The sequence below is a fragment of the Ricinus communis genome, chromosome 8, assembly GCF_019578655.1.
Source record: "Ricinus communis isolate WT05 ecotype wild-type chromosome 8, ASM1957865v1, whole genome shotgun sequence".
NCBI lineage: Eukaryota > Viridiplantae > Streptophyta > Magnoliopsida > Malpighiales > Euphorbiaceae > Ricinus > Ricinus communis.
In genome coordinates, this window is record NC_063263.1 from 1,854,742 (window position 1) to 1,926,830 (window position 72,089).

General features: G+C 34.8%; 1 protein-coding gene and 1 pseudogene across 1 annotated transcript; one reads left to right on the plus strand and one right to left on the minus strand.

Annotated features, from left to right (window-relative positions):
- Window positions 1-14,739: 14,739 nt before the first annotated feature.
- Window positions 14,740-17,418, plus strand: LOC8282957 (annotated as a pseudogene).
- Window positions 17,419-17,661: 243 nt separating this feature from the next.
- LOC8282958 (protein DETOXIFICATION 45, chloroplastic) lies at window positions 17,662-24,902 on the minus strand. The gene is made up of 15 exons (XM_015723374.3): window positions 24,499-24,902; window positions 23,730-24,092; window positions 23,046-23,188; window positions 22,573-22,713; window positions 22,128-22,303; window positions 21,742-21,877; window positions 21,039-21,135; window positions 20,847-20,947; window positions 20,404-20,567; window positions 19,957-20,028; window positions 19,671-19,787; window positions 19,489-19,584; window positions 19,283-19,404; window positions 18,381-18,438; window positions 17,662-17,982 (listed from the first exon to the last, which is right to left on the minus strand). Exons 2-15 carry the CDS (start codon window positions 24,068-24,070, stop codon window positions 17,971-17,973), a joined length of 1,776 nt encoding a protein of 591 aa, XP_015578860.1. The 5' UTR covers window positions 24,071-24,092; window positions 24,499-24,902; the 3' UTR covers window positions 17,662-17,970.
- Between the last annotated feature and the right edge of the window lie 47,187 nt (window positions 24,903-72,089).

The window sequence follows — 72,089 nt, forward strand, 5'->3', positions numbered from 1 at the left end:
TTGAGTTTTTCAAGTTTTAAGATAATACATCTTAAAAACAAACATTAATCTACAAAACAAAAATTGAGAGAAAAAGAAAAAGAAAAAAGAAGAACAATAAAAAATGAAATAGAACAGAAGAAGAAAAAGAAGAAAATAAAAAAAAATACAAAAAGAAGAAGAACAAAAAAAGAATAACAATAACAATCAAAAAACAAGAAAAAGAAAAAGAAATAAAGAAGAAAAGAAGAACAATAACAAACAAAATAAAAAGAAAAAGAAGAAATAAAAATAGAAAATAATATAAATAAAAATGAATCATAAGAGAAGAAGAAAAAGACATGATAGAGGAAGGTAATCACTTGTAAAGATTACAAGTAAAGTTCTTTGATTTTTTACCTATTTAGCAAGTAGGAGGTAATAAATTTTAATAGCTTTTGAAGATCTAAGGACTTTAATTTAATAGTTGTAAATTACATTAGGTTCATACTAGAAAAAACCTAAGGAATATGGATGCTGAAAGAGACGTAGCTCGACAAAAATTAATATTTAGACTTCTAAAAAATGAGTCAGCTTCTCAAAATACTATATGCATGAGTCATTTATGCTTTCAAATAAAATTGAGAAGGTCTTGTATTTTGAAAGATTATAAACGTACAACGGTGGAAGAGTAAGTAGCCAAAATTCTGTATATTTTAGGCCAACATGTCCATACTTTAGCATTAAGCTTTTTCTTCCAATGCTCTAAAGAGACAATAAGCCGGTATTTTCATAATATTTTAAGGGCTGTAATATCACTAGAAAGTGAATTACTTAAATAACCTACTGAAGCTGAAATTCCTCCTTAGATTTTGAATAGCAATAGATTTTATTCTTGTTTCAAGGTAAGATATATAAATTGTATTAACATATTTCATATATTTATTTAATTTAATTAGCATATATAATAGTATGACCATAAGTAAATCTATTAATACATATAAGACTGTGTTGGAGCTATTGATAGGATGCACATTCATGTTAAAGTACTAAGGGAGTAAGGTTCAGATTTCAAGGAAGAAAAGAATAGCCAATACAAAATATCTTAGCAACTTGTTCTTTTGATATGAAATTCACTTAATGTCTCAACTTACAGAAAATGAGACAGCTTGTCAAAATATTATGCATAAGAGTCTTTTTATACTTTTGCCTTATTATGCAACAAGTTGAGAAGGACTCGTATTTTGAAAGATTATATACATTCAACAGTGAAGTAAGTAGCCAAATTTCTGCATGTTTTAGGCCAAGATTTTTGTACTTAAGTATTAGGTTTTTTCTTCCAACGTTCTAAAGAGACAATAAGTCACTATTTTCATTATGTTTTAAGGGTTGCAATATCACTAGAAAGTGAATTACTTAAAAAACCTACTCGAGCTGAAGTTCTTCCTTATATTTTAAAAAGCAATAGATTTTGTTCTTATTTCAAGATAAGATATATAAGTTGTATTGGCATATTCCATATTATAATTCTAGTGACAACTAAGAGAGAGGGTGAATTGGTTGAAATCAAAAACAAAAAATAATCTAAACTAAAGATGAAAAATAAATCACAACCCACAACACCAAAAAGTTATAGTGGTTCGGCTAATCTCTTGCCTACATCCACTCTTCAAGAATCCTCTTGAGATTTCTACTATCAAATAGAATTACAAACCTAACTCTATTTGTGTTCTTTTATAAGGCTAAGAATAAACCCAAGTGTTCTCCCAAAAGTTTACACTTCAATCCAAGTATTTTTCTAGGTTCACACTTTAACCTAGTCTAAAATTTTCAATCTTAGTTACAAGAGCTTTTAATCCCTTACTCAAACATTCAATCTCACTTCTTGAGCTTTGAATACAAGAATTAAATATCCAACTACCCAAAGATTCAATTTTAAGCTTTAACACAAGATGAAAAAGATGAAGATTTTGAATTGTTGAGAGTAAATGCCAATAGGGGCTCAAAGTAAATGCTCTTGCTTGACTTAGAACACTTAAAAATGATGTTTAAATACTTTTAAGTGAAATAGAGACGTTGCACCTTATTAAATGCAAAAATAGTCATTTCAACAACTTTCATAAATGCAGCTTCACGACCGTGAATCATCAATACGAAAAACATATTTGAAAAGCTGGAACTCCTCATGGCCGTGAATAATTCTTTATGGTGGTGAAGATTGCTTTCACGGCTGGGAACTCAGGTTTCACGGCTTGGGAACTTTGGCTGTGAGCTCTTTTGTGATTTCTTGAAGATTGGAGAGTTGCCATCATTCACAAATGTGAACATTTTTTCACGATTGAGAAGATTTGTTCACGACTAGGAATTTGTGTTTACGGGTTGGAAAATTTTTCTGTAAACTCTTTTATGGTTTCTTCAGATATTAAGGAGGAGATCATTTTTACAGGCGTGAATATTTCTTCACGGTTGGGAAGATCTCTTTCACGATTTAGGAACTCTTCCCGTGAACTCTTCTTGGTTTCTTCATATTTTAAGGAGGAGATCATTTTCAAGGGCGTGAATATTTCTTCACAACCATGAATTATTGTTTTCACGACTGGGAAGGATGCCATGAACACCATTGTTCTTTTTGCAGTTTGATGCGAGAATTCTTCATGCTTGTAAAACTGAAGTTTTACGGCTGTGAATAAAAGTTCAAGGGCGTGACTCTGTCATGTCTTAGAAGAACCGATTTTGTTTCCTTGCACATAAATACTCAAATATAAATTTAGTCATTATTAATTGTTTGTAACCATCAAAATAGGATTAATAATCCTCAAGGTTCAACACATATAATCTTTTAATTTAATTAGTATATATGTAGTAATGACCACAAATGAATCTATTGATACATATAGGACTATGTTGGAGCTAGAGATGGGATACATATTCATGTTAAAGTAATAAGGAAGAAATCTTCTAGATTTTAAGGGAGAAAAGAATGGCAAACATAAATGTAATAGTACTAAATTTATATATTTATTTATGTATCATGCAATATTACTAAATTTAAATCCTATAAATTTAAAATGCCAAAAAAAAAAATTCAAATGGTGAGGGTATTAGTGCAAGTGGAGACAATCTGGTTTGGATACTTAAAATGGATAATGTGTTGAAAGAAGCAACATTGGATGAAAATCGGCTTGAGGAAACTTGAAGTACTACAGCTTTTAATAATATATTGTTAGTGTTTAAGAAATCATTTGGCCCGATTATTAAAAAACCAATATTAGGAATAGGATAAAAACATTAAAAAGAACTATTGGTGAATGGTCTTAGTGGATTTGCATGGTATCTTATGACTAAAATGTTTGGTGTTAAATTGAAGTTTGAAACTAATCAATGGAGGTAATTATTTTTAATGCAATAGTCCATTATGTATAATTGTCTAAAATGTGTAATTTTAATTTTTATTAAGGAAAAACTAGAAGCATATGAGTAAATACATATACTGTTCAGGATTATAATCAGTTGTATGGTGGCCAAGGGGTACCTGGAAAATTTGCAGAAAGTGCAAAAAAGAAGGTCTAACGTTAGTAAAAGGAGGAAAATTCTCAATTTTACTTGAATGATTCATTTCTGATGTCTGACAGTGAAGCAATCGGGCAAAATGATATACACAACAATAAAGCTTTGAATAATTAACAGTATGTGCATTCAATTAATTCTCAAGCTACATTATCTCCTAAGTGTGATAGAAATGTATCATTGCAGAAAAATCTTTTTTTATTGTTGTAAGCAGTTGACTGTATTATTATAAAAGGAGTAATTAATAACACATATATAATGAAAATCTATAATCTATAAATGATTTTTTTTGACGTATTATTTACAATAAATAGCTCATATATTGTTTCTTTTAGTTACTCAGAAAATCAGAATTAGCTCTACTTAAGATCATATATCCCAAATTTCAATCCATATCTATTATTTACTAATAGTTTATTAAGCATATTTTTAAAATGGAAACTATTTTATATTAATTTAAATCATCCAGAAAAAAACATAATGAGGTATAATTTATATAATTTCTATTAAACAATCTTAAGATAAAAAAAAAATATCAAGACGCCATAATTACTAATACTAAAAGAGATTTTGTTACTGATAATCAAAATAAGCTTTATAGCTTTAATTTTACATTATATATATTATTTCTACATGTTTTATTTTTATGCAGATTTTAACCAAATTATTAAAGTACTATCCTAATTGATTCCTTAATGATGCTTTTATAATAAAATAAAATAATTATATTTATTGTAGGTGTAAAAATTAAGAGGAAAAAGATAAACAATAATTTCAGTAGCAAAATTTATATGTCATTTTTATTTTTTTTATTACTGTGGCATTTTATGATAATCTTTCTAAAGTAGGCCAAAAATGTCTAAAGTACTACATGACATGCTTTTTTTATGAAAGAGTTAAAGAAAATGTATAAACTTTATGTTTAAGTTTTTTTACATTAGAAAAAATGTAATTTTCTAAAGTTTATTGTTAAAGAATCATTAGAAAATAATTAGAATTTTGTTAATTTTTATTAAATTAATATTTGATTATTTAACATGAAATTATGAATAAAAAAATATAAAAATAATACGTAAAATAGATTAAAAAAATTATTAGCCATTAAGCTTATTTTAGGTATTATAATCAAATTTCTATTACTATCAGTAACATTGGTGTCCTGACTTATTTCAGCAGTGTCAGATTGATTGTATTTCAATGTCTAAAATATTCTATACTAGTCTATGTTCCTATTGTCTTAACTTACATGCTTCGGTGTTTTGATATTCCTTAGTAATGTCTTGTGAATTCTATTACATGACACGCTTTTGTTGGCTATTTATAAAAAGTCATAAAAATACATAAATTTCTATTTATCTTTTGTTTTTACACTAGAATAAATGTAATTTTTAAAATTTTATTGTTAAAAACTTATTAGAAAAATAATTAAGATTTTATTAATTTTCATTAAATCTAATTATTTAGCATGTATTATGAATAAAAATATATAGAAATAATACATTAAATATATTTGAAAAATTATTAGCCATTGAGCTTGTTTTGGGTATTATAATCAAATTTTCATTTTTATTAGTAACTCTGGTGTTCTCACATCATTTTAGTAATATCAGTTTGCCTCTATCTCAATATCCTTTTTATTTTTAGAGGGAGGAGTTTCTTTTTTTCTTTTTTGGATTGGATCTATACTATATTAGTGTAATGTTGACTAATATAGTCTTAGTGCCTTAACTTATATGCTTTAGTATTTTAGTAAGTTTATTACATGATATTTTTTTTCGCTTTTTAATAATAAAAAAAAGTAAAAGAAAAGCATAAGTTTCCATTTATTTTTTAAATTTTTACACTAGAATAAATATAATTTAAAAAAAATCTTTTTGTTAAATTATTATCTATTAAACTTATTTTGGATATTATAATCAAATTTTTATTATTTTTAGTGACTCCGGTGTCCTGACTTCACTTAAGTAGTATCAAATTGTCTCTATTTTGGTGTTCTAAATATTCTATATTGGCGTCAATGTTGATTATTATAGTCTTGGTGTCTTAACTTATTTTCTTTTTATTTTAGTATTTTTTTAGTAATGTCTTATAAATCCTATTACATGACATGCTTTTGCTCTTTTAATTAAAAATAAAAAAAAATACATGAATCTCTATTTATTCATTATTTTACATTCTTAAATTTTATTGTTAAAGATTCATTAGAAAAATAATTAAGACCTTGTTAATTTCTATTAAGTTTAATTATTTAGCATGAACTATGAATAAAAAAATAGAAATAATACATAAAATAGATAAGAGAAATTATTAGCTATTAAGCTTATTTTGGATATTATAATTAGATTTCATTATTATTAGTGATTGTGGTGTCATGACTTCACTTCACTAATGTCAGATTGCCTCTATTTCAGTATCCTAAATATTTTACATTGTTGTCATGTTAACTATTATAGTTTTGGTGTCTTAACTTATATACTTTGGTGTTTTAGTATTTCTCGAGTAATGTCTTGTAAATCTTATTACATGACATGCTTATTTTTTTTATAAACAAAAATTTTCAAAAATGTATAAATTCCTATTTATTTATTTTTACTTTTACACTAGAATGAATGAAATTTTTTAAATTTTACCATTAAGACTCACTAGAAAAATAATTAAGATTTTGATAATTTTTATTAAGTTTTAATTATTTAGCATGAATTATGAATAAAAAATAGAAATAATATATAAAATAAATTAGAAAAACTATTAGCCATTAAATTTATTTGGGGTATTATAATCAAATCTTCATTATTATTACTAACTTGAGTATCCTGACTTCATTTTTATAATGTCATATTACCTCTATTTTAGTGTTTTACATATTTTATGTTAATGTCATGTTGACTACTATAATCTTAATGTCTTAAATTATATGCTTTGATGTTTTGGTATTTATTTAGTAATGTCTTGCAAATCTCATTACTAATGTAACAAATTTAAATTTAAATTTAAAAATATAATCAGTTTTTTTAAAGTTTGCTTCTTTATTTATTTTATTATGGCTAATTATTTTTTTTAAATAATCATTATAAAACTTTTTAATACTTATTTATAATTAAATTTAGGAATGGTTAATTCTACTATTATACTAAGAATATTTTATTTTACTTATTTTAGATTAATATTGTACATTTTAACATTCTGTTGCTTTTTTTTTTATTTCTTACGTTATCTTATTTAATTTAAATTTTTTATTTTTTCTTTTATTTTACCTAATTTTACTTTTTTTAGTTTTTAATTAATATAATTTAAAATTTTCCTTTTTTATCTTAAAATTTATAATTGATATGTTTTTTTAGTGAATTTCAATAACGACTACATGTGAATTTCAATTATTTAAACTTGTTATTATTCATATAAAAAAGAATAATAACTAATTTAAAATTTTTAGCACTTTACTATTATTTACTATCATAATCTTTAAATTAGAATTAATTTGCTTAAATCATTTAACAGACAAGCAAACGCATTTATAGTTCAAAACCAATTAAACATTACCTTAATTCAAATTAAAATACAAACTTATAAATTGTAATGATGTATATGATATTTTAGCCAAATTATTTAAAGTATAAAATAAATCAGTTGAAATTATATAAAACTAATAAAATACTTATATCACACTAAAAGGAAAAAGAATTCAATAATTTACATTAATGTTATTTCAAACTGATAATTAATCATACATTTTATATTTTAGTAGAAATTTTAATAACTAAATAAAAATATAAAATATAAGTATTTAGAATTGATTAAATGGAATTATTGATTCACTTCTCATACAACTCTATTTTTTATGTCACTTATATTATTTTCTTATTCATAATTTATTATACTAATTCTATTTTTATTCTTGCTTATTATCTTTCAAATATATATAAAAACAAAAAAATGAATTTTCGTATAAAATGAAATATATATACATATATATATATATAAAAGCTAAACTATAGAAAAGATAAAATTTATGTATCTATTGATGATCTATTAACCTGCTAATGTATCAGAAATAAATCAAATGCATCAAGACCATATAACGGGTATAAAAGTTATTTTTAAAGGTTTTTTTTTATGTATATAAATTTTTAGATTTAATTTAGAGTATGTCAACAAGACCTTTACGGGTGATAAAACACTCCCTCAAGTGTTTTAACATAGCTACAAACTTAATTTCGAACTCAAAACTTTAGTTAAACTAAAAGAGGTCCTACCATCTTATCTACACACTTTTAAAATTTTTTTAAAGTATTTTTAATGAGTGATTACATTTTATTATATAAATATTTTTAGAAAAGAGAAATTTTTTGTATGATGTGAAGTGCAATGAAGGTTCTATCATAGATGAATGTTTTGTACAAGGCTAATTACTGAAATGTCCTTGACTATCTTCCACCATTGATTTGTGTTCGAAGTCTATTAAGAGAGCTTACTCATGTTAGTATTCTTTTTCCTCTCTCAGCTAATCTACGAAAGTGGAAGGCTTTGGTTTTTCTTAAAATTAAAAGGGCTAAGTGCATTTTTAACCACGACCTTTTGGGTGTTTTGCATTTTCAACACGACTTTTTAATTTTTGGCATATAAAGGCAAAAGCTTCCGATATATTCGCAATTCGAAACACCGTTAGAATTTCCGATGGTCAGGTGCCAATATGTCAGGCAAGTTGGACAAGTATCTGCCATGCTGTTCATGCCATTAAACGCGTCACATACACATCAAAACACATCGTTTTGATGTGTAATTTACCCCACTTGAAAATTGAATCTAAAAAAACCTTAATTTACAATACCATTTGTTCTTTCACTCTTATTCCTTCATAATTACAAAAATTCCTAAATATCACAAAATGGAAATATCATTTACACATCCATAAAGCCCCAACTCAACTCAGTCTGGATCGCGCATATCGTATACGAGCTCCACACCTTATGCGATGTGTGTTGGGCATGATCTTTATGCCGATCTCTTGACCTCTTGGACTGATAAAAATCCAATGAGGCATTTTTAGAGATTTTATGTTAGAAAGGTGACTTCTTTTGTCTCTTAAAATGTTTTAAATTGTTAGTGGTAAAATGCTTGTCTAAAATACTTTTTATTTCTGGGTAGTATGATAATTGTCAATATTTCAAATGGCTCGATCCAGAGCTTCCACTATTTTAGAAGGATTGTTTTGTGGGGTTGAAGGCTCAAAAGGGATAGCCTACAAGAGCAATTGAAGTGCAAGGTTAAAATGGAAACCTTCTTGGGTGAGAAAATAGAAATGAAGAAAGAGGAGCTTGAAGTGGAGAGGAAAAATAAAGAACATCAAATAGCTATTATATTGGCTAATGGGCTATCAATCAAGAATGCTAAAATGGAGAAGATGATTGAACAACTTGAGAATACGAGATTCCAATTGGTTGAGGAAAAAAAAATTGAAACTGAAGATAAGAACTAGAGAAAATATGGCAGCTGGTATAATGATATTGGTTGTTCTGTTATTAGTTACCACATTCTCATGTTATTTTGGTAGATTATGTGATAGTGGTGGGGATAAGCTGATGTTGCTTTAAGGATGTGTTTAGGTTAAATGTATGTCTTGTACTCCTTGTTTAAGTTTTTTTTTTCTTTAAGCTGTCATTTAGTTTTAAGATTGAACTATTGATGAACTATTTGAATAGTTCCAGTAATTGAAAGAAATGCTTCTTTATTCCTCATTGTTGTTTACAACCTATTATGCATGCTTGAACTGTACTTTAAAAGTATAAACCACATAAAACATAATTAGCTTTAAAATTACTATATTATATGTTAAGAAAATAACTGTGCCCTTACAACCGTAAACCAGCCAGTACATAATTGTGCTATAAGTTAAGTGCTAGTTCAAACCTTGACTAGCTACACATCAGCTTACAAAATATGCTTGAATCCTTACAACTATAAACCAACTAATACATAACTGAGCTATAAGTAAAATGCCAGTTCAAACAATGAATAACTATATATCAGCTCATAAAAATCCTCTTGTTGACAACATAACGCACTATCAAACATTACTCTCCTAGGTTCCTATATTACATCCTTTTGAGTTTGTTGATGAAGTTCTCCCACCTCTACTAGTTCTGCCACCTCATTTAGGTATACTTGTATTGATTTTGGGGTGAACTAGTTGTGAAGAGCTAGTGTGCCTAGTAAAAGTTGGTTGACCTGTTGATGTTGCAACAACTTATTTAGATGTAGATGCTTTCTTTGTAGCTCCATTTGCAGAATAAACCATATTAACTCTCTTATTTTATGGCATCTGTAAAAAGACATGTCCTCGGATTCTATTTTTTACTTATATAAAATATAAACACAGTAATCATGCAAACCTTACTCTCAAATATATGTTTCCAGTTTCTTCCAATATTCTTACCCCATATCCATGTCTCACCATTCATCTTTCTCTAGCTGTTACAAATTGAACATCTTATTATCTACATTAGTAGGAATTTGTTGCTTCTTTCTAGTGGTCATTTTATGAGTTGGTCTTATTGATGCTTGACTTGGTGCTCTAGCCAATGTACTTCTTCCTGTTCCAGATGTGGTTTCAGAATGTGTTGCAGTTTGTTGACCACATTTCTTGGGTGGTCTTCCTTTTCTCCCCTAACATTTCAAATTATATGTAGTGTAATTAGGTATTATATATTCAGTTAAGGACAAAAAACAAAAGTGAAAACTTACATTGTTTCAATTCAGTATAACTTCTCTTGTTAGCACCTATTTGTAAGCACTTTTGACAAGTCATGAGTATTCCAGTTCTTTTCAACTTGTTTGCATTCTTATCCTCCTCATCAAGTGCCCTCTTTCTCATCTTCTTTGGCCTCCTTGATATCTTCTTGAATGGTGGTGGTTTAATTGAATCTCCAGTAGCTTCTGGCCACATCTTCTTGCCATTAATTAGCTCCAATGCATGCTGATATGTTATAATGTACTTTTCTACCGCGTAGTAGGGTTCAACAAATTTTGCAGAGTCTTTTTTCATGAAATGTATACATGAACATGCATGAATACATGGGATTTCAATTATATCCCATGATCTACAAGTGCAAGTACATTTGTTTATGTCTACAACAAATTGATCATTACCAATACAAACTTGAAATTTGTCTCCAACTGTTGGTTTAGAGAAGCACAGCCTACTATTATACCTATTTTGCTCTAGCTTAGCCTAATCCTAGGACAAATAATGTCAGCTGACCCACTCATTTGCATCAATTTAGTATGTTGTCTCTCCATCAATGCAGTTATAATATCTTCAAGCATATTAATAATAGGTTTTCCCCTAGCTTTAACTATGTAACCACTAAATGTTTCACTGGTGTTATTGTTTATCATATCATATTTAGGTAAAGGTGAAATGAAAACCTTACAAATTTTGAAGGGTCCCTTTCTTGAAAATTCAAGTATGCAGCTTCATTTTCTACCTTCATATCATCAAGTGCTATTTTCAGTTCTGCCTCATAAGTGCATATAGCAGCCCTGCAAAACATGTTCTTTAGTGCTTGGCCCTTGCATTCTTTCTTCCAATTACAGTACACATTGCCTCGCACAATTTCTATGTTCAACATAAGGTTTCAACTCTCTTATTGCATTAATGAGTCTACAAACAAAATTAATCAAGTTACAACCACTTTAATGGAAATAAATTGAACTATGAATAATTAATAATGAAGTATAGAAAAATTCACCTTCTGTTGGTCACTAACAAAACTCCATCCCAACCATCATAGATATTCAGGTCTTTAAACAAGATCCTTAGAAACCATGTCCAATAAAATCCATTTTCTACTTCAACTACTGCCCAAAAAATTGGAAATATCTGATTGTTTCCATCCTTAGTAGTAGCACATAATGGAGCTCTTCCAAGAAATGTCTTTAGGAAGCACCCATCAAATCCAATTATTGATCTAAAACCCCTTTAAAAATCCTTTTCTGAGTGCACCAAAACCTACATAGAAACATTTGATGTGTCATCCTCCAACAGAAAGTCAAACCTTCCCTCCTTATCCACCCTAAGCAACTCAACCTTGTAACTTCTCAGCAACTCAACCTTGTAACTTCTCAGACTTGCAAAATGATAAAAAAATGAACCTCTTAATATCTCAAGGGCCTTCCATTTGGCTCTGTACAACTTTCACTTTGAGAGTTTAAGAGCATGTTTGTCAAGAACATCATCTTCTAAATTCTGAATGCTCCAGTTCGGCTTTCTTTTGAATCTATTCAAATACTTTTTCCCAATCCAACCTGATATGGCTTATCTGTTATTCATTTTTCTATGACATCTATGCTCCCCATATAAATTTTTAATTGCAAAGGAATTTTCTTCAGGTATCATACTCCCATAAAGTCTCTAGCTACATCCTTCCACACACTTGGCTTCCAACTGTCTCTTGTTACTTCTCATCATTTGTATGTCATGGCCATTTAAAATGGAATGTCTTTGGACAGTAGCTCTGCACTGGAAGCCATCTTCAAATCTCATCCCCAATACAAAAGTTAGTGCCTTATAATCACACCTAGGATTATATGTAACCCTTTTCTTCTTCCTCTTTATACTTGTCCCCTCATCAGCAGCATCTTCATCAATCGTTGAGTCTGAATTTATATCACCATCAGAGTCTTCATACTCTAAATGCATTTCCAAATCAGACTCTGTATTAACACTTTTATTAGTCCTCACCTCAGTTTTCTTTGACACAAACCCACTCAATATGTTAAATTTTTCTAGAACTTCATCCACAGGCACATATTTTCTATATTTTGCCTTATTTTGCCTAGCTTTAATGTACTCATCATAATCTGAAGCCGGGTCATGATCAGATAGACCATTGTTTGTATCATTTTCACCAACTAGATTATAGTCAACATCTTCTTCATCATCTTCTCCAATTTTATCACACACAGCTTCTTCAGAATTTTCACATTCACCTTCCAATGTCATATCAATATCGACACCTTCATATTCCCCATCCACATCAATTTCCTCAGCCTCATTCTTATTACTAACCACTTCCTTCTCTTTACTAGGCAATGTCTTCTCTACAACCTTGCCACCTTCTACAAATATGTTTATCTTCCCATGTCCTCTTGAAATAGATTCCAACATTGCCATAACTCTAGAATCATCTTGTAATACCTTCTACCCATCACTGTTTATTTCCTCTGCTACTCTAAATGTGAGCTTTTTCTAATGGTTATACCCAAGCTTCTCCACTTCCTCTTCTAAATCAAGATACTCGAATCTATCTATATCAAAACCGCTTGGGTGTTATTTCACCTCTAGCATAGACCTTTTCATTACCAACAAACACAAATATCCCACCATGATGGAAGTAAATGGAGAATGTGCCACTGCAAGTTATACATGCAAAATTTATTTTTTAACCTAAGCTCTATACAAACGTTTGAAAAAACCTTAAACCACTAAAAGACAAATCAAACAGTATACCTAATTAAATATTGAACATCCCATATTTCGAGACCCTAATTACACTATTTAATTCATCGACAACTGCAAAACATATGATCACTCCAATAAAAAAGAATAAAGGGCCATACCTATTCGCTATTATCGTAGCATAGCAAAGATTTTGGGACCACAACTTTTTGGACCACTCAGTTGTTGATATCGATTATATCAAGCAATAATCTCCAAATTTCACCTTTTTCTCTTGTAGGAACTTTAAAAACATTTTGGAGTTTCTAATTTTGTCTCAAGGAATAGTTTTCGAAATAGGTTTTCAGGATAGATGTTGTTAGAATTAGGGATTATTTTGAGATAAGGACAATTAGGGATTTCATTAACTAGGGTTTTCTTAGAATCAATTTTCAAGTTGGGTAAATTCCACATCAATACAATGCGTTCTGATGTGTATGTGACGCGTTTAATGGCATGAACAGCGTGGCAGATACTTGTCCAACTTGCCTGACAGATTGGCACCTAACCACCGAATATCCTAACGATTTTTCGAATTGCAAATACATTGGAAGCTCCTGCTTTTATATGCCAAAATAAATAAATCATGTTAAAAATGCAAAACACGCGAAAGGTCGTGGTTAAAAATGCAATTAGTTAAAATTAAAAATAAAAAGAGAGAGAGACTTTACCTAATTCTTGGAATAATCTAAAATAATTTATAAGTTCAATAACCGTTTTTATATGAATTAAATAATTATTCTAATTTTAATTCTTAAAACCAATAAATTTTAATATAGTAGCGTTGGAATCCTCTCTAAAACTGTGAAAATAAGAATACAGAATTCAATCTTTCTCTAATCAATTAGTCAAAACTTTGTATCATCAAAGAATACTCATCCCATGACTATAAAACTACTATTCCATCTCTATTATTATTTTATTCGGCTAAACAAAAATAAAGCAAAAATATTGTTATCTTTACATATATATATACATACCAAATTTCAGAGGACTAAAATTCAGTGGGAAATCAATTAAGTCCTGTTATTGTTTGTGTTGTCAGGAAATGCAATGATCCCAGAATTCTACAAGTAATTGATTTTTAAGAAAAGTGTTGCAAACTTGTAGTCACTTATAGGATAAGATATTCTCTCACAGAATTCCACTATATTTCGTACGGCCAACAGAGGTTCTGCATGGAAAATCCAAAATACGTAGCATAGAAGAGATGGAAATTTGGGCAGAAATGTTGAATAGATATGCAGAACCAGGTTAAAGGAGATTAAGCATTGGCGCCCTTCATATTTGGTAGATAATGATCAAGCTTGCAACATTATTATCTAATGCTTAACTACACTCTAAAATATGGTACGTTACAGAATCGTTCGCACCTTTTTATTTGGCACGTAATATATATTTTGAACAAAATAATTTGGACTTTAGTGTACTGGTGGAAGTATCTTGACAAACTGGGAAGCCGTAATCTTTGGGTGGGCAACTACATTATGTGTTGCAGAATGGTTCTGTCTTAATGATGCATGGTTGTTTGAATGTCAAGTCTTTCTCACTTTCACATGTCATCAGGTAAAAGATTCGCAGAGACATTTGGTAAGTATGGCAGAAACAGAAACAGATGGGCATTGTTAAGTTGCATTTCTGACCATCTTTTTCCCCCTGTACATTTTATAGTCTGTCAGGTGGTAGTAGAAGGACACAGAATCTTCAATTTCTAAGCAATGAAAAGGCAAGTAGCCATCATTAGAGCTGGCATCAGTGGCCTCCTTGCCTGCAAGTACACACTATCGAAAAGTCACTGTCCAATCGTCTTCGAGTCACAAAGTAGTGTAGGAGGATTATGGACAAAAACATTGGAGACAACTAAACTTCAGAGTCCAAAACTACTCTATCAGTTCTCAGATTTTCCATGGCCATCTTCAGTGACAAAGGACTTCCCTGATCTAAGTCAAATACACCTCACAACAGAAAACTTGTAAAGGTATTTAGACTAAATTGAAAAGGACCCCTTAATTTCACTCAAGAATTCACAAATTGAAATTTTGCACCAACAATTCAAGACTAACTCAAGACTATTGGAATACTAGGTAAGAACATAAGACTCACTCAATGTTCCACCACAAATCTTATCACTCAAGACAAACTCAAAGTAACAAGAAAGACTCTTTGATTGAGACAAACTCAAAAAAATAGAGAGTACACGTTCTCTTTGATAATCAACTGTCCCCTTTTCTCATTCCATAACTTATATATATAAGAAACTTACAAATAAGAAAAGAATACAAAAAGTTGGCTTTAAACAACCTTAAAACAACATTGAAAACGTTTGCACACCATAACCCCCACTATGTGAAAGTTTCCTTAATTAGATCAGCCCTTTTAATTCTTTCATTCAAGGCTGAACGTTGTAGAAACTTTTCACCTATTCACACACCTCACTCTTAATACTTTTATTTATAAGTTACAAACAAACTAAAACAAAAGTATTAAAATGCACACTAAAACAAAAGCATAAAATTCAAACTAAAACAAAGCATAGTAAAACAGCATAATAAAACTTGGCCTTGATGTGTCTCCTCCTTTCTTGCTGCATACCACATGCTTCATGGGCTTAGGTAAACTCCCAAGTAAGACAAGTAACAAATTCGGGTTTATGAGTAAATGGAGAAAACCCAAGAGTTTCTAAGACTAGAGCAGCCGGCTCATGAGTAATGTTGCTCGACTTTGGATCACTTCCCTAACCGAGATCAAGTGTTGGAGTATGATGAATCGTATGCTCGCCATTTTGGATTGCTTCAACACATCAAGTTTAATATTAAAGTTATCAGCATAAGCTATGAGGGATCCTCCCAAGAGGAGATGGAATCTTGGGAACTATGGGGTGGCACTGGTGAGCCCTTCTGTTTTAAAGGGAAATAGAACGTCACAGTAGAGGAAACCAAGATCCTTTCAACTCGGGTAACTATGAATATTGCTACCTATTCTTTCTAGCAAATTTCGTAGTCGCATTGTGCTGTTATTATTGATCCAGGGAAGATGGAAAACTATGTAAAAATGTGCTGAAGTTTTAAGTGAATGCAGGTGTACCAAATGGACTTTGTAATCCTTGGCATTGGGCGGTTCAACGAAGTTCCTAATATTCCAGAATTTCCTCCAGATGAGGGGCCTAAGGCATTTCGGGGCAATGTGATATACTTCATGGATTATGTAGCGATGGATTATGAAAGTGAAGTAAATTTCATCAAAGGGAAGCAGGTGATGGTCGTTGGCCTCCAAAAATCTGCACTGGATATAGCTATGGAGTGTTCATCAGCAAATGGTAAAAATATTTCTGCTGCATTTAACCCACAAAAAAGTAGGGGTGGAACTCAAAGACTAAACACTGGAATGATTTGTTTCTGAGAATTTCTTTTATGCTACTTATGTTTCTAGGGTTGAACCTTCCTTGTACGTTGTTATACAAGACATAACACTGGAACGTCCCTAATCACCATCCATGGGGAGTGCCAATGGCTTATTTGTACTTTAATCGATTCTCAGAGCTTCTGCTTCACAAGCCTGGCTAAACCTTCCTCCATAACCTATTAGCAACATTTCTTTCACCTGTGGTAATATTATGTGCTCAGTTTTTCACATTTTCTCATAAGTCACAGGCTCAAGTCAGGTGGAGCTAATCTATCTTCACTAATCTCTTAACAGCGATGGACATTTTCCAAATTTGTTGAAAGTTATATCAAATGTAAGCTTCCACTGGCTAAGTTTGGGATGGTACCGGAACATAGTTTTCTCCAAGAATTCAGTTCTTGCATGATCTCAACTGTTCCAGAAAAATTCTATGATAGAGTTGAAAAGGGAAGCATCATTCTGAAGAAGTCGCAGAACATTAGATTCTGCAGAGATAGGGTTTGGATTGATGGTGAGGCTGAACCTGTAAAGATAGATTTAGTCATATTGGCAACGAGATTCAGGGGTGACAGAAAACTGAAGCAGATTTTTGCATCACCAGCCTTTCAAGATCCGATAGCAGGATTCCCCAAGGCAACAATTCCTCTATATAGGGAATGCATACAACCCCGGATTCCACAACTAGCAATAATTGGATTCTCAGAAAGTCTTGCAAATTTGTATACCTCAGAGATGAGATGCCGATGGCTAGCAGAACTTCTGGATGGTATCTTCAGAGTGCCGGGCATTAAAGAGATGGAGGAACAAGTAAAGATATAGGAAGACTACATGAAGCAATACTCAGGTAGGTATTACAGAAGATCATGCATTGGTGCACTTCGCATATGATACAATCACCAGCTGTGCAAAGACATGGGTTGGAACTCCAAAAAAAGAAGGGATTTATTGCTGAACTGTTTCAGCCTTATGGCCCAATGGATTATACTTCATCTTAATTCCTGTCTAGTATGCAAAATTATTTGATAATTAATATATATTTATTAATAAATGTATTTTAATTGCTAAAAAAATATTAAATATAAAAATAAGACATATTTATATATATTTGAAAATATAAAAATATAAATACTCATGTATTATATAATTAATATAAAATTTAATTCAAATAAAGAATTACGTGGTCTAAATGCAAAATTCAATTAATATAAAATTTAATTCAAATAAAGAACTACGTGGTCTAAATATAATATTCAACCAATATATTATTTTCTTTAATAATTTACAAAACAAGAACATTTTCAAACTCCAAAAACATGGACTATAAGCAAGTGGGCAACGAAAAAACTGTATACAATACTGCTGAATGAATATATTTAACAAAATCAATATTCACAAGTCAGCAATTTTAATGGTAAAGTTTTTCTGATAAAAATGAGGAATTGTTTGGATAAATGATAATAAACTGTTATTCAAAAATCTTTGACCAGCCTATCCGAGAAATTTGCCAAGCTCTGACTTCCTGCAATTCATTCTTTATTGCTCACATCTCAACTGGCAAGCTGGAAAACGACAGCTATGAATCAATAACATACAAACATACATCCTTATATATATATATATATATATATATATCTTTGTACTAGTTTATATCAATAGAGTAGCTTTGTGCTTCCACCCTTATTCTTCCACAGAAGCATGAAATTTCTCCAATACACTAGGACTGATGACAGCATTCTTTTCTAGTACCCAAATTATTAATATTTTCTTGTAATGAAGACATTCTCAAAAAGAAGCGAGAACAAAACCGTTTTGGGCAGCATTGCAATCAAGGCAACTATGAAAAATACTAGAACTCCTTGCAATAGGTATGAGAGTGTCTTTTAACGAGATTTAATTGCAAGAGTATCTATGACATAATGTAAAGTAAAACAAAAAGTCTTGTTGTAATTGAACTTACCTGAACACTCTGCAAATCTTTATGGAGGAACCACCATGGACCTGATTTTGATAGTATTCTGAAAATACAAATAAATAAAGGTTTAAGGAAAAACAAGCACAGTATGGAATTCCAGAATCGAAGTATGGAATGTTGACTAGTCTTTTGCAGGAGTCAATCACCGTTGTTAAATTGTCAAGAAAGCTGGTTAGGCACATGAAAGGCTATGAACTCAATTTAAGTATGATATTAAAAGATATATTAATTGTATAAGGCAGAGCATGCTTTCATATTGCATTTCTATTAATTCAACACAAAATTTCTGGCAATAGAAATAGAGTTAAAAGTTGGGACTAGGGACAGAACATTAAAACCAATCAAGCCATCAGTTTCTTTTTGTGAATTTCTCAGGTGTTCTTCAAGAATATGAAAGCCAACACCAACTTACAAGGGGTCAATTCTGGATTAAGGCATTGGATAATGGACTCAGAACTCTGGAACAACTCTTATATGCAGAAATTAAATTAGTGTAAATTTAAAAGTATTCCATTTCGAGTTCATGATTTGTGGGAGTCTTCTACACAAACAGGCAAGACAGAAATAAACAAGGATAAGAAATGTCATAGAAAATTTCAACATTTTGCAGGTCAGTTTCTTGGGATGACTAATATATCAGCTCAAGGTTGAAAATTTGACAACCAAACCCAATAATAATATTAGATCTTTTCTGAGGTCAACCTGCAACCACCAAAACCAACATGTTTTCTAGACTACTGTTTAAAAAATAAAACCTACATTATACAAATTTCACAAAATAAAAAGAACCACAGTAACCAAACCATAATAAAGACAATATAAATACTGGTATCCACAACCTCAAGAGTTACTTTGGAAACAAAACTCCATATTATGCTTATATTTACCTGATATATCCTGCTGCTGTACGCAAGCCCATAAAGAGAGCCAAACCTGACCAGACCCCAGGAAGGCCAATAACTGATGGAGCATAGATCAAAAAGACAGAAGATATTACTCCAACCAACATCTGCAGATCAATACTGATGTTAGGTTAATGGAACACAAGGACACTCAGAAAAAATTAGAAAGACAGTGTAAGGTTACAGCATACCATAGAGCGGGCTGCATATGCAAAGTCAGAAACACCATAGTGAAGGCCATCAAAAATAAAAGCCAGAGCATTCAAAGGCTGACTAGCACTAACGAACTGGAACATTTTTTATATTGAATCAGTACAAAAGCACAGCATTCAGATTAAACAGAAAATATATAAATCAAAAGAAAAGCACACACCAATATTCCAGTTCTGACAATTCCTAATACTTCAGCATCCTTGGTAAACAAGGTAGCTATGGAACCAAAAGATACACCCAGAATTGCAGCCAAGGAAACACCAGTCAACAGGCCAATCTACAACAGACATTCAAAGCAATCTGTAAGAAATATCAAGAATATAGCATCTCATAAAATTAAAATAAAGACAAAGCTAAAATATTTGAAATCTACTAATAAATATAAAATGTCAAATTCAGAGAAAAAGAAGGAAGGAAAGAACAATTAATAGAAAAAGAAATACCACCTTCAACACAAAGTTTGAAACTTCCCGAACATTTTTATAGTCACCTTTTGATGAATAACTGGCAATTAGGGCCTAAAGAACAAATAGAATGTTAGGCATATCAATAAGGCAACACTAGTAGGCAAGCAATATGCAGCAAATATAACGTGAGAATATGACACATGCTACAATTAACTCAACCGTAAATCACAGCACTTTCTTGGAAGATATATTACAAAGGCCAAATTCACAATTAACATAAAACAATTCTTTTGTATAATAAGATTTTTTCTGTCAGTACACTGCAGTTTATAATATCAAATTCTTGAATTTTTGTATAGCACAAAGAGTCCATAGCGATTCATCCCAATTGATAGAATTTAAATGAATAAACTAAAGAGGATAAAAGAAAATAAATAACTAGCCATAATTTGTTGACAAGATGAATTAATGAAGAGAACTCTCCACCTGAGCAGAGGCAGCAAATGCATCTGTAAGAAGAGAAACAGCCAACCATACTTGCATGCATATCTGGTGTGCAGCCATGGCTACAGGGCCTTGTCGAGCAGCCATTGAAGTTGCTAGTGTAGTGGTTGTTAAAACAGCAAGAGTTCTTCCAATAAGAAAACCACCTATAAGATCACCACAAGTGCAATTTCAACAAGTAGAATCTCGAAAACACAAGATAAAAATAAAGTGATATACATACAACTGAAGTAAAAAAAAAAAAGTTTAGTGATAATGATAGTGCAATAGACCATTAAAGTTGATTCACTGTCACAAGTCATACTAGTCGATGGTTATCATTGTCAAACAGCATTGCATATCTCATGTAGTTTCAGTAATCCTGATTTTAACTGAAGAGAGCAAAGGAAAAGAAACAAGATAAAAGAGCAAGAAGAAAAACTCACCAGATTTCACATAGACATCAAACTGCAGGTCTCCCAGCTTCGGAGGCAATAATATAACCCTCTTATTTAGATGCCAAATCATTAAAAAGGCGATAATGTATCTAGAACATTAAACTTTTAGTGTGATTATTACAAAAAGATAAGAGTAAAATAAAATATCTGAAGAGGGAATCTAATGCTTAGAGAACATACTGAGATATGACAGTGGAAATTGCAGCACCAGTTACACCCAGCTTCAAAGAATACATCAGTATTGGAAATAAAAGTATGGCAGATAAATTACCAAGAGCTGCACACAGAGGTAAGAACATCAAATAGCTGGAACAGACACACAACGAATTTATTTTTAAACCAAAATAAAAAAGAATACCAGCTTTTAATAAAACCAATTGCAGAGGAGAGGGAGGAAGAGCAACAATCAAGGGCGAAAATCAGAAAAGAATTTAACAAAAATTACATGCATTCTTCAAAACAACTTTCTTAATTGCTTCAAACAACTAGGGTGCCAGATTCAATATCAACTGCTTGCTAAATCAAGGACGAAACAAAGCACGATACACGTCAAGTCATAAACAAGGGCATCTATGAATTGTGCAGAAATATGGACAGAAAAATTTGGCTCATCAACAGAATGCCCTACCTCCCAATTGCAGCCATTAATTCTGAATTATTCTTTTTATATCTCTAAGTAATTCCTTATGAAAAAGAATAAAACCATTTACTGCTAGAATGAATACCAATTATGGAACATTAGAAAACAACTAAAAAGTGACAACAGTATATATAATATGACATGTGATATCAATCTTTTACAATATTTAATTACAGAAGACAAAATTAATGCAGTTTCGACACTTGCAACTTTATTCATTTAGAAATTAGATTAAGCACTTGCCTAAACAATAAACAGGAGTTTTTGTATCCTTGAAGCCTCGTAAAACGCCTTGAAGAGCCAAAGACACTACAAATGCAGGAGCACCAAGAGCTCTTAAAAAAAGAAATCGTTCTGCAGGTATGCACATCGGTGAATCCTGTTCAGAAATTTGTCGACAAGAAATGCTGAGTGATTAATCTCTTAAGGTATTGTTGATTTTTCACAAGTTTCAGTCAGCCAAATATTGCATGCACCTTGAGATCCTACCCAGAAGAAGTCTTTTGCAGTTTAAGATGTGGGTTCAGCACATATACAGATTCTAAAATTATGCTATGAACTAATTTTACATAGGCAGGCACAGAAGCATGGAAGGAATGTGTGAGTCCCAAAGTATATGCAAAACTTACCAATGTTATTCCCATCAATTTAAGAAATGGTCCACGTCCAAGAGACAGGGCTACTGCCTCGAAGATCCCAATACCAACAGCTAACAGTAAGGCTGTAGACACAGATGATAGTTGCTTTCTTTCAGCTACCACATCAGTAGGCTTACCATTTGTACTGTTTTCTTGAATAACCTTTTCTGCATCAAAAGCAGGCCAAATAGATTTGCAGCCAAAAATGTCAATCACTTATTCCCTCAGTACAACCCATGTCCAACAAGATGGCAGCCAGAATATCAATCAGGATTTGAGCATTTGTTGCTTCAAATCCATGCCAAACACATATCAGACACTTGAAATAGATATGGGTAATTGGGTATGGTCCTTTATATACAATGATAAGGACAAAATGCATCCCTGTCAGACATGAATATATATCTGACACTCCAAAACATAATATTAAATTTACCTAAAGATGAATTTTTTCCATTCTTGGCAATCTCTTCTGCAACAAAAGAAGTCGCAACACTAAGAAGAGGCATATTAAACAGCTTCGATATATTGTTAAATATTGTTATGGAAACACCAGCTGAACCCAACTCCACAGGACCTATAAGGGCAAGAGAATAGCACAGTGTCAAGATAACTTAACCAGCCTTAATCTATATCAGACTTATACTCTAAAAGTAGATGGTAAATCGTACCATGTCACACATCTTATATTTAAATTCACATCAGTCCATAAGCTTTATTTTACTCCGATATCATCGGATAACTTCAAATTTGCCTAAATTTTAATTACTGAAGAAAATCATGATTAAAAGTAAAAAAAGAAATAAAGGAAAGCAAGACCATGACAAAAACTAAGGACAGAAGAACAATCAATAAATCAGAAATTAAGGGGGAAGCCCATAGTATTAAATTGCAAGCATAGTTGAATACCTAATCTACCAATATAAGCCGTCTCCATCAGCTGTGTTAAGGGCTCAATAGCCTGTCCAGCAATTGCAGGCAAAGAAAGCATTATAAGCTGATGTTTGGCATCGGAAGACTCTGGTTGGTTAATTGTTACTCTAGATGACTCCCTGCAAACAAAATCAAGAAAGAAAAAAAAAAGAAAACCATAAGGACATTATTAGGAAGGAGCCAATTCTTCTAAACAAACATAAAGGAACATAAATACATACACAACAGGAAGTCCAGTTCTCTGTTAGTTGCTTATTTATATTTTCAAAAGAACTGCATTTTTAACTAACAAGCATTTTGTTTGGTGAAATTGCATGGATCACAAACCTTTTCTTTGATTATATGGCAATCATTATCAACCACAAGAATGAATTGTCCTGTGCATGAATATTGCTTGACATGACTTATGTGTCAGAAATCAATTCAATTGAATTATTGCAACATCACGCCATAGCTACAAGAATTCATATCTATTAAACATGCCTTCTAATATGCCTCTTTCTTAAACTAAAAGAATTGAATTCTAGCAAATACAGCTTTTCCAAACATGAGAATTGACAAAATCAAATTCAATTGAGTTAAAACCTAGCAATTACAGATTTTCAAAACACCGCAGGAAAGAAAAATTGCATAATAGTAATGGTGGATTTTTTATCTTACACTTGTACTTCAGTTGAACTATTGAGGGCATATTCTTCTTCAGAAGATGATGACCTCTCCTGCACATTAGTAGATTCCACACCATACCCAGAACTAGATTGATTATAAACTATGCCAATTTGAGGCTTTCTGCGACGAGTCACAAGTGGTGATAAAGAATTTATGTACTCTGAAGACAAACAAGAATTAGAAACAAAATCTTTACAAGCTAATCGTTCAGGAATAACAAAACTTGGGCACCGCAAAGAAAACTTCCTTCCCTTTATTAGTCCATTCTGTTCATTACTTGTAGTAGACAATCCCCTACAAAGTGTACTGCCACTAAATTGTCTAGTAGTCATTGTCCGCAATTCTCTCTAAAGCCTTCAAAATCAAATGATAAACATCAATATGACCCCTATAAATCAAACGCAAATTGAAAAAAGGCACCACAAATCAGGAAACTGACAGGTAACTGCTCATACAATATCTAAAGTAACGGTTATTGAACTCGCAATCATCCATCAAATAAAGTGATATATAAAGAGAAAACTTTTAGGATTCAAATAGAGAATTCACTGAAGTTCATGAATTTTTCAACTAAATAAACCAAAAACAAAACAGAGCATTATTAAAAGAGAATGATCGCCACTGACACTTAAATCCCGAAATGAGACGAACAACATGAAATCAAAAGGAAAGAAGAAAAAAACAAACAAACAGTGCAAATGAAACACGTAAAACGGTATGGCAAGACCAAGAGGGAAAGACAAGAGCTTTTTGTTATTACCTCTATTACTGACAAGCAGAAGACTTCGTTACTAATTACGAGCAGGAGTGGAAGAGGCTTATCGCCATGGGGAGAACCAAGTGCTTGTTTGTTTGTTTTGTTATAAGCGAAAGAAGAGCGAGAGGGCAGTTTCCAAAAGCTTTATATAGGAGTGATAGGCGTGCTTGTCAAGCAGGCAGGCAGGCAGTTTGCTACAACACTTGGGAGTTGATGTTGGTTCCAACGCTGTTGTTAGGAATGGGCTTCCATTATCTGTCTGCTTGCAAAAGTTGCCCCGTTTCAATTTCTAAGTTATTAGAAGAAATTATTCTCGTACGCTTTCTTTTAAAATTCTTACAATAATACCCTTGCAACTTCTTTTTTCTTTTTACCTTCACTTTGTTTTTTCTTTTTTCTTTTTTATCTTTACATTAATTCTTTTCTATTTTATATTTTTATGCCTTTTTTTCTTCTAGAAGTAATTAAATTTTATGCTTTTTTGTTTACAATATAAAATAAACCTAACATAAACTAACTAAAAACAAAAACTAACAAAAATTAATGTTCTAATAACTTTGAATTTGAATCTATTACAATGAAAGAATGAACAATTGTATTTTTATTTTTTTAAAGTTATTGTATCAACATTGATAATGGATTTATATAAGTTATTTTGTCCTTTTAAAAATTGGACATAAACTTACGGAAATTAAATAAAAAATAGATATAAACTAATCAAAACTAACATAAATCTAATACAAACCTAACAAAATCATTCGGACACTAATAAAATCAACTGAGACTAAATAAAAATCAAGGATAAACTAAGTAAAAAAGCTCAAGATAATAAAACCGAAACTAAATAAAATTTACAGTTAATAGAAAGTTTAGTTTAATTGTTTATTGTTTATTCTTTTTTTTTTTTATGTTCTTAAAATTGTATTATTTTAAATACTGAACTTAAACCTAATAGAAACAAATAAAAACTAGCTAAAATTAAATATTAACCGATACTAACCTTATAAAAAATCAAATAGAAACCAACTGAAACTAAATATTAAGCCAAATAGAAAAATCAGCATTTTTAACTTAGTTGTTTCATCAACTTAGTAATCTCATATTTTGATTTTAACAATCAAATTGAGATGTACTAATATCATATTTACGTGTTTTTCTTATAGAGCATTAACCCTTATTGTTTGAAGTAATTTATACTTGGAAATCGCGACCATAACTTAAGCATTGTCATATGTTGTATGTTACTACTATGCGGGATGTTGGGGTATGGGTTGCTCTTACTTCTGATAAAGTTAAAATCTATATTGATGCTGCAATAAAGGAGGCGAATGGATATGTTGAGGTGGGTGTTGTTATGCGAAATAATGTTGGTTAAGCTCTATATTCTATTCAGAAGAAGTTGCCCTTACGTTGTAAGTCTAATATTGCAGAAGCAGGTTTGGCTGTGTTTGATACTTTAGAATGGAGAAATATTTAGATTGAAAATGACTCTCTGTCTTTTATCAATGGCCTACGTATGGATGCTACTGGATTCTATCATCTCTACAAATTGCTTGATGATATTAAATCTTTATATTTTCATTTCAATTATGTTTCGTTTTTCTTTGTTAGGGCATGGAATAAAGTTGCCCATGAACTTAATAAATCCTCCCTTTTAGTTGATAGTGATTTTATTTGTAAAAGGGTTCACCGCTCTCTTGAATAATTGATAGGGAAAGCATATATGATAAGGTCAATCTACCTAATGAGAAGGAAAATTAGTTAAAGTTCTTATTTACAATAGAGTATATATATCAATTGTGTATATTTTCCTATTTCAGACCTATGTATATCTTTCTACTTTAGGCTTATGTATAAGGGTGCTCATACTTCAGTTAACTGAATCATTAACTAAAAATTAAGACTGAACCATTCACTATGGTTTTTTTTTATTTTTAAAACTGAAAACGAACCTAATGAACTCGCTAACCAATTCATTCGGATCGGTTAATCTTATTTTACAGTTTTTAACCGTCACAACTATTTAATAAATATTTTTATGAAAATCTTATATAGAAACAATAATTCCAGCTGAAATAAATATAATTAAAAGTTACAGTATAAGTTATACAATCAACATTAAAAGTACATTTTTCTAAAAAGTACATAAATTCTAAATATCTAGATATAAAATTACTTTAAAAATTTCTTATGAATACCCATCATAAGAAGATAATCCAAATCTAAAGACAAGAGAAGTAGTTTTAGGTCATCAATATTGATGAGAGAAGAAAATAAGATTATTTTAGATATATTTATAGTAAATATATAAGATGTAATGCTTTTAATTAGTTAATCGAAAACTGCAGTTTTTTATTTAAAAAATCAAAACCGAATCGATAACTAAAATTATAAAAACATTGAGACCAAAATCTAAACCATCGGTTGGGTTATCTATTAAATTTGGTTCTAGTTAATTGGTTTCGGATCATATATTTGTTTAAATGGTTTTTTTGCTCAATCCTACCCATATATATATCTCCTATTTCAGGTTCTTGTACAACTATATATATTGTTCATTGTTATCAATTAATATGGTGGAAAACCTTTCACCAAATTTCTGTCTCCTAAATTTTTTATAGTAGTAGAGCTACTCTAAAGCTTATTAAGCTATTCCTCCAAATGGCCGAAACAACCATTACAAACTCAACTGCCTCATCTTCAAAGAAAAAGACTATTGTAAAGCCTCTTGAAAACTCAAGCCATCTCAACTGTTTCTCAAACTAAATCCTTCCAATTAGTCATCATGGCAATTTTAGTTTCATGCTTTTTTCATTGGCTACGATTTTATAGGATTCATTGATGGGACAAGTCCTTGTCCTCCCTCACAAATTAACGATGGTACTCCAAATCTAGCACATACATTATGAGTTAGACAAGATGAGCTAATATTTAGTGCCATTGCAGCCTCCTTAATACTTAATCTCATTCTATTTATTGCTTATGCCAAGACATCACGTCAAGCTTGGACCATTCTTGCAAATACATATGCCAAACCTTGTAGAGGTCGTATTACCCAACTCAAAGAACAACTCAGGATCATTATAAAGGCACACAATCAATCACCGAACACATGAAAAACACTAAAGTTTTGGTTGATGAATTCACCTTGTTGAAACATCCTCTTGACCATGAGGATTTCATCCTAAAAATTCTTAGAGATATTGATGATGAATATAAAGCTACAAGTTATGCTATTCAAGTTCGTAAGACTCTAGTTACATTTGATGAACTACATGAACAACTTATAAATTATGAAGCTCATCTCAAATATGATTACCAAAAAGCCTCAAAGTTCCCTGCTAGCTCCCATGCAACATATAAAACAACCAACATCTTATAGACCTCATCTTCTAAATCCAGCCTCACCTATCAAACATCAACAAAGACCAACATAACTCATTCTAATAATAACCCCCAAACCTCAAACTATCAGTCTCGTCCTTACTTTGGCAAATGTCAACTTTGTGGTTAGCAAAGACACTCGGCCAAACGGTGCAAAACTTACAAATACACACCTTGACCATCCAACTCAACATCCAATTCTAGAAACATCATTCACTCCAGTCCAAGTGCTAATCTTATTGTATCAACTATACCTATAACACTTAAGTGGCTTATTGATTCGGCTGCTTCTTATCATGTCACATCTGATCTTCAAAATTCATCACTTCATGACACTTATATTGGCCATGATGACATATAAATTGGTGATGGTACATGACTTTCTATTACACACACAGACTTAACCATTATTTCCTCTCCTTCAAAATCATTTAATCTCTATAATATTCTTTGTGTTCCTCATATGAGTAAAAATTTGATTAGTATCTCAATTTTGCTTATAAAATAATGCAACTATTGACTTTTTCATGATTGTTTTTCTTTGATGAATCGAACAACGAAGATAATACTAGTGTAGGGCATTGTTAAGTATGGCGTCTATGAGTGGTCTCATCAAAAGGAATCTTCCTCTTCACCAATCGTTGCCTTTTTCTATTATGAAAACTACTTTTCCTTGATGGCATTCACGTCTTGGTCACCCTTCCTCTTGTACTTTGCAGCATTTAGTTTCTTCTAATAAAATAGCTTTCAAATTCTTCCAATTAAATATCTTTTTCTTATAATTCATGTTATTGTAACAAAATGTATAAGTTACTATTTTCTAACTCCTATTTAACTAGTAAAGCTCCTTTAGAACTTGCGTTATCAAATGTATGGATCTCTCCTACTTCTCCTACGATGGTTCCAAATATTATGTCATTTTTGTCTACTATTTTACCTGTTATGTTTGGTTTTACACATTGCAAAAGGAATATGATGTTTATGATGTCTTTGTCCATTTTAAAAGAATTATGAAAAATCTTTTCTAAACCAATAGCATCACTCGATGTATTGATAATAGTGGAGAATATATTGCCTTAAAATATTTTCTTGCTGATAATAGTATATCTTAACTCACAAGTCTACCGTAAACTCTAGAATATAATGGTTTTCTTGAATGGCGACATCGCCATATCGTTGAAGCAAGTCTTTCCCTTTTTTACCATTCATTTATCCTCATCATCCTTAGCCCTATGCTTTTGCAACTATGGTTTATCTAATAAGTCACATGCCAGAATTGAACTTGTCCATGTCCTCTACTTATGAAAAATTATTAGGTTATCATCCCAATCTCTAAACTTCAGGTCTTTGGGTGTCTCTACTACTCATGGCTCCATCCTTACACTTCAAATAAATTAAAAAATAAGTCTCAACCTTGTATGGTTTTTGGTTATTCTCTCACTCAAAGTGCTTATAGATATTATAACATCAATCTTAAAAGCTATATACCTTCAGGCATGTAAAGTTTGTTGAATATGTTTTTCCTTATCACTCTATATCCACCTCTTCTTCATCATCGACAAGGGCTGACACTAGTGTTATTACCTTTGATAAGAAACACTCCTTCCTGCTAGTCCGAGCTACGCCTTTACAAGGTATACTCTATTTTTCTTCTCCTTTATAATCTATATCTTTCTCTTTTCCAATCTTTTCATATTCCTCCCCATCTTCCACATCTTCATATTCATACCTCTTCAAACACTCAAATCCCCACATTGTTGTACTACTATGTATGATGAGTTTAATGCTCTAATTCAAAATGGTACTTGAGAATTGGTTCCATATATTGAATCTTAACATCTTGTTCGTTGTAAGTGGATTTTCACTTCAAGCATAATTTGGATGGTGCTATTACTTGATATAAAGCCTGCCTTGTTGCTAAAGGTTTTCATCCGAGATCGAGTATTTATTATCATGAAACATTTAGTTTGGTTGTTAAACCTATTATTTGTTCACCTAATTCTTTGTCTAAAAAATCATCCAAGGATAGTGTTTATGTCAATTTGATGTTAATAATGTATTTTTGCATGGACATTTGAGTGAAAATGTTTTATGACTTAACCTTCGGGGTTTATAGATCCTAATTTGCCTACACACTTTTATTATCTCAAGAAGGCCCTCTATGGGCTAAAATAGGCACCACATGCTTGGTAGTATGGCTTGCGCCAATTTCTACTCTCTTTTAGAAACTTTATTATTCATACTACATAACTCAAGTACTATTGTATTTTTATCGATATATATTGATATTATGATCAATAGTAATGACTCTAAGGTTGTTCAATCTATTATTTTCAAGTTGGCAGCCTAATTTTCTATCAAAGATCCTTGGATTATTTCGTGTTTTCTTAGTGTAGAAGTCTTTTCAATAAAATGTGGTGTTATTTTAAATCAATGCAAATACATTCAAGATCTTTTCCATAAAATATGTATGGTTCAAGTTAAGAGTGTCACTGTGCCAGTGACTTTAATAATTCTTTCCCTTACTGATGGCACTTCTCTTTCTTATGCTAATGATCAGTTAATTATTGGTGCTCTCAATCTCACTAGACCAAATATTTCATTTGTGATTAATCGCTTGTCTCAGTACATGCATCGTCCTACTACTACATATTAGATTGATGTCAAATGGGTTCTTCAGTGTCTTCAAGGTGCACTTCACCATGGGTTATTCGTTTGAAAGGACTCTCATCTATCTTTTCATGCCTTTTTAGGCTCAGATTGTGTAAGCAATCTTGATGATCATACCTCTATATCTCTATTTCTCTTAAGTCTAATGCCATTTCTTAAAGCTCAAAAAAATAATGTCCAATGGATGGATCTTCCACTAAAGTGGAATATCGTGTAGTGGCTTCGACTACTGTTGAGCTTGCTTGGGTTCAATCTTTACTTCAAGAGCTTCATGTGTTTATTCCTTCTATGCCTATGATTTATTATGATAACATTGGTACAATATATCTCTGAGTTAATCCTGTATTTCATTCCCGAATGAAAATGTTGCTATTGACTTTTACTTTGTGAGGGACAAGGCTCAAAGTGGCCAATTTCATATTTCTCATATTAACTCTAATGACCAACTTATTGATGCACTAACGAAGCCATCAACTTCGCCTTCATGAGCTTCAGGTCAAGATTGGTATCACCTCTACTCCTACCATCTTGAGGGGGCATGGTACAGAAAGCATATATAATAAGGTTAACCTACCTAATGATAATGAAGATTAGTTAGAGTCTAAATTTACTATAGCGTATATCTTCACATTATGTAGGTGACAGTTTCGGGCGTGCACCCAAGTGTCTTTAGCGACTACATCACTATGAGGCTTTTCGACCTAGTTGGGAACAAGCTAACTAGTCACAACGACTAGCATAAAGAAAATGAGTCCCTACATGGGTAATCACGAGGACATTTCTTCTAATTGTGTAGCATAACTAGACTCCTTAAGGAAGCATTTGCCACATCAAAAGATAGATTCAGAAACCAACTTCCTTAATTATGTATTCTAATAGTCCATTTCCTAAAAATGCAGTAAGATATTATTACACATAAGCAATACAACGTGGCATAAGTCCACCTAATTCTAGCCCTTTTTATTAAGCCTAAATCGATCCCTTTTTTTAATTTAATCTAGTTAACTACTTAATTACATGCAAAGGTCCGCATAGTCTAATTGAATTTTACTTATTAAGTCTAACCTTACTAATCTTTAATCCTAAATAGGCTGCTTCTTGCATGCCAAAAGTCTGTTTTAATTTTCTATGTCTAAATGGGTCAGTTTATTTATCAAACATGGCAAAGTCCACCTAGGTCTAGTTAGATTTTATAATTAGGCCTAATTTACCATCTTCTTAATCTAATGGGTTACTGATTACATGCCAAGGTCTAATTTTAGGCCTAAGTCTATGTGAGTTATTTTTAATTATCAATCATATCAAGCAGATATTTGCCCACTACTTTACAAGTTACCAAAATACAAAACCAAAGAGCAAAAACGCAAGAAATAACAAAATTACATCCTCGAAAACTCAAAATAAGTAAGAATTATCTAAAAATGGGCAAAAGGGGCAAAAATTGGACCAAAATCAGCAAAATCGGGCAAAAATCCATCAAAAACTGCAAAAAAACGGATGGGAGATGAACAGTCGATCAGCTCTATGCGCAACCAATCAACTCTAGCCTTGGTCCTAGGTTGATTTGATCTTCTTTACTTGGTTTCATGCAATTTCAGACTCTAGGAATCCTAAAATTTGATGCACATGCACAAACAAATACTAAAATTGACCAATATGTATAAAATGCAACAAAATAAATAAACTAATTTAAGATAAAAAATAAAGTAGGAGGTTCTAATCGCACAAATATAGAGCACTTAACAAAAGAGACAAATTTAATCATATGATTACCTAAATATGGCAACTTAATCTAGAACTTAAAAAATGATAATTTCAAACCCTAATCATGCAACTTTAATAAGAATCATATTATTTTAATAAACTAACATGGAAAACTTAGATCTAACATGAAGATTTATAAAAGTTAGCATATTCAAAATCCTAACTTGCACATATTTTTTTAATCAAGACTCAAACAAACGGTAAATTCAAATTTAAACATTGAAATCCTAAACATGCTACTAATTACAAAGATCATAAAAACAGAAGAAAAGAACAGATGATGGAATGACTAAGTTTAGGAAATCCTCAGGTTGTCACCGTGTTGTGTGGATCTTTAAGTCTCAAGAGTAAAGGAGGAGGTCGATCTAAATTCTGAGTAGGAATCTAGAGTGTTTAGTAGGTTAGTGTTTGGTTTTAAAATCATAGTATATTAGCCAAAAACTTACCGGTCATTCTCTATCAAGTTTTGCCAACCCTCTAGCCTTGAGTTTCCTTTTCATTTATAGAAAAAGTGGAGAAACCCTAAAGGCCAAGATAATCATCCTTTAATTATCGATAATTCCCAAGAATGATTGATAATTAAAGAAATTTATCAAAATCCTTTTCTAATGATAAATACAGGCTTTTTCAAAATAATTGAGATAATTATCAATCAATCCTTTTAGAAATTCGATTTTCACAATTATGAACTTTTAAAATTGAAAATATATTAAAAATAGTATGAAAAATTGAGTTTTGGGCCAATCAGCTCTATACAGATCAGTGGGCCGGACGCAGAGTTGTTTGGCTTTGAAGGTTGGCGGTTTTATAAAAATTTACAATTTAGCCCTCGAACTTGGCCATTTGACTGATTTTTGACTCCAAAATTGACTATTCTAGTCAATTTAGCCCAATTTTGACATTCTTGATTTCGAGAAATAATATTTTGGCTTAATTACTTGTAACACTAATGAGGATCTTGATTTCCTCGACTCTATGAAACTCAGGAGGAACAACAATTTTCATCATCGTGTTTCCCGCATTTCCCTCTATATCTAGATTCAAAAAACGGGTGTTTATAGTTTGCCCTCGGTTTATTGATATTTATAAACATATTCATTGTTAAATTAGTCGAGATAAATCATAAACATCAAGGATACGACAAAAAGATATAAGAGCCATAGAAGCTTTACTTCGTAGGCTTGTGATATCTCGAAGACCTCCCTTCGAGTAAACTGTGTTCGAGAGTATTCTTCTAGGTTTCTAATGCATATTTTCTATGTGGAATATTGTTGATTTAAGGATTTCGCCCATCACATCTTGATGACCTCTCCTCAAGATAAATATATGTAGAGCTTCCCTCTAGCTTTATGTTTTTTTTTGTTCTAAAATTGATGTAGTGCAGATTATCTATTTGGCTTAGATTTACGGAATTCGGTGTTTCTTTGAGTTTCTAAGGGTTGAGCACTTCTGTCACTAATTTTCTAAAGGAGCAAAGAGCAGTGATTTCCGCTTCGACTTGTGATTTAGTAAATTTTTCACTTATGGATGTCACACTGGATTTTATGTTTATTGTCTTAGGTAATTTCTACTTTAGTATTAAGAATAGTGATTTTGCTGCTTTGGGGACCAAATTGGTAATTTTATCGGCCAGGGGCCAAAATATAATTTGATGATCAGGGGCTAAAGTGGCAATTTGCCAATTTTAGGACATTTATATTCTCTTTTCCTTCATTTTTTTCATTTCACCTTTGTTCTCTAAATTCTCTCTACTTGCTTTCTTTGATTTCTCTTTCTTTTCTTGACCAAATTTGCTCAAATATGTCTTAAAATGTCTAGTTCTTTATATAGATCATTGAGCCTCATCCCATTTTCCCCAAACTGGGAGTTTTCATTATCGATTTCATGTTATAAAGACTTCAGTTTGGTGAAAAGGGAAGAAACTCATTCTTTGGATAAATTAAGCACACATCGGGTTTTTTGGGTCATCGATGGATAAATTGAGCATGCGTTAGCTTACTCGTACCAGCAATTGGACATCACGGTCCCAAGAGAGCAAGAGGCTATAGATTCTAGCACGCTATCCATGTACATCTTACCCCTCTATTATATATTTCCTTATGGTCTCTTATATTTTGATCATTTGAATGCATGTTTGGGCTCTGGAGCTCGGTTTGTTATTAGGGGCTCAGCCTATTAGCATTTTCTGAGCTTCCCCTTGCTTAAGCCACTAGATGTCGAGTAAGAGTATCTCCCTAGAGTGGGGCCAGGTCCACACACATCGTATGTGGATCAACGCTTTGACCTAGGATCATGTAAAAAGAAGACATTCATTAATATAATCTTGCATGACTTACATATTTGTATAATTGTAGGTTTATGCCGATTGGCTCATGGATAGAAGGAGCAAGGATCAATATATGCTATATGTTGCCAGTATCGAGCATATGAGGATACTTCTTGTTGGGCTTGCTTATCGCATGTGGTATCTAAGTGAGCACATCTATGGTTGGGAGAGGGGGCCTACCCTCCGATGCGTGCCTATGTCACCTCTATTTTCTGTGTCTAGACAGCTGACCTCTCAACTGAGGAACTTGAGGATTACCTCGAGGCTTATGATGATCTTGAGGAGCTTATGATTAGATAAAGGATGACCGATTATTCATCCTTTGTGGCTCAATTATTGGGATCTGTGCCCCTAGACAGAGACAACATTATATGGGTATTACTCTTTTGATTTTATAAAGTCATTCTATTACGCATGGTGGTTTCGCATGGCTTCGTAACCTAATAGGAACACGCTAACTAATCATAAAGACTAGCGCAGAAATATGGAGCCGCCACCCTGATAATTCTCTAGGACACTTTTACTAATTGAGTAGCTTTTCTCGATTTCATAAGGAAGCTTCGCCACATCAAGAGATGGATTCGAAAACTAAATTCTTTATTTATGTATCTTTGTTTTTAATTTTATTGTTTAATAGGTTATTCCTTATAAACACGACAATTATACTCTTTAAAATAAATCATTATAGCATGTGAGATCCACCTAAGTTTAACCCATTCTATTAACATGACAATCATACTCTTTATAATAAATTATTAAAACTATAAAATTAAAACTATACACAGGTTAACGGGCTTGAAAAACTCGTTTCCTTCTAGATCTGAAATCCTAGCAGCTCTCTTAGGCAGAATTATCTTTACCAAATACGGGCCTTCCCAATCAAGCATGAACTTCCCTCTTGGATCAAACATGATAGGTCTTGTGTGCTTCAATACCAAGTCACCAACCATGATTTTTTCTAGTTTTACTTTCTTATTGAATGCCTTAGTTTTCTACTTTTGATACAACTACATGTGATATAGGACTTTCATCCTCTTTTCATCAATTAGAGCCAACTACTGGTATCTCTGCTCAACCCATTGACATTCTGGTATTTCAGCCTCTAATACAACTCTCAAAGATTTCAGTTCTCAATTGGTAAGACTGCTTCAGTCCCATAAACAATAAAGTATGGAGTCTGTTTTGTTGACGTCCGCTCAATCGTTCAATATCCTTAAAGGGCAAAGGGTAATTGAAACGACCAATCCTTGTGATTCCATATCATCTTCTCTTTAAGTTCTTATTGGCTGCTCCTACCTTCTATTTACTTGAGGTTTGTACAGAGAAAACCTAGGGTGTTCGATTTTATAATCCACTAGTAGGTTTGTTGTTTCACCTATAAACTGCACGCCATTATCTGTTACAATATGATGCGGAACCCCATACCTACAGATTTGGTTCCTCTTTATAAATCTAACCATCTACTTTGCCTATACAATAGTGAATGACTTGGCCTCAACCCATTTAGAGAAGTAGTTGATTGTTACGACTATGAACTTATGACCATTCAAATGAGGCTTTATCTCTTTGACGATATTGATTCCCTAAGCCTCAAAAGCCCAAAGATGTCAAATTATTAAGCTCAATTAAAAGTAGATGACTCAGGTCGCTATAGAGCTGAAACTCATGAAATTTCCTTCACCAAGGCTATACAATCTTTCTCCATTATTAACTAATAATAAACTTGACGCATAATCTTTTTAGTTAATAGTATACCATTCATGTAAGGCTCGTACAGCCCTTTGTGCATCTATTCTATTACCACTTGTGCTTCCTCTTTAGTCATACACCAGAGCTAGACCTTTGAAGCCATCCTTCTGTACAATATTCCCCCATGATTGATGTAGTTCCTAGCTCGGACTCGCAGTGCATACCTATCCTTTGCAAACATTTCTTTTGTGTATTCCCTGTCTTCTACAAATCTCTTTAGATCATAAAACTAATGATTCTCCTCTAGCCCAATCTAGACTTGCATTACTCGATCTCCATAATAGCAAGGCACTTTAGATTTTACGATTACTAACGGCTTCATCGAGAGCTAAGTGGGGTTGTCCCATATAAGTAAAAGTGTAGCCAATGCATCCGCCATCTGGTTCTCTTCTCATAGTAAGTGTATAAATAGACATTTAAAGAAGTTACAAACTAAAGTCTTGAGATAGCTAACATATGGTTTCTATCTCTCTTCTTTCACTTCCCACTCTTCAAGGGCTTGTTGAATTACCAGCATGGAGTCCCATAGACCATCAGCTACTTTGCTCCTGTTACCATGGCCGCTTTTAATCCAAAAAAATATACTTCATACTCAGCCACATTATTTGTTACCTTAAGTCAATCGCTGGCAACATTCTCCTTCAAAACTACTCTAACCTGCACCTCCGACATCGCCTAATCAGTACATCTTCCATTCTTGAATTTCAATTACCCTTAGATTTTCATTAAATCTCGAGCTAAGTCGTGTCGTCATGCGATTGCATTCTAAGCCAAGACTTTGCTGCGCACTGACTACCGAACGGACTGTATTAAGGACCGATCCGAAGAACTCTCTTGTAAGAGATGGAGCTTCGAACATATCCCTAAGTGCTCTATCTTTAAAATTGATTGCACCCTATAAAACTGAAAATAGTATTTCAATTTTCTCGTAGTCCATATCATAGTCAAACACGACTTCTCTATGAGATTATACTTAACTGATAGGGCAATAACTTCTTATTGAGATGATAGACTGCATGTTCTAGACCATTGGGCCCATACTGCTATACCATTGCTCCTATGGCTTCCTCTTCTAAGGCTAAGTATAGAGTTAACAGCTTGCCATCATTTGGCAGCTTTAATACCAACGGCTTTATCATATATGCTTTAATCTTATTGAAGGCTTTCTGACAATGCTCATCCCACACAACGGGTTGGTGTTTCCTTAAAAGTTTAAAAATAAGATCATAAACTATTATAAACTTGGAAATGAACCTACTGATGTAATGTAGACGTCCTAGAAATCCTTTGACCTTTTTTTATCTTCAGCACTAGCATTCCTGAATAGTCTTTACCTTCGGTGGTTATACTATCTCTACAATGCTACTACGAATACACTCTTCATCAAGTTAAACCTTAGGTTATACCTTTCCACTCATCTAAGAAGCCTATCAAGGGCCTGAAAGTGCATTTCCCTTGTTTCAAATTTTAACATCATATCATCTACATACATCTCTACCTCTTTGTGCATCATATCATGAAATAAGGTAGTGGCTGCTCTTTGATATGTTGCCCCCATATTTTTTTAGTCTAAAAGGCATAACTGCGATATGTATATACTGATGATGAGTCATTTTACGACTCCATCATGATGCGGTGAGAACCCATTGATGAAGGAATATGTTGCACTTGAGGCGACACTGTCAACTATCATATCTTTAGGGCACACGCTAGAAGATTTTCCTCACTGAAGCAATCTGCCTCTCTCTCATGCAAATTTGCTTCCCCTAATAGAGTCAGAAATAGGAGTACCACAAGGAGGGGGGACACTGATGTATGAAACCACGAGTACCGCAGAAGTGGTTTCCTTAGGGACAATTTTTCTCTTAATTGTGCAGGAATATGAAAACAAAATACGTGCATTTAAACACTAAAAAATCCTTCTCTGTATAAGTTCTCGGACGAGGTTTTATTCTGGAAATGAACAGGACTTTGATAAGTGGAATGCTTTTGTAACCTTCTCTCTCTCCATTGGCGGGTTTCAGCTGGTTTCTATGCTCTTAGGTTCGATATAGTATCATGGTGTAGAAAAATCCACCAAAGCTGAATGGTATGATCTGTATAATTCTTTTATTAAACAATATGATTATAATACTCAATTGGAAGTCTTAATTAGAGATCTTGAGTCCGTCAAACAGAAGCCAAATGAGTCCTTTTCTGATTTCTTGACTAGGTGAAGAAACAATATTGGGTTGATAAAGAACAAGCCTTCTGAAAAGGGCCAAGTTTACATAGTGTTCTGAAATATTATTCCTAGTTGGGTCGAAAGGCTTCAGATGATGAACTAGAAGACTTTCATGGACCTATATGATGATGGGCTTCAAGTTGAAGAAATTGAGAATAACAAAAGAAAAATTGTGCAAACCGGTAGAAGGCTGAATTATCATACTAGAGGGAGTAGAACTCTAGATGTGAATGTCGTCTAACAACTGAGGAAGTTTTCCTACTTCAGGCAACTTCTTTCAAAGATTTTTGAGAGGCTAGTGCAAAATGGCATGCTCCAGCCAACCACCCTAAAAAACCCACAAAACCTAAATGCACTTGGTTACAAACCCAACACCTATTGCAAGTTCCACACAACAGCGAACACGATGCATCAAACATGAAATTCAACACCTTATTTGATGCGAGCGTAAGGCCAAACCGTGTACTAAAAAAAACCCTCGACTACAACAACACACCACCACCATACCAAGTGTCCATGATCACCCTTAACTTCAGTGAAGAGGAGGCCATGAATTCTTTTAAGGACATACCCCACGGGGCAGAGCCGGGGCCGAACCAAGCGGATCTTTCTGACAAAAACCTTGGCATGTCAGGGGGCACCACTATCCTGTGGTATTCCATCACACTAAAATGGGCGAGGAGAAACTCGAACCTCAATCACCAAGGCGGTCCTAAATCTAGTGGTAATTGAGTGAGTATCACTAGACTTTTGGGCATGTGATGGACCAGTACAACTGTCTCAAGCACGAGAACCAAGATTTGATTGATTGTAGAGAATAGTAGGTTGAGCAACTTCCTTAATCTGAATATGAAGATCTATTGGGATGACCTTTGGGCAAATTTGATTATAAGGTTCGCTATTTGAAGCCTTCTTCAGCTGACATCTGAATTAAGAACATTGTGCCAAGTGGCTAGGGGTCAAATAATGATTCAGCCTCTGAGCCTTGTCTTCTAGAGGTTTGGAAGAAGGAGAAAAGAAGACGGTCATTGCTATAGATATCTAGTACAGTTTCGAAGATGAGTGTGAGGTTTAGGATGCCGAGGCAAAGAATATTTGGGCAGTCATCGACTCTGATAAAGAAGTCAAGTTAGTGGGTAAAGACGTAGGGGTTCAAGAACTGAAGCAAGTCGAGAAAACTTTTAGAAAAGATAGTGGGTTATTGGAATAGCTAAAGAAATAAATTAAGACAACCAACATCTGGGAGTTGCTGATGCACTCATCAAATCACATAAAGGCTTTAATCTAGGCCTTGTCCAGTATAAGCATTAGCACATCAACTATCCTTGAGGAAATTATCAAAATGGTAATTGACAAAACCACCGAGATGATTACTTTCTCGGATGAAGACCTAACACTGGAGGAAAAATACCATAACAAGGCTCTCTATATAACAGTAGAAGTTAAGAGAAAGAGGACCACATGTGTCATGGTAGATGATGGGTCAACCATCGATGTATGTCCTTCTCGCATACTCCCTAAGTTGGGGCTAACTCTGAAAGATCTGAGGCCATCAGATATGGTGATAAGAGCCTATGACGAGATAAAGAGATATGTAGAAGGAAAGTTCTCAGCACTAGTGAAGATGAGTCCTACCGAATTTTGGATGGAATTCACTATCTTGGACATTCCAATAACTTTTGCACTATTATTGGGAAGGCTATAGTTCCATGCCTTAGGAGGAATCCCTTCCACTATGCATCAGAAGGTCAAGTTTTCCATGTGTAAGTTTGTCTCAACTATTTAGGTTGCTACGAAAGAGCTAGAAGGCCTTACTGGATTCCAAGTGGTTATTCTTTACAAGGATTATATGGATCCTAACATAGTCATCATGTTTAAATGGATTTCATGCCTGGAATGGGGCTAGGAAAAAACTAGTAAGAAATTGCAATGCTACCAGACTTCAAAGATAAAAAAAACTTGGCACGGGCTAGGTTATCATAAGGATGCAGATAAGGGCAAACCAAAGGGTAAGACTCTAAAATACATATTTGTCTAGGAGTAAGACTTACTCTAGGTAGACTGAACCTGTTATAATAGATAGGATTGAGGTGCCAGGATTTGTGATATTCAAGCATCTAATTGTTGATAGAATGGTCGAGTTAAGCATCAAGGAAGTCCATGAGAGACCACATGTTGAGTTGCTGAAAAATTCAGCCCGCTCACTTTGAAGTTGAATCAAGAGGGAGGCTAGCTACCTTGATAGAGGGGCAAATTATTAATGTATTTAATGATGATATAATAATGTCTAATCTTTATGAGGATGATGTTTCTTTTATTTCAAAGATTAATGATATGAACGATGTTTTTCCTGATGATAGTGTGCATTTTGATAATCATGACATGTGCATGTTTGACATCGATTCCATATAAATTGATTAATTTAATTTAGGTATAAATGAAAATCCAAGGAATATTGCGGTAGCTCATGTTATAACTCCTGAGAAAAGGAGAGAATTAGGGAAAATAATGGAAAAAAGGAAAGAGGTATTTGCTTAGTGCTATGACAACATGCCAAGATTATATAGGAAGATAGCATAGCATCACATCTCAACCTAGCCGCACATGAAACCAATCAAGTAGACAATGTGAAGGCTAAGGCCGGAATGGATAGAGAAGATTCAAGAAGAAGTTACTAAGTAGGTAAAAGCTAATTTCCTCGACGTTGTCGACTATCCCGAATGGTTAGCAAACATTGTCCCAATTCCAAAGAAGGACGGTAAAGTAAGAAAGTGTGTAGATTGTCAAGACCTGAAAAAGGTATGCTTTAAGGATGATTTTCCTCTTTCTCACACTGACATCATAGTTGGCAGTGCAGCCTCAAGTGCTATGTACTCTTTCATCGATGGTTTATCCGGATACAATCAGATCATGATAGTAGTAGTAAGCAAGCTAAGACATCATTCATCACTGAATGGAGGACATACTGCTATAAAGTTATGCCTTTTCGATTAAAGAATATGAGGGCAACTTATCAAAGAGCAGCCACCAACTTGTTTCATGACATGGTGCATAAAAGCTAGAGGTATATATGGATGATATGACGGTAAAGTCTAAGACAAGGGAAGGGCATTTCCAGGCTCTTGATCAGTTCTTAGGACAAGTGGAAAGGTATAAACTAAGGTTTAATCTAAAAAAGAGCATATATTCGAAGTAACGTTAGGAAAGCTACTAGGGAATATAGTAAGTCAAAGGGAAATAGAGATTGATCATGACAAGGTAAAGGCTATTCAAGAGATGCCAATGCTGAAGACAATGAAAGTGGTCAGAGGATTTCTAGGACGTCTATAATACATCAGTAGGTTCATTTCCAAGCTTACAATGGTTTGTGGTCCTATATTTAAACTCTTGAGGAAACACCAACCCATTGTATGGGATGAACACTATGAAAAAGCCTTTGATAGGATCAAGGAGTATCTAATGAAGCCAACAGTACTAAAGCAGCCAAAGGATGGAAAATCATTGATTCTATACTTGGCCTTAAAAGAGGAAGCCATAGGAGCGATGGTGGCGCAATGTGGGCCTAATAACATAGAGCATGCAACCTATTATATTATTAAGAAATTACTGCCTTATGAGTTGAAGTATAACCTCGTAGAAACGTGTCTAGCCATGATATAGGCTATGAGGAAGTTGAGACATTATTTCCAGTCTTATAGGGTGTAAGAAATTTTGAAAATAGACCAACTGAAATACCTATTTAAATCTCTGTCTCTCACAGGAAAGTTGGCTAGATGGTTAGTACTCCTAGCAGAATTTGACATTGAGTACATCACTAAGAAGGTGGTCAAGGGTAGGATCTGTAGCTGAGCTTTTAGCTCAGAATGCGATTGAAGGAGATGATGCTTGGGATCTATAGTTCCATGATGAGAATATGAGGGCAATTAAGATTTAAGAGTGGAAGATGTACTTCGATAGAGCTATAAATGCAAGAGGTATAGGGTTAGGAGTAGTTCTGATTACGCTAGAAGGAGAAATGCTACTAATGGCTAAGAGATTGGAATTCAAGTGACTAATAATATGGCAGAGTACAAAGCATGTTTACTTGGATTAAAAGCGGTCGTGATAGTAGAAGCAAAGTAGTTGGTAGTTTATGGGGATTCCATACTACTAATCCAATAAGCCATTTAAGAATGGGACGTGAAAGAAGAAAGATTGAAACCATATGTCAATTACCTCCGAACTTGGCTTTGTAGTTTTTCTAGATGTTCATTCATACACTTGCTGCGAGATGAGAATTAAATGGCGGATGCGCTGGCTACCTTATCATCAATGTGGGACAACCCTCGTAACTTCCAATGAAACTGTTGATGAACATGAAGTTCGAAGCTCCCTGTTATTAAGAAAACCAAGTAATGCGAGTCCAGATAGGACCATAAGAGAAGCCATGGTTCTACAATCTAAAGTGGTTTATGGAAGACAAGGTCTATCTTTAGGAAACAATTGCAAAGGAAAGGTATGCAATGCAAATATAGGCTAGAAATTACCTTAGCCATAAAAGAGTGTTTTATAGAAGAATGGCTTCAAGTGTCGGCTACGATGTGTTCTAAGTCACGGCGGCTGTGATGAGAGAGATGCACAAAAGAAGGGTGAGGTAATAGCTCATGAGCGGTATAAGTGCTAACCATAAAGATTATATGTCAAGGTTATTACTAGTTAACAATGAAAATAGATTGTATAGCTCTAGTAAGGAAATGTCAAGAGTGCTAGCTTTACAGTGACTTGAGTCATGTGCCTCTAAATAAGTTACATAACTTGATATCTCTATGGCCTTTTGCAACTTGAGGGATCGACATCATCGAAAAGATAAAACCTCCTCAAATGGTCACAGATACATAGTAGTCGCGATTGACTACTTCTGTGGGTTGGGTTTATAGAGAGGAATCCGAGCTGTAAATATGGAGTTCACATCATGTTGTAACTAATAATGGGGTGCAATTCATCGGTGAAACGGTGAACTTGTTAGCAGAGTACAAGATTGAGCATCACAGATCTTCCCTGTATAGACCTCTGGCAAATGGAGCAGTGGAAGCAACCAACAAAAATTTAAAGAAAATTCTCTCTAAAATGGTATGGAATCATAAGATTGGTTGTTTCAGTTACCCTTTGCACTTTAGTTTATGGGACCAAAGCAATCTTACAGTTGAGTTGGAACTGAAGTCTTTGAAAGTTATATTGGAGGTAGTAATACCAAAATACCAACAGGTTGAGCAAAGGTATTAATAATTGGCTATAGTCAATGAAAGAATAATGAAAGCCTTATATCCCATGCAGTTGTATCATAAATGTATAGCTAGGGCATTCAATAAGAATGTAAAGCTAAGGAGGATTAGTACTGAAGATTTAGTGTTAAAACACACAAGACCTACTGTGTTTGACCCAATAGGGAAATTCAAGCCTAATTTGGAAGGCCCGTACTTCGTAAAGAAAATCCTACCTTACGGTGTCGTTTGGAGGGCAACGAATTCTCCGAGCTAATCAACCTGGATCGTCTCAAGAAATATTATGTATAAAAATATATATATAATGGAAAAGATAGTCTGCCGATCAGAAAACCCAAAAAGGGTTGGTTAGGAAAAAATCTAAGCAATAAGAGAAAATAATCACTTAGAAAATCTGAAAACACTAGCTAATGACATGAGTTGTATCATGAAAAATAAAAATATACCCATTTGGGCCTCTATTAAATGAATAAATTGTTTGGAATTTTTATCAAACATACGTATGTCTATCTATTACTTTATACATTAACTGAAAAGAAGAACTAAGCTAAAATACTAAGTGAAATGAATGAGATACAAAAGAAACCCACCTCTATTTCTTACTCTATCTGCATCCATTAACTGCATTTAGCTAATCGCTAGCTCTCGAATCCTCTTGAACCTCGAGAATCCAAGAGAAGTGGTAATTTGAAGCTCGACCAAAGCTTTGTAGTTATCATCGGTGATCAGATCGCCTTCGAAGTCAAGGTTGCGCTCTATGTCCCAACGAGGCTAGAGTCTCTCCATCTTGTCTAGGAAACCCTGTCTAAGTGGGAAGTCTTCAAATTCAAGAGGGAATTCCAAAATCTGTTACTTCTACTCTTACTAGCGGCAAAGTCTTGAGGGTGTGTAGAAAGTGGATGCCTGCAATCTAGGTAAAGGCACACAGTTGCCGTATACCTTAAGTAAGACATGCCTGATTCTCCACCAAGGGCAAGCCCAGCGAATAAGTGTATCTAGGATGCCCTTCATCCAAGAAATCCAACCATCATACCCCGTAGAGTAACAACTAACCAAACTTGGACATGCTTCGGCTCATATTTATAAATGTTCCTTGGGATGGTCAATATCTGGAGCTTTTTGTGCAAATAAATTTGCAAACGACGAAAAAAAAAGAAAAAAGGAAAAAGAAAAGATAGAAAAGGAAAGTTAAGTTGAAAACCCGAAAGGGCGGCTTAGGTAAGGACAGAGTTTGCTAAGTTGAAAACACGAAAGGGCGCTTAGGCAAAAGTTAAGGCAAAAATAATAAGAAAAGATTTGGTTATGCACCTGTAAAAGAATGAGGTTGCCTCCAAACCGTTGATGGATTTTATACATATCTAACTCAATGATGGTTTTAACCAGAATGATGGGTATCGGATATGCTCCATGCTCCACTTCATTAATAATGCTAGCAATCATTATGTCTCCCCATCCCTCCGGTGAAATAAGTAGAAATTAGACATAAGGCAAAAGCCCAGCATCCGAATCCAAGTAGGTGTTCCTCTTTCTTTTCACAACAAGAAATTAGAGAAGGGTAATGTGCTCACTAGTACTTCAGTTAGGGTTATGTTAAATAATTCCACCAATTTTTTAAGAAAAGGACCCATCAAGCCTTGGCAAAGCAATCAAATGAGAAGAGTCTATAGGGCCTCTGAGAATGGCAAAGAACTCCCCAATTATAGGGCATAGCTTTTACACATTGAATCTAAAAACATGGTCTATTGGACACCAAAAGTTGACAGTGGAATGAAGAAACCTATAATCAAGCTTGGCGTGGCTTTGATCCAGTCATTACTAGTTATGGTATTGAGAAGGGTTTGTAGGCTTTTAGCACTTTTTAAGACATGTTTTTCGATTTATGAATATGAAAATAGAGTATGTGGAAGTGTTAAGGGTGTATGCATATTTAGAGCCTCAAATTAGTGTTTATTCGGACTTTGACTGCAGAGCCAAATCGACTGATCATACAATTGATCGGCTACACGCATAATTGAGTTGGCTTAGCACAGAGCCAAATCGGCTGTGTGATGTTATTAGGCTATTTTTCAGTTTTTGAAGGATGTTTGATAGTTTTTCGATTTCCGGTCATATGTGCACTTAAAAAATATGATATTAAGTAAAAAATGATGACAATGCATGTGCTAGAAATGCAAATCTTTTATATCGGAGAGTTGAATTTTATAGAAAAACAGCAAAAAGAAAAGAACAATCAGTGATAAAGAAAAATTAAATGTCGGGGCTCTCTCCCAAACCTCCCATCCCATCATCTAAATCAATGTCCATCCTTTGAGTCCACAAGGTAGGCAGCTGAAGCGTTAGAATATCGATCATGTGCTGCTGGGCATCAATCTATTGTTGTCGGTCGTCCACTTGCCTTTGCAAGCTCTAATGGCCTCTCTAAGGAAAACCCAAAAAGAGATTAGTTAATATATCTTATACATGCATACATACTAAATATCATTAAACATTTTTGTTCTCACCCGCCAGTCCTCGCCAAAGACAAAGAATTACCTCATCACAATGCCGACTAATCGGTCTACGTGCTTAAATTGGTCTCTTTGAACTTGTATGATTACTATTATGTATTACTAACCTTTCGAGAAAAAGGCGTTTACATGTCTAGGTACTGAGCTATGGTGCTGGTATTGCACCATGAGGACTCCAGTATAAGACCATCAAATATGAGAAGAATAGGACGCACCCTAGAATCATGTTCGATGTGGCCATAGGAGGGTGCCTCAGGCAAGGCACCGGTGATAAGAACGAGATAGGAGGGCTGGAGGCGCCATCGCCTCAATGGCTCAAGAGCAGCAAGGGCATGACGAATGAACTACAGATGAAATAGTTGGGTAAATAAGTAAAATAAAGAAATATGAAAGATTCAAATTAAATCAGAAGTACTTGAGCCATGGTGTCATCGTCGAACAACATAATGCCTAACAGCTGAGGGATGAAGGAAGTGTAGTCCGTCCCTTAGGACTAGATAGTAAGATCATCAGGCTCATCATACCCTGCTAAACATGTCGCTAGCTCTCCCTAGCGAGATCCACTATCCAAAACATAGAAAGAAGTGGAGGCAAAGGGACTCGGTGTCTGTTAAGGCCTCGCTCCTACCCATAAATCGTCTCTCCCAAATACCATGCCTAACAAGTAGGTCTAGCTAATAGAATCCACTTATGCTCAAGTAGAGAGCATATAGAGATCCCAATGACGGTGCTCCCACAGCCAATCACTCCGTATCTATAAACTAAAAAGGTAAGTAACTTTATACATAAATTGCAAATAGGACAAATAAATTTTTGTTTACCTTGTCCTACGTTAGGGAGTTGATCCTCATGCGGTGCATGTTAATTTAGTCTCACTCTGCTTGAGCCCTAGTGACTCAAGTGAGGGAAGGCCTGTGATGTATAGATAGGTTGTGAGCTCACCAGGAGGCCGATCTCCAAGGCCCAGTCCTGCAAAATAGAAATCAGTAATAGTAATGCAAATAAAAGGGGAAAGGGGGCAAAAATGAAAAAGATAGAGTGGAACCTACATCTACAGCGTGCCAAAAGCCCCAGGTCCTCTTACTACCCCAAACTGTGATGTCCATATGATGATATAGATAAGCAAGAACCGTAGACCCCCAATTATAGGAGGAGCCCTGGTCTAGATCCCATAGAGGGTCAGATAATGAAAGTTTAGTGAATTTCTTTAGCCAATGAACAAGGTGGTCTGGGAAAGATACACCAAGAAGGCCCGGGCCATCTGATCCACCTCTTGCGCATTCTGAGGCACGAAGCCTTTGTAATGTAGAGGAACGCTCTAGTAAGCAATGTAGCGAGTGTTCTTGCATGTCAGCAAGAACCCAAGCAATTCCATGATATAGTACTCTCAGGCATCAAAACGCTAATCGTGAATTGTATCATTAAAGAGGACATGGATACCCGAGAATTCTATCCGTGTGATAGTAGCAAAAGAAAGAGGAGACAATATTAACTCATCGATAGGTGTATGGAAGGTGTGGGTGGTGTCCATCCACCTCTCAAGCAATGCGTATACAGAAGTATGATCCGTCCTCCTAATAACGGATGGAAGTGTAGCCATAGACCAACAAAATCCGATATCACCAACCCTAGCCTAGACAGAACTGGGGAGCTCGTCAAACCACTCACGGTCCCCATAAGAGTTTTCAGCAAACCGGATCGACAACATCACTCTAGAAAAAGCACAAACACATGTATTAAGTACAATTTACGCACAAAAAGGACTCCAAACAGGTAAGTATAGCATTTATTTATTGATGTCTTATGCTAAAATGACCTAGAAACTCAGCTTTGGCCCAAGCATAATCATTCGATTGCATAGTAATAAGAATCGGCACTACACAGTCGATCGGATAACGTCTTACGACGAATCAACTGCGAGGTTAGGGCACAGTGCGGTAGTATTCTTCAAATTTTTCATAGTTTTTCATGCATTTTGAGTAAATAACGCATGTATCTAGCATACAAGTGACATGAAATAAAGTTTAAAGCTAGAAAAATACCTATCCAACTTCGAATATGCCCGGTGAATGTTTAATTTTTCCAAAAGAGGAATTTCCTCTCCTTTTATAAGCCCTAAGTCATTCTGGCATAAAATCAGTGGTGAGACTCCTAATTGGCACAATCAGAGTATGCCCGGAGAATCTAGAGGATGAGCCCGCCATTTTGAGACTAGTTTCATAGAATTTGGTTAAAAATTGGCTACGAAATCAAAGAAAGAACGAAAAAGATTGGAGAGAAATTAATGGGATAAGGTGATATATGAATACGAATGAGGGTATATATAAGCCTTAAAAAGGGCAAAAGTGTCATTTAGGCCCTTGGACATTTAAAATTATATTTTAGTCTCTAAATGGACTGAAATTCAACACGAGTTTCCAAAAGGCACATGGAGGGCTAGTTTGCATCTCGAGGTAGAAATTGTTGAAAAATTACAAGTTTGGTCCCTGACCCGTCAAAATTATATTTTAGTCCCTGACCGGGCGAAATACCAGCATAGCTTCTAAAGGACGTCAATTGAGTCAGATTGCACCCCAAGGCAAGAATTCCTAATCAAAACACTTGGAAGTGGAAAATTGACCGAATTAACCCAAAGTGTTAAATTACCTCATGAAGTAGGGAAAAGAACCAAAGAGTAGTCTCTGCAAGAGTCAATGGGTGTGGTGCCCATATCAAAGGGCGTGATTCCCAAGTCAGCGGTAGTGGCTCCCATATCAATGCACTTGGTTCCCAAATCAGCAGGGTAGTCGCCAAATTGACGAGCGTGGTACCCAAATCAATCGGTGTAGTTTCCAAATCGATAGGCATGGTTCCCAAATTCAAACAAGTGAAGTCCTCAACACTCAAGCAGGCCTGGTTCCCACATCAAATCAAAATCCTTTTTGAGCTTATGAGGCATGGCTTCTACAGCTCATCAAGATATCATTCTTTTTCGTATCCTTGATATTATGATTTATCTCAATTTATTTAAATACATGCATGTTTATAAATTTTGACAAACCGGGGGCAGCTGTCAGCACCCATTTTCCAGATCTAGATATCGAGAGAATTATAGAAAACCCAATGATCAAAGTTACTACCTTTCTCGATCTCGAAGATTGAGAAGGGGTGAATCCGAGAGAAAGATGGGAATAATTAGATTCAAAATTACTTTTCTAGAATCAATTTTGGAACCAATTAATAGAAAAAAAAGTTCGGGGGTAAAACGACAGTTTTCACAAGTTCAGGAACTAATTATCAAAATTTTCAAAACTTTTGCTTCTTAGAGCTAATCGGCTTTGTGCACAGTCAAATCAGCTCTATACAGAACCGATTCGCTTAGCATAGAGCAGAATTGGCTCGGTGTAGAGTCAATTGGCTCTACACGGGGTTGATTGGTAATTTTTTAAATTTGGATGCCGTTTTATGTGTCTTTTCGACCTAAAACGCTAAAAATTAGTAAAAATAAGTTTCTAAAAGGTATTTCTAATAATTATTGGAATTTTTAAATACTTTCTTATGATAAATGTTTTAAATTAGAAGAATAAATCTTTTTTTATTTGATATTAATCTAATAAGGGGGAGGGATAATTACAACCTATTGTTTTAGTAATTGAATAATTACCAACATTTTCTAGGGTTTCTTATCCCTATTCCTACAAATAGATTAGCATGACCTAGGTCTAAAAGAGGGGAGAGCTAAGGATAGAAAGACTGATTAAATCTTCTAGCTACATCTACCTATACAGAAGACTTAGCAAGCCACTAAGAAAGAACGGCCAAATTAGAAAACCTATTGAAAAATAATATAAACTTTTCTCAAAAACCAAAAGAGCATAATTGGATTCTTATCCTTTATTTTATTCAAGAGCTTTCTCATCTCTTAAGACTCACAGAACGACAACTAATGCTGACAACTTGAGGGCTCCCCAGCATCAACATCTCTTCTCTTATTGCTTCAATTTTTATTTTTATTTATGAAAAAAAAATTAAGAATACTTTTTAATGATTATTCTACATAATTCATATGATTAGATTAGAATTCCTTTCTATTTAACATATTGATTCTATTGGATTTTGAATCTGATAATAAGAATACCAAGGGTTTTAAATCTAATTAAATTAGGGTTTTGAATTTGATTGGTCAAAAATAGTTATAGTTAGGTTATGTTTCTATTTCTTGTTAATTATACATATTCTAACTAAAATTTTCCTTATGTGCATGTAAAAACTTATTTTGGGCGCGAAAATTAAGGAAAAATCATAGAAAGCCACCTCAAGCCTGTAAAGCTGGTCGCCTCAATGCAGAGCCAATTGGCTCTTCACTCTGAGCCGATAGGATATGTGCAATATTAGGCTAATTGATAGGCTATATATGTAGCTACAATCTAAGGCAGTGAATCTATCGATGTAGACTAGCACTAACGGTGAGTATCAAGGTCGTATTCTAGGGTAAGGATAATCCTAGAACTACTACAGCGTCTTATGATATCTAACCCTAACAAAATCAATGAAGTTGCTACTCTATGATTAAATATAAACAAGTGGTTAACTAAGCGTCAAACAGACTGAAAGTATTTAGTGAAACAATCAAAGGAAAAAGCAAACCCAATGGGACCTAAGCTAGTTGGATTTTAGTGAAGATAGAGATTATATTGATTACCAATTGCAATTATCCGTAGTTGAATTCTTAACTGAATTCAGTTTCCCTTTCGAGATAACCGGATTCCTAAACCTAAGAACCTAAAGTTGGAATCTCTTCCTAACGATCGATTATTAATTAGCATTAAGCTTTAACCTGCCTCTATTAAGCTTTGTTAATTCTTAATCTGGCTAGTCAATTACCCTTATCTCTAAGTGATCATTAACCAATTCTTGCTATTCAAATTTTCAATTACTAAATCAATTTCTCAATTACATAAAGCAATCTAAATACCACAACTCACAACGTCTCATGAATAATGTGATTTCTCATTAATAATGAAAGCAAGAAGAGACAAGCATTGATAATCAAAGTCTCATAAGCATTAAAAATAATCCAACAACATAGGAACCCCATTGGGTTTAACAAATTTAGTTACTCATACTAATAACCAACACAAAGTAAAGAACAAAGTCAAAAAAGTAAATTGAAGGCATGTACACCCTTCTTCTTCAAGTTGGATGAAAAACCCTAAATTCCCAATTCTGAATGATGAACCCTAAATTGCCTCTTGAATGCCTCCAAATCTCCTATTGATCTTCAATTTGATGTTAAAACCAATGTAATCCTTCATTAAATAGATGAAATGGTCTCCTAAAATCGAGTATTGAAATCTGGGAAAAGATGGCTTATGCATGTATATGTAAAATCAAGTCAAAAAATCAAACCCTAACTCAATAAATTGCATTTGCCTATATAAATCCTCAGCACGTGCGGAGTCCAGACTGTGCTGGACCTCCGCGTCCCGCAACTTAAGGCTTCTTCCTGACCGTGCCCTCGCCGGTACTAAGCCACCACGGGCCATGGTGGAGGCCGTGGTGGCTTCAGAAACCATGCCAAAATGGCACTCTTGAGGGTCAAGTGTTGATGGTTCAGCACGGCCAGAGTCCAGGCTGTGCTCATTCTTGGAATGCTAGTCCTTGCTCAATTTTGATGGATTCTGGTCCATAATTGCGTGTATTTCCCTTGATTACTAATAATGTTCATCGATAATGACTGGAAACATGAAAGGAATCAAAACATAGGTGATTCTGGCATAAAATAAGATAACTATATATAAAAATGTAAACAATTAGGCATATAAACATGTATAAAATGATGCACATCAAATCACCTCACATTTAAACTTTTGCTTGTCCTCAAGCAATTAATAACTCAATACATACACAAGCAATAATCACCCCTCAAAATCCATGCTAAAGTTCACCACTCAACCTTATTCAACATATAAAGAATGAAACTCAAGTAACTAACAAATTAGACACCTTCAAAGAAAAACTATAATAATACCATCTCGAAGTACAACTTATATAACAATTCAGCATTAAAGAATAGGAACCACTGCCTCACAAGAATCTCTCAAATCACTCACAGTGTTTATAGGTAAACAAGAAAATTCCCTCAACACAGCTGCACACAACCTGTTTACCATAAGCTTGCTCATCAATCTCATCTTCATTACCGCGAATATATAAATACCAAAATCAAAGGGTCTTTACAAAGGTTGAAATGTGGCTAAGGTAAAGGTAAGAGTATTTGGATAAACGTGTAAAGTATACTGAAAAATCATGCAATTATTTAAAATGAATGCTTCAGGAGCTGAATGCCAAAACAACAAAAATACTCCCTAAGCCTTATTTGAAGTAAATGATGCTCACAAGAATTAAATTCAGAAGAGCTAAGAGCTAAGAAATAAGTCAGAAATTTTTTTTCTTCTTCTTTTGTTTGTTTGTTTTTTTTATGAATAATGTGTATATATATTATAGTAGCTTATATAGGAGCTGCATGATTAGTGAGATAAACAATGAGAATAGTTATCCAATTTGGATTGAAGGGAGCATCAAAGAATGACTAAAAAGACTAAGTGAATTTATAACAAAGTTAGGTACTATGATTCCATAAATGAAGAAGCAAAACACATAATTATTCAGTATACAAGGTGAAAGGAAAGATAGATGTATAGAATGGTATATGTGTAGTGTACAGGTGTAAATCATGAAGAAAAGGTTAAGGCTCAAAACTGGCTGACTAATTAAAATAAAGGGTAGGCTTTTGGCTAGATGTGGTGAATTCTTAAGTTGCCCAAATCATCTAATGGTATTCAAAAATTCATGTAACCTCAACAAGCATTACAGAGCAAGTTCTAGAAATAAAATTAAGTACAGCGCACACTCAAACATGAAAAATCATGAGCATAATATGAAATGGATGCTTAAATTTTGGTTCAAAAACTCATATTTGAAGTGGCTAAAATTTGCAATTGGTTTCCAGACTTATCAATTGAATCATCACATAAATTGTATAAGAGATTGGCATAATCAAAGTTCAAAGTCAAAGGTTGTAAATTTGTAAGAAACTCAGGTAACGCTGGTTTAACCTGGCCAAATTAACATATTGAATACAGTGAAATTTCTTTCAAGAATAAAAAATCGAGAGGGACAATCAATTACTAGTGTGTGAATTAAGTCATTAATTACGAAAGAATAAACTAAGCTTAAATGTCATGAAAAACCTAGGTCCTAACATCCTAAAAATAGTCCATTATCATTGCCTAAACAATCAAGGGAGATAGCCACAGATACCTACCCCACACTTGAGTATAACACTGCCCACAGTGTTAGAAAAATAAAATCGGGTATAGTACATGACTAGCACATCAGAAAAATGAAGATCATATTAAATGTATATATCAAGAAGGCAAAGCAAAGTGTTCTACTAAAATAACATAATATGAAAGAAAAAAATAACATAAAATGAAAATGCAAAAAGAAACAAAAATTAAGTAAAATAAAAATAAAGAAAGAAAATAAAAAGGAAAAAGAAAAAGAAATAGAGCATAAATTTTTGTCACCATCGTAGTACTCTGCCAAAGCATGACACATTCTCATTGGTTTTTGGCCTACTGAGGAGGAGTAGCAGGAAGGGGAAGGAAGGGCGTGGTGGTGGCACAAGGTCCGTGAAGCAACCTGCTAGATCGAACTCCATATCATCGATGAATCGCTAATTTTATGCTCCGGTCTCCACCATCTTTCATATTTGCTCCGCCATTAGGTCTGTCTGGGTGGCCTGCCTATCTAACCCATGCATAGGCTACCAGAGCATATTATTTAAACCCTGAAACTATGCCCTAGTCTCCTCTTGAAACTTCGAACTCCTTTGCATCTGCCTCTGAGCTCGGTGTAAACATCGCGTAAATCATAAACTCGATCTAGTCGGTCAGCCAAAGCACTAATCTGAGCACTCGATGCAGAATAAGAAGAGAAGGCTCTAGATGTAGGCATAAACACTCTGGCTGAGTTAGGAATCCAAACATTTGGAATCTCAGTCATAGTGTCCTGGCTGGGCCCTCTTTTTGCCTCCCACTATACCGGACCAGACTGACTCATGACACGGTGTCGGTAGCCATGATCATCTGCATGTTGATCATCTATCTGATTCCTAGTGGTGTCATATCACCAATCTGAGAAAGCTCAGATAGACAGTCATCTAATACATCCAGTCTCTTAGTCAACTAGTCATATACGAGCCAAAATAGCAGTACATCTTCTTCTGGGCGTCGACTATGAATGAATGGACTTGACGAGCCAATAGATATCCCAAGTCAAGCTTCTTACAATGCTGCATAGCCTAGAGGATGAATACATCAGCCTGTGTGACCGCTCCAAACTATCTCCCCTGCCTATAATCGTGTAAGCTAACACAGTATGGAGATAGCGGAGATGATCCAAAAGGCTAGACACCTTAGACATCCTGGGGTAGTATGATTCTGGCCTGTGTACTAATGAATCCCACATGGTGTCGTACGATATTAGGTTGATGTAGATGCATCCCTGATACTTCTCGCCTGAGGTCTCCTACTCAATCCATAAACCCAAATGCATGCCGAATTATGGAACTGACACTGAGAACTCCCTTCTTCCAAGTCTGAAGTAAACTGCATTCGGCTAATGCCAGTTTGTGATCTGTTGCTGCAGAAAGAAAGTGTTGAGGAATTCAGTTATGAGCTCATGGTAGGTTGGCTCAATGATGTCGAAGAACTGTACGTAAGGCAGAATGTCGAACAGTGCATGCACATCCTAAGCCAATCCCACTCTCTCCAAGTATACAAAGTCGATGCAACGTCCAACCATTACTTGCTTCCATCTCATTACTTGGAAGCGGCTCTCGTTATCAGCATTCTGAAATGTCCAGAAGGGATGTCGACCAGGTGCGGGTGGATTTGCAGCTGGTGTTCTTCGTGCTCAGACTAGTTGCTGTTATGGTGGGGGTGCTGGTGCTGGTACTGGTGCTGATGAAGGTGAAGTAGAGGAAGAGGTTCCTTCGCCACGTTGGCGCTTACTAGTAGCGGCGCGTTGCGGTTACTTTCGACGGGATTGATCGCGATCCCTCATATTGCCTAATACAGTCAATTATTAGTATTCGAATCGAGAAATCAAGTTAACATAAATTATTCCGAAAATTTAGCAGCATAACGGCTATAATTTGACTAACATAAAATTTTAGACTTAAAGATAAGACTAAAGCCTCAATTTCCTATAGAAAACCAATTCACAATGGCATTCCAGCCCACATTATTGTGCACCAAATAAAGAAAATTTATGATATTATTTTTTTAAAATAAAATGCTATAAATAAACTTTAATGTTGTCGAACCCCACACTTAACATTTCATTATTCAAAATCACACAAACATAGCAACTAATCTAAACTAAATCTAATCTAAATCAAACTTAAGCAGTGTAACAAAACAAAACAAAAATCCAACCAAAGCAATAAATATTGACAACTACTGGAGCATATCAAAATGTCCTAAATAATAAAAATTACATAAAAGAAAAATCAAATTTAACCAAATAAAAGCAAAAGGCGAAGAGACTTACTTGAAATTTTCGTGACAGGTAAGAAAAATTAAGAAAAAGAAGAAACAACACCTTAGAGCTTAGAGGGGGAAAGTTGGAAATTTTTTAAAATGGCATGCTTATATAGTCACAGGGGTCTGCAAGGGCAAGGGCAAGGCTGTGCTGGTCAGCAAGGCTAGGACTCGGCCCATGCTGAACCTTGAAGCTTCATCCTCGTGCCAATCTACCACGGGTGAAGGCATGGTCGCTAGTCGGGCCGACGACCGTGTTCCGTGCTCGGTGCCTTGGCAGCCGTGGTGACAGGTTTTATTTTATTAGCTTACGTACATGTCCATCACGGGCTGGGGCATGGGCGTGGTGACCGGCATGGCCTGGTGTTGCAGCCTGTGGTGGCCTCGAAAACCATAATGGACGGCTAATTTCCCAATCTCTTCATGTGCATATTCATCACGGGTATGACCCCAGCCGTGCTGATCAGCACGGCCTGGGGATCCAACCCGTGATGCCCATGAAAACCATGGTGGACGGGTAAAGTCCAAGCTTTCCTTCGCCATCTCAAGTCGCCAAACTCCCTACCTATATTCAACACATAATACGCACACATTTAGGCTATAATTCAAGTAAAATGTATCAAACAAGGAAGTTCATCTTCACCAATTACCAAAAATTCGACTAAAGTTACTCAAACCTTAAATTCATACAACTACATTTAGTATATAAAGTAAGTGTTCTAAGTACCATCAAGCATGCAAACAATTGATAATATAGAATTAAACATAAAAACATAAAGCTAAAATGGGAATGCCTCCCAATGGCGCTTCTTTTTGTTTCTTGAGTCATTTAGCTGGACTCGACATGGATCATCCTTACAGGTATAGAATCATGTTAACCCGCTGCTCAATCTCCAATGAGTTTCCATGATACACCTTGAGCCTATGTCCATTGACTTTGAAATCACCCTTCTCGGGATGATGAAGCTTGACTGTGCCTTATGGGAAAACTTGCTTAACCACGAAACCATCGACTCTTGAGCTTCCCTTGAAACAAACGAAGATGTGAGTTATATAGCAATACTCTATCTCCAATCTGAAACTCCTTGGAACCTTTGAGCCTCTCTGATCATGCCACTTCTTTGTCTTAGCCTTGTAAATTGAAGAGTTTTCATATGCATGTTGACGCCACTCCTCCAATTCACTTAGCTACCATTGTCTCTCCTTACCTGCAGAATCAACATCAAAATTGTAAGTTTTAAAGGCCCAAAGAGCCCTATGTTCTAATTCAATAGGTAAATGACAAGACTTCCCATACACAAGCCTATAGGGCGTAAAACCTTTGGAGGTCCTATATGTAGTTCTAAATGCCCATAATGCATCATCCAGTTTCGAAGCCCAATCCTTCCTACTTACACCTATACTTCTCTTTAAAATGCATTTTAAACCCCTATTAGTAACCTCAACTTGCCCACTGGTCTGTGGGTGATAGGGAGTAGAGAACCGATGCGTAACACCATAGCACCTGAGTGCCTTCTCCAATTGAGTATTGCAGAAATGTGTTCCCCTGTCACTAATTAACGTGCTAGATGTGCCAAACCTAGCAAATAACCTCTTAAGGAACCTGCAAACGACTCTGGCATCATCAGTAGGTAAGGCATGTACCTCAGGCCATTTGGAGAAATACTCAACAGCCACAAGGATATACTTATTACCATTTGAAGAAGGGAAGGGTTCCATGAAGTCAATACCCCAAACATCAAATATCTCAACAGCCTGCATACTAGTTTAGGGCATTTCATCGTAGGCAGAGATGTTACCTGAGCGTTGACAAGCAATGCAAACCTGAATGAATGTCCTAGCATCCTAGAAGATAGTTGGCTAATAAAAGCACTCGTGATCCAACACCTTCCTTGGATGGTTCTGATGGCCTCTGAGGTCCCTCATGACAGTGCCTCAAAATCTGAAGACTCTCTTCGCCATAAACACATCAGCGAATGACTTGATTTGCACATACTCGATATAGGAAGGGATCTTCCCAAATGTAGTATTTCAAATCAGCAAAGAATTTCTTCTTTTGCTAATAAGTCATACCCTTTGGTAAGACCCTAGCCACAAGGTAGTTAGCATAATCGGAAAACCAAAGAGAATCAGAATATACCTTCAATGAATACAAGTGCTCATCTGGAAATCAATCATCTATCGTGCTCTCATCAAGTGCTTCCAAGCTTGGATTCTCCAGTCTGGATAGGTGATCCGCTGCTAAATTTTCTGACCCCTTCTTATCCCCGATCTCAATGTCGAACTCCTGCAACAATAAAATCCATCTGATCAATCTCGGCTTAGCGTCATGATTATTAAACAAATACCTCAAAGCTGAATGGTCAGTAAAGACGATGGTCTTTGATAAGATGAGGTATAATCTGAATTTGTCGAATAGTGTAATGGTTCCAACCCGTTACATTTCTCTGTAGTAATGTAATGCTCCTAGGCTCCTATCAAAGTCTTGCTAGCATAGTAAATGGGTTGGAACTTTTTATCAAACCTCTATCCAAGTACAGCTCCAACTGCATAGTCACTAGCATCGCACATTAATTCAAAGGGCAGTCCCCAATCAGGCGAAGCCATGATAGGGGTTGTGGTCAATAGTTACTTCAATAGCTAAAAAAGAAGATAAACATGCATCATCAAAAACGAAAGGTGCATCCTTAACTAATAATTGAGTAAGAGGCCTAGCAATCTCAGAGAAATTTCTAATAAACCTTTTGTAAAACCTAACATGGCCTAAGAAACTCCTAACAGCCCTAACAGAACTAGGGGGTGGCAGCTTAGATATTGTTTCTATTTTAACTCTATCAACTTCCATCCCTGCATGTGAAATATTATACCATAGAACAATTCCCTTTCTCACCATAAAATGATATTTTTCCCAATTTAGCACCAAGTTAGCCTCAATGCACCTAACATGCGAAATTTGCCAAACAGTGAGAGAATAAATTACTAAAAATAGAAAAGTCATCCATAAATACCTCCATCGACTCCTCAATCATATCATCAAAAATGGCCATCATACACTACTGAAACGTAGCCGGCGCATTGCATAGACCAAAAGGCATCCGTCTATAAGCAAAGGTCCCATAGGGGCAGGTGAAAGTGGTCTTCTCTTGGTCTTCAGGTGCAATTGGAATCTAAAAATATCCTGAAAAACCATCAAGGAAACATTAAAACATATGTCCTGCCAATCTTTCTAACATCTAATCAATGAAAGGAAGAGGGAAGTGATCCTTCCGAGTTGCATCATTAAGCCTCCTGTAATTAATGTAAACTCGAAATCCTATAACAGGTGTGGTATCACCATCCTTCTCATTATGAATTCATCACATGCCTCCTTTCTTGGCCTGACGCACGGGACTCACCCAAGAACTGTCAAAAATAGGATAAATTAAACTTGCATCAAGGAGCTTAATTACCTCCTTCTTCGCTACTTCTTTCATGTTCGGGTTAAGCCGCCTTTATGGCTGAACTACTAGTCTACAGCTATCCTTTATAAGAATCTTGAGAGAACATAAACTAGGGTTGATCCCGGGAATACCAGCAATCTTGTAGGCAAAGGCCTTTTTATACCTCTTGAGCGAGTCTAGAGTCTTTGCTCGCTCCTCAGGTGTCAAATCTACTGCAATAATCACATGCAACTTTTCTTCCTCATCCAAGAATCCATAGCTCAAGTGCTTAGGTAACTCTTTCAATTCTAAGGTTGGGGGGTCCTCTAAAGAAGACTTTACTTTTTGCACTTCTGACCTGTCAAGAGAAAGAAAAGGGTTAGTAGAACAGCTAGGCTCAGTAGCCAACAAACTAGCAAGCTACTCCAACACTTGCTCATTGGATAGCTCCTCCTCATCTCCTTGCAATGCTACATGCAAAGGATCATCAAACAATATTTCCTGTAAATGAGACTCAACCACATCATCCAAAATATCAATAGAAAACACAACATCATCATGGTCTAAAGAATATCTCATAGTAGTAGCTAAGTCGAAGGTAATGGTCTCATCATCTACCCTAAGCTGAAGCTTTCCATCACAAACATCTATAATAGCCCTAGATGTTGCAAGAAAAGGTCTACCTAGGATCAAGATCAATAGGAAAAATAAACTTGTCTACCTTAACAAGCACATCTTCAATAATACCCCTAAGAATCTTAATAGTCCTATCAGCTAACTGAATGCCCATCCTAGTGGGCTTAAGTTCACTCAAACCTAACTTATCAAACAAACTAGTGGGCATCAAATTAATACTAGCTCCTAAATCAGCTAATGCACCACTAATAGGCAAATCACCAATAATGCAGGGAATAGTAAAACCCACTCGGATCTCTCACATTGAGTGGCAAATTGAAGAATATCGAACACTCCTCGTAGTCATTAGTTCCAATCAGATCAAATAAAACGACTTTTGTTACTCGAAATACTTTTAAGAACTTGGCATACTTGGCATCTCGCGAAATAGCTTCAACAAAGGGTAGGTCTATTGCTTGTTTAAACAAGTCAATAAACTTACCAAGCTTATAACCTTCTTAAGTTAAGTTGAAGTAGGGGCGTGGCTAGTACTCTCTCGAGAGGGCTCTTCACTTGTCTTCCACCTTTTTTATCGCCAGGCTCTCTCTTCCTTCCTGCTTATCTCGATGGAAAATCGTCATCATCAGCTAATGGTAAAGAGCTAGATAACTGCTTACCTGATCTCAAGGTGATAGTATTGCAATGCTCCCTTGGGTTTGACTCTCAAGGGTGATCCTAGTTCCTTTCGAGGACAATAACAATCATGATCGACTCTCCAAGTGGATGGGCTGATTTCTAAGAGCACTATCGGTCTGCTGGAACCTCATCTTAGTTGACGTGACAAACTTCATCATAAGCTCCTCCAAGTTAGATTTCTTCTCGGCTGGTTGAGGAAGTTGTGATGGTCGACTGCATCGCCTTTGCTTCTTGGTTGGTGTCAATCAAAGCTTCGTTAGTGGACCACAAGCGTTGTTGTTTCTCCAATATAAGTTTGGATGATTACGCCAACCGGGGTTGTATATATTGTTGTATGGGTTGTTTTGCTGTCTAGGTGCATTACCCATGTAGTCTACCTGTTCAAGGTCAGCAGAAATAATACAAGATGAAGAATTATAAGTTGGAGCAAACATACCTCTGCCGCACGGTAAAGTGCGACCCACTTATCATGAACTTCCATGACTTATCTGGGCAGGGCAGTGGGCACATGGTCGTAGCATCTCAAGGGTCAGCAATCAAGAGCTTGTTGTGGAGTCTAGTTGACTACTCCCTTGGTGGCCGACTCTGAAGGATTGCCATTGGTAGTTATTCATGGCCATCTCCTCACTTTTCTTGCCTTCTGGCGTCTTCCCCGCCGCACTGCAGTTGTCACACCATCACTCCTAGCAGCAAGGTTCAAACTGGTGCAGAAGGTCCTGACCTACATCCATCTTGTGATGCGTGGTTACGAGGGATTATACCTCTCCCAAGCATCGTACATGTTCTCGTGATCGAACTGCATAAAAGAGATATATCATTTCTCAATTTAGCAGTTTTAGTAGGAGGAAAGTACTTATATAAAAAAATTTCAGCCAACGATCTCCATGTCGTAATAGTGTTGGGCTGGACATTGCAACCATCTTCTCCCGGTCCTTGAGAAAAGGAGCCTTTCAATCGAATGGCATCATCAGTTGTTCCATTTATCTTGAAGGTGTCGCAGATCTCCAAGAAGTTGGCGATGTGAGCATTTAGGTCCTCGCTCGGCAGTCCCCCAAATTGTACACTATTTTGCACCATCTATATCACGTTTGGCTTTATTTCAAAGTTGTTGGCCGCCACAGGTGATGGTCTAGCAAACTCGTATATTATCCTGGCTTCATCCGCAACCCGATTATTGTCTCCCATCCCTGCTGATTTATTCATAGGGGCTTCAAACTCTATCTACGCCTCCTCTTCTTTCTACATACGCTTCCTCAACAAATGGAGGGATCTCTCTAGTTCAGCAAGAGGGTCTATAGGAGTAGGATTAGAGCTCTTGGTCATAAACTACCTGAAATGGAAAGCTAGCAAACAAAGAACACAGGAATAAATACAATAATAAAGAATATATAGAAAAAAATGAAAAGACAAAAAATAAAAATGGCTAGATTAACACAAACACAAATTCACTCTAGTTCACACAAAATTTCCCCGGCAACAGCGCCAAAAACTTGATAGGCTATATGTGTAGCTACAATCTAAGGCAGTGAACCTATCGATGCAGACTAGCACTAATGGTGAGTATCAAGATTGTATTCTCAGGTAAGGGTGATCCTAGAACTACTACAGTGTCTTATGATATCTAACCTTAACAAAATCAATGAAGTTGCTACTATATGATTAAATGTACACAAGTGGTTAACTAACACAAACTGAAAGGATTTAGTGAAACAATCAAAGGAAAAAGCAAACCCAAGAGGACCTAAGCTAGTTGGATTTTAGTGAAGATAGAGATTATATTGATTACCAATTGCAATTATCTATGGATGAATTCTTAACTGAATTTAGTTTCCCTCTCGAGATAACCGAATTCCTAAACCTAAGAACCTAAAGTTAGAATCTCTTCCTAACGATCGATTATTAAATTAGCATTAAGCTTTAACCTGCCTCTATTAAGCTTTGTTAATTCTTAATCCGGCTAGTCAATTACCCTTATCTCTAAATGATCATTAACCAGTTCTTGCTATTCAAATTTCCAATTACTAAATGAATTTCTCAATTACAAAGTAATCTAAATACCCGCTCAGCTCATGAATAATGTGATTTCTCATTAATAATGAAAGCAAGAAGAGACAAGCATTAATAATCAAAGTCTCATAAGCATGAAAAATAATCCAACAACATAAGAACCCCATTGGGTTTAACAAATTTAGTTACTCATACTAATAACCAACAAAAATTAAAGAAAAAATTCAAAAAAGTAAATTGAAGGCATGCACACCCTTCTTCTTCAAGTTGGATGAAAAACCCTAAATTCCCAATTCCGAATGATGAACCCTAAATTGCCTCTTGAATGCCTCCAAATCTCTTCTTGATCTTTAATTTGATGTTAAAACCAATGTAATCCTTCCTTTAATAAGTGAAATGGTCTCCTAAAGTCGAGTATTGAAGTCTAGGAAAAGATGGCTTATGCATGTATATGTAAAATCAAGTCAAAAAACCGAACCCTAACTCAATAAATTGCATTTGCCTATATAAATCTCTCGACAAGAAGGTAGTAGCTCAGACATCGGATCGCGTATAAATCCAGCGTATTGGACCTCAAATGACAACAGGCTCTTCTGGCGCCAAGTGTGCGGTCCTGCGAGCACCACCAAGAGTAGGTGGAGGCGCGAGCGGCTTGAGAACCGTGCCAAAATGGCACTCTTGAGGGTCAAGTGTTGATGGTTCAGCACGGCCAGAGTTTAGGCCGTGCTCAACCTTAGAATGCTAGTCCTTACTTAATTTTGATGGATTCTGGTCCGTAATTGCGCTTATTTCCCTTGATTACTAATAATGTTCATCGATAATGACCTGAAACATGAAAGGAACCAAAACATAGGTGATTATGGCATAAAACAAGATAACTATGCACAAAAATATAAACAATTAGGCATATAAACATGTATAAAATGATGCACATTACTAATTTGTTATTTTCTTGATGTATTTTGGCAATTTCATGCATTTTAACATAGTTTTAGGGTTTTCTTTACATTTTCTTTTTGTTATAGATGAGTTGTAATAGCTAGGTTTATTTCTTGCTCTTTATTTTTGCTTTTATTTGTGATGGATGACAAATATAGGTTGTATGATTGCCTGGTTAAAACTAGTCAGATAGACTTATGCCTTAAATAGGACCTAGCATGCAAATTGTAGTCCAATAACTTAATTAAGATGGTAATTTGAGTTTAACCTAAAATCTACATACACTTAATGGGCTTTGCCATGCTTTAGTTAGGTTAAGCTAGGCCATATTAGACTTAGGATCACTGAATTGTGCCTCTTCATAAAAAGTAGTTAATTAGGCTTAAAGGCTAAAAATTAAAACATAATTTGTAATTGGGCTAGATTGGGTGGGCCTTGTACATAATTCATTAGTAAGTTAGGTTAATACTTTGATGTATGGGCTAGGCTTAATAAAATGGATGGACTTAGGTGGACTTGAAATGTTATAGTGCTTGATGTGTAGAAAAATTTATATTGCATTTACATGGAATAACCCGTTAAACAATAAAATTAAAGATAAATATACACAAATAAGGAAGTTGGCTTCTGAATCCATCTCTAGATTCATGACGTAAGCTTCCTTATGGAATCGAGAAACGTCACTCATTAATAAAATTGTCCTAATTGCCCAGTGGTGACTCCTATCTCTGCGCTAGTCTTTATGACTAGTTAGTGTGTTCCAGATTATGTTGAAAAGCCTTGTAGTTCCATAGTTACTAAAGACACTTAAGTGTGCGCCTAAAATCACCGCCCACATGCACACTACCATTAGAACATCACAAAAGTAAGCAAAATTAGAGTTTATATCATTGATCTTAGAAAGTAAAAATGTTATCGTCCTTCTAAAGATCACATGTTATTACATCAGTTTTCTCATAAAAGGCATAAACAATACTCTCCTCAACTAATGCAGCTAAGCTCTGCAGGTTCTAGTCTTTAGGTAGGCTAATGAGATCTTTCAACTTCAGCTCTTCAACCTTAGTAGTGGCCTTCTCTTTGACATTCTTAATGCGCAACTCAAGTAATCAGGCTCTTGAAAATCTCAAAACTAGGTACCTCGATCCCAACTACAGTGACTGGCTCAGGCTCACCAGAGTAAGGGTATTATTCTTCGACAAAGACCTCATTTAAAGTCTTTCCCCCAATTTACCCTCATCTTCATCTTCTTTATACCTCAAGCCATGTCGAGTCTTCTACCCTTTAAACTTGGTAGCTCTATAACTCATTATTGATTATTCCTCAATCCCATTCTAAGCATGAAATTTATCTTCTTGAACATATTAGTCATCTTAGGATCCATATAATCCTCATAAAGCACATTTTACTTGAAACCCAGTCGAGGCTTTAACTTCTTTGGCAGCCTCTTAGATGGCTGAAATAACCTTACTACCCTCAATATTGATCGTGACTGTCTCTCTTGAATGATTGAAATAACCTTGCTACCCTTGTCACTGCTCTTGGCTTCTTGCCCTATCTCTATGTCAGAGTCACTATCACCCTAGATATCCTTGGCAGTATTGTCTTAAAGCTCATACTTATCCCTAGAATTGTACCAGATGTCAATAGCCATGACCGACTTTCTTTCCCCTTATTTTCATACTTCTATGACACAAGAGTCACCAATTAGTTGCTCATCACTATCTGAATCCCATTTACTTGGTACAATATCCTCAGTTAGGATGTCAATTGAATGAGTCTTAGAATAGCAAAGCTTATAATCAAACTTTGTAGATGGCTGCCCTAGCAAATCCTTACACTCATTAGCTTCAGCATTCTGAGATAGGTGCCCCACTCTCCATTCCTCATAGTCTATCAAATCTTGAATCTCGTGTTTTAGGTGATTGCATTGATCAGTGGCATCCTAAGAATCTAATGAAACTTATAGTACTGCTCATTGAGAGGTGATGGACCACATCTCGATGTCAAAGGCATCAGCTTCTTGCTTCTCACTAGGTGTCAGAAAACCAAAGACACTGGTGCCCCCTACTCGATGAAGGTTCTTTATGGGTATTTGTGAGGTAGGCATACTGGTTCAGGGTCAGGTCCAGATCTTGGTTCAGGTGTTTATTCAGTTTCAAGTATATGGTTTAGGTATATCTTGGAACGAATTCACTATTTCTTCCTCATTAAAATCAAGGTTGATCATGGAAACCCGGTTTGGGAGTGGTGCATTATTGTATTTTGGTAAGGGGTTTTGGTACTATGTTGGTCGGGTCAGTTAGCTTTCAGATGTTGATTAAGTCTTGGATTTTAGGTTTGAGGCGAATACAATGTCGGTGTGTGGCTTGAGGACTGGTGGTATTTGCAGCAGGTATTTGGCTTATATCAAGATGTGTTAGGATTTGACGGGTTCCTAGGTGTAGTTGGTTAAGCAAGCCATTTTGTACTAGCCTTTTAAAAAAATTTGAGAGAGGTTGCTTGAATTTATAAAACCCTTTCGGTAGTTTGACAACATTCACATCAAAGGTTATGCTTCCTCCAGCTTGGTAATTTTCTCTTCCACTAATTTAGACATTCTTCCTCTTGTCATTCTCAATTTTTTTTACTTGCAATCCATCATCGTACAAGTCCATGAATGTCTTAGGGTTCATTATCTGCAGCCTCTCAACCTAAGATCGAAGAACATCTTGAACCACCATATGAACTTGGTCCTTTTCAGAAGGCTTGTTCTTATCAGTCCAGCCTTATTCCTCCATATAGAAAGTCATAGAATGACTTGTTCAGTTTTTGCTTAATGAACTCAAGATCTTTAATAGAAACTTCAAGACATGTATTATAATCATACTGTTTTAAGAAAAATTACACAAATCTCGCCACTCAACTTTGGCAAATCTTTCTACACCATTGTACTAGTTTATAGTAGTCCTTTCAAGGAAAATACAAATAATTTCACAATTTGGGATTTACTCAGTTGTGTAGTTCCCATGATAGTAGCATATTATTTTAGATGGAGCTTCAAATCTCCAATTCCATTGAACTTATTCATCTCAAGCATTCTAAACTTTAAAGGCAACTTGTCTTCCTTAGTCAGGACTAACTCATTAAAATTATATATTGGTCCAAACCCTTGACTTCCAGCATCCTTTACATCTTATCCAACCTCAGACTCAAGCACTCACAGCTTCATTAGTAGCAAGAGTAATTTCTTTCTTGGTTTGGTCCAGTATAAACTCATCAAAGTCCTAAAATTTTCTAGGCACCGCTCTTCTAGTAAGGTCATTAGTGGTAGCGTTGGCAGCAACAATAGCAGTAATTATAGTGGCAACATTAGTTTTAGTAGCAATATCAATAATGGAATTAACAGCTAGAGGAACTTGGTTTGCGGCCATCCCAGCCAAGAGTTTCTGGAGCTCTTCCCAGATCACATCTCTCAAGTAATCGATGAAAATATTCTTAAGGATCTCGACATCTTATTTATTAGCCCTTTCGTTAGCTGTCTCAGTCTTAGTTGCAGTTTCAATCATAGTCTTAGTTGAAGATAACTGACTTCTCGATCTCTCTAAGTATTCCAGCACTTATTTGATCTTTGGTGATAAAAGAACTCTTTCTATTCTACTGCTCTCTTGTCTTTTCTAACCCAAAAGAGAATTTATATGCCTTCAAAACAGAGAGTTAGAGTGATACATAGTATGGATGATGCATGTGAAATGCATAACATGAAAGGTTAGTAAACACGAATAAAGCATACATAGATTATAATACAATCATTCCTTCTAACCTTATTACTCCTATATATAGTTTGAGGTGAGTCTCTTTTTTCTTCGATTTTTAGTATGGACTTACTATCAATAATGAATAGTAAGTACCAATGTGACATGTCAATAGCTTTCAAACAAACAAGATGGTATTTTCAGTATGAGGGTAAAGCCTATATGTTTTGGGTCAAGGCCTTCCAAGATGTGGGCTTTAAACTCTTATAAGGGAAAATAACTTAATAGCAAGTAATTGGGTACCTAGTGGAGATTTCTACTATCATTATTATGGGTTGAATCTCGGGTAAGGATAAAGACTCCCACAAATCAAATATCCTTCCTTTGCTCGTCTCCCCACTCAAAGGTCTATACAACAAAAGAAATTTACTATTTTATGAGTGATGGTTAGCTAGTGTTGTAATTCCAAGGTTTGGATAGAGCCAAAGAACTACTAACTGATGCCATCGAGGCTATGGGGACCAATATGCATAATGTGTGAAAATAATGTAATGATGCAAGAATAATCCATTAAGTGATAAATTTAAGGTATGAATACACTTGAATAAGTTACCAATGGAGACACCACAGTAGCAATGGTTTCGGGTGCACACTCAAGTGTCTTTAGCGACTACGACATTGTAAGGCTTTTCGACCTAATCGGGAGCACGCTAACTAGTCATAAAGATTAGCATGAGAAATGGAATCGCCACCTAAGTAATCACCAGGACACTTTTTCTAATTGTGTGGCATAACTAGATTCCTTAAGAAAGTATTGCCACATTCAGAGATGGATCCAGAAATCAACTTTCTCAATTTTGTATTCTAACCTTTAATTTTATTAATTAATAGTCCATCTTTATAAAATGCAACATAATATTTTTACATACAAGCAATATTAGCATAGCATAATTCCACCTAATTCTAGCCCTTTTCATTAAGCCTGGCATAATCGCTTTCTTGTCAGTTAATCTAGTTAACTACTCAATTACATGCAAATGTCCAATTAGTCTAGCCTAGTTTTACTTATTAAGTCTAAACTTACCAAACTTTAATCCTAAATAGGTTACTTCTTACATGCCAAAAGCCTGTTTAAATTCTTTAAGTCTAAATGGGTTAATTTATTAATTAGACATGGCAAAACCTACCTAGGTCTAGTTAGGTTTTATAATTAGGCTCAATTAACCATCTTCTTAACCTAATGGGCTATTGATTACATGCCAAGGTCTGATTTTAAGCATAAGTCTATTTGAGTTATTTTTAGTTAGCAATGTGAATTATTATGCATGATCAGATTTTCTTAAGGTTAGGCTTGCTATGAATTTTTGTGGTCTTATGCCTACCTATTCCCTAATGCTTATCACAGACTCAAGGATCAGGTTGTGACATCTAAATTTATTAACAGTCCAAATCACATGTATTTATTTGTATAAGAATATCACACATTAAAAATTAAAACACACTAAAACTAAATAATTATTATGATAATATTGAAGTATTTTGGTAATATTGGATATCTATCCTTATCTCTATGGATAGATTTCTTATGTAAATATAGCTCTATCTTTGTAACCATTTACACCTATAAATAGGTGTTACAATCAATGAAATGGTAAACACACACATATACATATGAGAAAAATTACTCTCTCCTCTCTTTACTTTCTTTATTCTTATTTTTTAATTTACAATACGTTATCAGCACGATTACTTAAAACAAGACTTAAAATTCAGTATTATAGGGTTTCTAATTTCTATTTTGCTTTTAAAACCTAGGGTTTTCTTGTTCCTCTCATGGCAAGTCTAAATAGAAGGGGCATCGTCAAGATCTTCTGTTGTCAATAATTGATAGTATTTATGTGGGAGTGAAGTAGCATTTTATGAATTTGAGAGACCAGCGAAGCTGATGATATGAAGGAGAACGAAAAATTTTGGGTGGCTGTGACGAGGTTGCTCTTACATTGGGGTAAGCTTTGTTAGCAATGTTAGGTTTTAGTTGTTTTATTTTGAAAGATTGAACAATGTATGATGATTTCGTTTCAATTTGGTCATGTAGGGGTGGAGCTGTGTTTTGTTTAGCTGTCATGACGATTGGGTGAATGAGAAGAAGTTTGGCAATTGGGGCGGAGTTGTGCTCTTACAGTGACGATTGTACAAAATGTGAAGGAACATTTGATGCTTTTCAAGTTCGGTTTCTGTGGTATGGTTGAACATTGTAATGAATGATTGTGAAGTTGGAAAAGTCATGACAGAGAAGTTTGATGAAGGAAAGTTTGATGTTTGATGAAGGAAAGTTTGATGTTTGATGATCAGTTTGTGCTTTTTTTGCTAGACAGGAGTTGCATTGCCAGACAGGCTTTATGGTTGATGTAGCAAGGTGTAGGATTTGGTTTTGTAGTAGATGGGTGGGTTGAATCTTGTAATCAATGGTGAATTGTATTACCAACTTTTATAATTGATTATGCAATGAAGCTCTTATTTTTCTGTTAAGATATTTTGCATGTATTCCTTTTGGCTTTGATGAAATAAAATGAACCTATAGTTAATATGACAAATTCACATTTGGACAGATAAAATAGGCATTAAACAGCCTTTTAACATTACTGTAATATACAATCCTTACAAAAATCATGAGGTACATTAAACATATGTCTTAGAAAAGACAAACACATAAAACAATACATATGAAGGCAAAGTAATTGATATGGTCCAAATGACAATTTTGTTCCATGCAATTTTATAAGCTCTAACAAAAACACAGTACTGCAACTTCTCTAAGGCAACTTCTTAAACTTCTGCATTGGCTTTGGCAAAACATGTTGCCCTTCTTGAATCACCAGTTCTGCATTGTTACTAGTCTTTGTCTTTGTAGGGACCAACTTCTGTTTGCCTTTCGAACTAGCTACCACCTTCTCTTTGCCTTTGGAACTAGCTACCACCTTCTCTTTTGCCTTTGTAGCTATTGAAGTTTGGCTACAAACTTTCACACTTTGTACATGAGTAGCTGTAGTTGATCTTTGTTCCTTTGTAGCTGTAGTTGATCTTTGGATGTCAGACCTCTTTCTGGATTGCCTTGCTGCTGTTGCTGTTTCTGTATAACCACTAACAGTCCTCACATTCCTTTCCCCTGGCATCTGCATTATGACATCTTATATTTAGAACATGAAATATATGAAAACACACAAAATTAGAGATTCACATCTAACATGTTGAGTACGTACTCTTAAATACATATTACCAGTCTCTGTGGATATGTGTAGGCCATATCCTTTTCTAGCCTGCAGTACAACAACACATAACTCATAGGATTACTAAGTATAATTCACACAGAACTAAGTTATGAACAATACCTGAATTCTTTCTTTGGCAATTATTCTCTTATCATATGGCGGTTTGGATTGTGAAGGACCAGCTTCTATATTTTCAACTGTAGTCTGATTTGGTACATCAATATTGGTAACATTACTTGTAGGAGCTGGTGATTACTTGTAGGAGCTGGTGGGCATCTACTTCTCCTTCTGCTTCTCTGTTACAAGTAGAAAATTCAAGAATGAACATACTACTTAATTTATGATATGACAGCTCTAACAAAAAAATTATACCTGATTGTCCAAAATACCTTTAGATGCAGGTGGATTATCCTTTCTTGGGCACCCTCTTTGATTGTGTCCATATGCATAGCAAATTCTACACTGCATCCTTATTCCATTTCTACTTAATTTGTTTGGATCCCTTTCTTTTTCATCAACAGCTTTCTTTCTGTTCACCTTAGGTCTTCCTGACATCTTTTTGAATGGTGGTGGATGCACTGGTGCCTCAGTGATCTCATGCCACATCTTCTGGCCATTTAATGGTTCTAGGGCATATTGATAGGCTTTTAAGTACATGTCCTTCTTGTAGCATTCATCAACATAGTCATCCACATTCTGCCTCAACCAATGAATACTGGAAATTACATGAATGCAAGGAATTCCAGTCAGTTGCCAAGCTCTGTATGTGCAACTCACATGCGAGACACCACCTGTTGATCATCAAACATTTTAACCTGAAATTTATCATTCAAAGCTGCCTTTGGTATACAGAATCTGGTTTCCCACTTTAACTTCTCAATCTTCTTTCTAATCCTTGGGCACAATTCATCCATACTGTTTTCACCAATTCATACTTCATTTTAATCCTTTCCATCAAAGCACCCCTAATCTCTTCCAACATGTCAATAATATGCAACAACCTTGCTTTGCATATCCATCCATTAAAAGTCTCAGCAATGTTGTTGTCAACATTGTCACACTTAGGGAGAGTGGATATGTATGCTTTACAGAAGAGTTTTGGATCCCTGGAAACAAATCTATTTTCTGCCTCAGGATCAACTTCTCTAAGTTCCTTCAAGTTAGCTAGAAATTGTGTTTCATATGTACTGTATACAATTTTCCAAAATAGTTGTTTCAGTTCAATTCCATTATGCAATTTCTTCCAATTTGCATAAATGCGTCTTGAACAATTTCTTATTTCAGCATGTGGGACATACTCTTGTAATACTTTAATAAGGCCCTACAAGCATCAACAAAACAAATTGCATATAAGTAATTTAACTATTAACTGATTCAAGTATAAAAAAAATAAGCAATAAACAAAGCTTTTGTTGGTCACTTATGAAGGTCCATCCTATGCAT

What these genes read in the sequence shown, in the direction of transcription:
- LOC8282958 (XM_015723374.3), bottom strand. Translation starts at nt 24,070, where the DNA reads ATGACTACTAGACAATTTAGTGGCAGTACACTTTGTAGGGGATTGTCT. An exon ending in TGATGTCTATGTGAAATCTG is followed by an intron (nt 20,568 to 20,846) that starts GTGAGTTTTTCT and finishes GTGATCTTATAG; the next exon opens with GTGGTTTTCTTATTGGAAGA. An exon ending in TTGTCAGAACTGGAATATTG is followed by an intron (nt 19,585 to 19,670) that starts GTGTGTGCTTTT and finishes AAAATGTTCCAG; the next exon opens with TTCGTTAGTGCTAGTCAGCC.